At 45.6% G+C, this 69,754-nt stretch overlaps 1 protein-coding gene across 1 annotated transcript; it reads left to right on the top strand.

Moving 5' to 3' along the window:
• The first annotated feature begins 13,879 nt into the window (after positions 1 to 13,879).
• Positions 13,880 to 20,235, top strand: LOC137306983 (probable G-protein coupled receptor 139). The gene is made up of 2 exons (XM_067976346.1): positions 13,880 to 13,946; positions 19,307 to 20,235. Exons 1-2 carry the CDS (start codon positions 13,880 to 13,882, stop codon positions 20,233 to 20,235), a joined length of 996 nt encoding a protein of 331 aa, XP_067832447.1.
• Positions 20,236 to 69,754: the final 49,519 nt, after the last annotated feature.

The following is a 69,754-nucleotide window of genomic DNA, read 5'->3' as shown; positions in this document are numbered from 1 at the left end:
CCGTCTGTCAAATGGCTCCAATCTATGCTTGATTACCAACATTCAGAGCTTACACGGCCTCATCGTCGAGTTATAGAACAGTCTTTCTGCTGTCAATATAGAGCTGGAGGTTTGGGCCGTGATGTGTTTACATGTTCATCTTTTGTTCAATACATTTTCTGAATGGATTGATATTTCAAACCAGGTTTCCAGGCGTGATGCTCTATTCACACATCGAAGGTGAGAGTGATGCTATGGGGAATACAGCCAGTCCAGTCGGGATTATTGATATCAGAAACAAACCACTGCCAGAATGATCACGGTTTCGTCCTAGATGTGATTAACAGCAGAATCCAACCCCTACAGTTACACGTGAGTCAGCCGGTGGGATGGCTGATTAAATCACTTCTCACACACGGAACTGGTGAACGGCCTCTCCCTAGTTCGAATATGCTGGTGATTCAGCAGATCACTTGTGCTTTTAAAGCTCTTATCACAGTTAGCACATTTAAAACTCTATTATCAGAGTGAAGAAGTTGGCGTGCTGTGAGGCTGGATGAACAAGCCAATCCCTTCCCACATATGGAGCCAGTAAATGACCTCTCCCCAGTGTGAACACGCTGGTGTGTCAGTAATTGGGGTGAAGTAATGAATGCCTTCCCGCACACGGAGCAAGAGAACGGCCTCTCCACAGTGTGAACTCGCTGGAAAAAACATTGAAGCCTTTCCCACATACGAAGCAGGTGAACAGCCTCTCCCCAGTGTGTCAGCATCAATGCGTTTCCAGCTCACATGGGTAATTGAACCCCTCCCCACGATCCCACATTCCCACGGTTTCTTCGTGGTGCGGGTGCCCTGAGTCTCTCCAGTTTGGACGATCAGTTGAAGCCTCGTCCACATACAGAACACGTGTACGGTTACTCCCCGCTGTGAATGATGTGATGCTTTTCTCGGGCTGTGTAACTGGTTTAAGCTCTTTCCACAGTCCGTGCTTTGGAACACTCTCACTCGGGTGTGTGTGTCTCGGTGCTTTTCCAGTCACACTAATGTTTGATTTTTTTTTCCCACGGACAAATCAGACAAACATTTTTCCTTCCATATTCAAAGGCTGCTGATGTTCGGTTCCTGATGAATCTGCAGATCGTGACCTGATGTTTAATTTGAGTTTCCGGTCTGCAAATCCTCCCCTTCTAATACCCTTTAAAAGGAGTTTACAAACTTCATCACTGCAAATACAGGACAGAAATTCAGAACAGAGAATTCTTGTTTCTACGGAACATTATTTGCTCTCTTGTTCCCGCAACGCTGTAAATCCCTGTCCCACATACTCTCCCTCCTCCCGGTGCTGAAATCCAAACCCGCTGCACATCTCCAACATTTTTTCCTCATGTTCCAGTTCTCTTCCTCCCTGAAGGTGCTGACTCTGACTGGGTTCAGTTCTGAACTCACTGGTTCCCCTCTCTCTCCTCACCTGAAGGTGCTGTCTCTGGATGGATTCAGTTCTAGATTCATTGGTTCCCCTCCCTCTCCTCCCCTGAAGGTGCTGACTCTGACTGGGTTCAGTTCTACACTCACTGATTCCCCTCTCTCTCCTCCCCTGACGTTACTGACTCTGACTGGATTCAGTTCTACACTCACTGGTTCCCCTTTCTCTCCTCCCCTGAAGGTGCTGACTCTGACTGGGTTCAGTTCTACACTCACTGATTCCCCTCTCTCTCCTCCCCTGACGTTACTGACTCTGACTGGATTCAGTTCTACACTCACTGGTTCCCCTCTCTCTCCTCCCCTGAAGGTGCTGACTCTGACTGGATTCAGTTCTACACTCACTGGTTCCCCTCTCTCTCCTCCCCTGAAGGTGCTGACTCTGATTGGGTTCAGTTCTACACTCACTGGTTCCTCCCTCTCACCACCCCTGAAGATGCTGACACTGGCTGGGTTAAGTTCAACACTCACTGGTGCCCCTCCCTCTCCTCCCCTGACGTTGCTGACTCACTGGTTCCCCTCCCTCTCCTCCCCTGAAGGCGCTGACTCTGGCTGGGTTCAGTTCTACTCTCACTGGTTCCCCTCCCTCTCCTCCCCTGAAGGTGCTGACTCTTAATGGGTTCAATTCTGCACTCACTGGTTCCCCTCCCTCCCCTCCTTTAAATTGCTGACTCTTACTGGGTTCAATTCGACACCCACTGGTTCCCCTCCCTCCCCTCCTTTAAATTGCTGACTCTTACTGGGTTCAATTCGACACCCACTGGTTCCCCTCTCTCTCCTCCCTTGAAGGTGCTGACTTTTACTGGGTTCAATTCCACACTCACTGGTTCCGCTCTCTATGCTCCCCTGAAGGTGCTGACTCTGACTGGGTTCAGTTCTATACTCAGTGGTTCTCCTCTCTCTCCTCCCTTGAAGTTGATGACTCTGGCTGGGTTCAGTTCTATACTCAGTGTTTCTCCTCTCACCCCTGAACCTGGTTCTGCATCCTCCCCTCAGTGCTTTTGGAATTCTTTTGAACGCACACATAACGGAAGCACATTAATCTAACAGGAGGTCTCTTATACACGAGCAGCCAGCGGTGTGGAGCCTCCGAAGAGTCCGGGACTCCTACAGACAGTACTTACAAGAGCTGGGACACGGTAAAGAGTCTCGTTAAAATCAACGATATATTTGTGCACACGAACCACTCCCCTAAAAACAGGGTAATTTCTCCTTCCTTTACAGATGCTCCCTGACACGTCACCGTTGCTCATTCCCTTCCAGACGCTCCCTGGACCATCACCATTTCTCCTGCATTTATCGAAGCTGGCCCGTCACTATTTCCAAGAATCATAGATTGATACAGCATACAAGGAGACCATTCGGCCCATCATGTCTGTGTTGGTTGTTTGAAAGAACTATCCAATCGGTCCCAATTCCCTGCTCATTCCCCATTGTCCAACATTTTTTTCCACTTCAAGTATTTATCCAATTCCCCTTTGAAAGTTCCTATTGAATCTGCTTCACCCCCTTTAAGGCAGCGCTCTCCAGATCAAAACAACTAGCGGCGTAAGAATTTCCTCATGTCGCCTCTGGTTCTTTTGGCAATTACCGCAAGCCTTTGACGTCTGTTTCGCAACCCTTCCGCCACTGGAATCAGTTTCTCCTTGTTTACTCTATCAAAACCTTTCATGATTTTGAACACCTCTTTCAAATCTCCCCTTAACCATCTCTGCTCTCAGGAGAGGAAACGGATATTAAATTGTAAAACTTTATCGGAATAGAGTTGAGAAGCTATTTCCCTCCTTTAAAGACGCTCCCTCACTGATCACCACTTCTCCTATCTTTACAGACGCTTCCTGACGCATCACCATTTCTCCTTCCTTTACACCTGGTCCCTGGCCCGTCACCGTATCACTGACCTTTCCATCCGCTCCATGACGGATCACTATTTCTCCTTCATTACTCCTTCATTTACAGACGCTCCCTGTCCCGTCACCATTACTCCTTCCTTTGCAGATGCTCCTGCAGATGTTATTAACAGTGAGTCAACTCCCACCCCGACCGCCTCCGGGGGATTATTAAAACTGCGTCTCCACCAACCCCGGGGTTTATTTACCGTTGTCTCCCCGGGGTTTATTTACCCTCTGTCTCCCCGGGGTTTATTTACCCTCTGTCTCCCCGGGGTTTATTTACCCTCTGTCTCCCCGGGGTTTATTAACCCTGTTTCTCCCCGGGGTTCATGAACCCTGTCTCTCCCCGGGGTTTATTAACCCTGTGTCTCTCGGTGTTTATTAACCCTGTGTCTCCCCGGGGTTTATGAACTCTGTGTCTCCCCGGGGTTTATTAACCCTGTGTCTCCCGGGGTTTATTAACCCTGTGTCTCCCCAGGGTTTATTAACTCTGTGTCTCCCCGGGGTTTATTAACCCTGTGTCTCTCGGTGTTTATTAACCCTGTGTCTCCGCGGGGTTTATTAACTCTGTGTCTCCCCGGGGTTTATTAACCCTATGTCTCCCCGGAGTTTATTAAACCTGTGTCTCCGCGGGGTTTATTAACTCTGTGTCTCCTCGGGGTTTATTAACCCTGTGTCTCTCGGATTTATCAACCCTGTGTCTCCCCGGGGTTTATTAACCCTGTGTCTCCCGGGGTTTATTAACCCTGTGTCTCCCGGGGTTTATTAACCCTGTGTCTCCCCAGGGTTTATTAACCCTGTGTCTCCCCAGGGTTTATTAACCCTGTGTCTCCCGGGGTTTATTAACCCTGTGTCTCCCCAGGGTTTATTAACTCTTTGTCTCCCCGGGGTTTATTAACCATGTGTCTCCCCGGGGTTTATTAACCCTGTGTCTCCCCAGGGTTTATTAACTCTTTGTCTCCCCGGGGTTTATTAACCCTGTGTCTCCCCGGGGTTTATTAACCCTGTGTCTCCCCGGGGTTTATTAACCCTGTGTCTCCCCGGGGCTTAATAATCTTGCGTCCCCCCCACCCCCACGGGGTTTTTCACCCTGCGATCCCCGGGTTTTATTTCCCCTGCCTCTCCCTGGAGTTCATTAACTCGCTCCGTCCAACCTCCTCCAGATTCCGCCACCCGCTTCCCGCGGCAAAGAACACACTGCCCAACAATGAGCCTCCCTGCGCCTGCGCGCTGGGCTTCTCGAATCAGGAGAGGAGACATTCAGCCTCGCGGTGCCTGCTGGGTAGGTGCGACCGCCATTAAAGAAAATACCGAAAAGGAACATAAATGGTAATGTTAAAAAGACAAACCTTCCGGCAGGGGACCCAAATGGGGGGTTCTCTATGCTGGAGTCCTCCCCTGCCCCATTGGGGATCTGGGATGGAGAATGTTGCACAGCGCAGTCCCGTCCAATAGGTTTTTGACTCACTTCATTGAGTCCCAGGCGCCTGTGACTTTTGCGGCCTGGATGAGTCCGTGTTTCATTTCCACAAGAAATGTGAGTGATTGCGGCCTCTTTTTCCACTAATTGGAGGGGAAGCTGCTCATATTCTGGCTGCACTTCAGGCCCACGCTCCTGATCTTTGGCCACCCATTGCGGGGCGGGCGGGCAAGTCGGAGGACCACCTCGTGGATCTGGTCCTGGGCCTGGCCAAAGTGGCCATTCACAGGCCCAGGCGAGACGCGGCACGTGGGGTAGGGTGGGGCTTGCTCTGGCTGCCTGCCTCTATTCCATGGTCTAGACCGCGCCCGGGTGACCCTGAAGATGGAGAATGCAGTGTCCACTGGTACGCGTGAGTCCTTCCACAACCGGTAAGCACCGCAAGGACTGGAGTGCATAGTAGATAATAGTAACAACATTATGATTTCATTTGATAAGTTTCCTTTGTTTCTTTTACGATTTGTGTTTCATTAGGTGTGCCTCTTTAAAAAAGACTAACATCAAATTGTTAACATGTAATAACATAAAATGGTTAAAATACATTGACATAACATGGCTGATATAATCTAGATCATGGGAAAGAGAAGAGAGCTTGTTAGAAAACTCAGACAGGTCGCCAAGGCAACGCTGGTAAGATATTCCTCCTGGTGGGATAGTTGGAAATTCTAATCAGATAAGGGGAAAGAACAGGACTTTGTTCCTTATTAACCACAATCTAAGATTAAACCAGAGTGAGTACTGGAATAGCTTAGATTATAATGTGTGATATTTATAACGATGTAAAAATCAGGTTTAAAACAAGCATAGAAAATAGGACAGCAAAGATTCGCAAATTTCCAGAAACCCAAGACTTCATTGAAAGAGTGCTGAGGCATTGGAGCAGTGGAAAACAGGAAGATTCACGGGGCAGGATTTCCTAACCCAGTATACACATACTAAGACCTGATAACGGTCAAAGTCTTCGTAAACACTAAGACATTAAATAAACTTGGGTGTTTTTTGGAGAGTCAGCACAGTGGGATGGTTTATGAACAGAAGATAAGACCAGCGGTTCTTATGTACAGAACAACACAGCCGAATAGAACAAATATAGGGCATGATCCCTCCAAAAAGTTAAAGCTCTCAAGAAGGGATGGCCGGAAGTCTATGGCCACAGTCAGTCTGCAGAGGTAAGGTCTCATCTACCTGGATACACGGACAGATTAGAATGTATTAATTGCTTTTCATTAATGTAATCTGTAGAAAGTTGTGTTATAGCTATAATGCTGCTGAAAGTAATGTTGAAGAGAGCTGTAGTGCAACTCAGTTGGATGTCAGACTATTATACTTACTATTTTGTAACCATTCAGGCTATAATCAACCGGAGGTTACTGTTGATGGATAAACAAACCATAGTTGCAACAGTAACGAGAGAAATCTGCTAAGATAATGGGGTCCCTTGATGGGACCGAGTTTCAAAGGTTTGAGGTAGCTACTGTTCAGAGACTGTATTCCGACGAGACGGGGAGGATGTGGTTCTGACCGAGTGAGGTAGCCACATTTCAGGCCCGTGGGAGAATAAACCATGGCGAGTGCACCGGATGGTTTACGCTCGACAGTCCACATGTATGTGGAAAACTCAAGGCTCAGGTCATGCACGCCCTTGACAGAATAGGAAAGAAATTGTGCAGGAGGACGAGGAGTTAAAATAGGAACTTCTGTCAGACTTTTTGTGAAGAAGAGACTAAGATGAAGAGACTGGTGAGGGAAGAGGAAGAACGAAAGGAAAGATGGAGGGTCCTTCACAATCCCAGACTTGGGCGAGGACACAGACTGTGAGCTTGAGACATCGAGTCGATACAGAATGGGGTTAAGTCATAAACATCAGGAATTTAAATTTTGTTCATTAAAAAGTGGGTCGTCTATGATGGAATCAAGAAGGAAAAAGGCAGAGGATCACCTGCAACTGATGGGTTTCTTTTGTTTTCAGTGTACTGTCTCTTTAAAAAGCCTGTCCTCATTGTGAGCGCTTTCTTTTCACTGTTGTGGGCGTCGGCCCCTTTTTAATGCTTGTTATGTTTCTTCCACTTTTGTGTAATTTATCAACGAGTTTATTTAGCTGTCAAGGCAGTAATTTCCAGTATTTTCAACGTTTTATGAAAGGCGCGCCTGAAGTAGTTCAAAACAAAAAGCAATGTAATTTACTGTGTTTTAGTAGCACGCGCTATATTGAAAAATTTATCTATTTTGTCTTGTGTTTAATTTTGATATTGCAGAATTAAAATTTGAGTTATTGTGCGTAACGATCCTAACAAATCGTGGAAACCAGACTTTAATTGCGGCTCAGTAAAATTCTGATTCTTCTATAAATGTGATAGTCTCAAATTCCGGACTGGAGATTATCACAAATGAAAATAAATCTGATTGAATTTGTGTTGAGTATTGTTGAGCGTGAATTAATCTGATTGAATTTATGTTGAGTGTTGGTGAGTGTGAATTGATCTGATTGAAGTTGTTTTGATTATTGGTAAGTATGAATTGATCTGATTGTACTTGTTTTGATTCTTGGTGAGTGTGAATTAATCTGATTTTAGTTGTGTTGATTATTGGTGAGTGAGAATTGATCTGATTGAACTTATGTTGAATATTGGTGAGTGTGAATTGATCTGATTGAAGTTGTGTTGAATATTGGTGAATGTGAATTGATCTGCGAGTAGATGTGTTGAATATTGGTGAATGTGAATTGATCTGATTGAATTTGTTTTGAGCATTGGTGAGTGTGAATTGATCTGATTGAATTTGTTTTGAGCATTGGTGAGTGTGAATTGATCTGATTTTAGTTGTGTTGAGTTTGGTGAGTGAGAATTGACCTTATTGTAGTTGTGTTGAATATTGGTGAGTGCGAATAAATCTGATTGAAGTTGTGTTGAGTATTGGTGAGTGTGAATTGATCTGATTGAAGTTGTGTTGAGTATTGGTGAGTGTGAATTGATCTGATTGAAAGTTATGTTGAGTATTGGTGAGTGTGAATTGATCTGATTGGAGTTGTGTTGAGTATTGGTGAGTGTGAATTGATCTGATTGGAGTTGTGATGAATATTGGTGAGTGTGAATTGATCTGATTGGAGTTGTGTTGAGTATTGGTGAGTGTGAATTGATCTGATTGAAGTTATGTTGAGTATTGGTGAGTGTGAATTGATCTGATTGAAGTTATGTTGAGTATTGGTGAGTGTGAATTGATCTGATTGAAGTTATGTTGAGTATTGGTGAGTGTGAATTGATCTGATTGAAGTTATGTTGAGTATTGGTGAGTGAGAATTGATCTGATTGAAGTTATGTTGAGTATTGGTGAGTGTGAATTGATCTGATTGAAAGTTATGTTGAGTATTGGTGAGTGTGAATTGATCGGATTGTAGTTATGTTGAGTATTGGTGAGTGTGAATTGTTGTGTAAGGATTTAATATTGTTTGTATCTGTATGTCGAAGAACGATATCTTGTTATCTGGGAAAAGGCATCAATTTTGATAATTTTAGATCAATCATCTTGGTTGTTCTAAAATGTGATAACTGTTAGCAAATTAACAGCACCCCTTTTATCCTGTGATTGCCTGTGGTCAGACAAAGTGACTGAAAACAGAAAATATCGAATAAAAGGTATTTCACATTTCCTTGATAGAAAAAGCAGAAAACCGAGAACAGCTCGGAGAGTTAGTTCAGATCACACCCATGAAAAGCATGTGGAAAAGAAAAATTGGAAAGCTATAGTTGTATTACGGCAAGGAAAGCAAATTATAAAACTTAAATTCGAAACCGAGGGACACCTCAAAAAAAGTTGATGGATCAAAAATTAGAAGTGGAATGTCAATGAGCTCAGACAAATGCTTACAACGCGACTTTGCTTCAGTAGCTTACCTTCAAACCGAAGGTACAAAATCGAGCCAGTAAATTAGTAGCATGGAATGCGGAACGACAACAGCAGGAAGGTCAGAATAAAATTGATAAAGGAAGGTCGACGAGTTAAGTAGTGCCCTACGAGAAGTCCTAAGTCAAGAACCAGGACGACCAGAGTATTGCAGCAGGAGGGGGAAATCATTCCCACTGTGGATAGAAAATACAGGAGCTGGAGGAAAGATTAAAATGCGAGATAGACACTCTGAGACATGAGATAGAATTCTTGAAGAAGGGCTTAGATGTCTCCAATCCTAATCGTCCGCAGAATTTCCCTCACTCCCCCAACTCTCCCCAGTTTGGAAGCATAAACAGCGTGTAAGTTAGGGCTAGTGGGATGTGGAGGAAGAGGAGCTCCGGGGAAGATGGTAGAGATAGAAGTCACATTAGGGGATGTAAACACTCGCCATATTGTAGTGTTGACCCAAAAACAACAGGTGACGGGGGATGGTATCTTAGGAGTAGATTGGATGGGAAAGTACAATGTGGCAGTGGACATGGGTGCAGACTCTTCGCAAGGATGGCTGCTGGTAGGGATACAAGATCAATATGACCTGGCAGTCGTGCCTCCAACATGAACGGAGGGAATTTGGTCAACTGCTAAAGACCGCCTCCGGTTGGGCACAACACAAGAATCAGTGTGGCAGAATAGACAAGTGGTACAGATTGCCCAGTCAGTGTCAGTATAAATTTGCTTTCACACTAAAGGAGCAATATTATACCTGGATCTATTTACCTCAGGGATTTCACAACTCCCCTCACCATCTGTGGTTCAGACGACCACCGCCAGTGAGAAATAACTTTTAACTCTCTGCTGGGCCACTAACAAATTTGCCTATATCAACGGATTAGATAAAGTCACACTTATGACCGCCCTCACCCACACCAAGTTGTTACTGTCAGGTGCATTGAAAGCCGTAACTGGAGGCCGATCAGCATCGTAAGCTGAATTGGGCACAATGGCCTATGTCCTCCAGATGGATGGAGGGGAACGAGCCCCGACCATTTTCTCCGACAGCCTTTTAACTTGTTTGTCACTGACTCATTAATTACCAATCTGGGAGAAACGAGGGTTCACCTCAGCGGATGGACAGCCATTACCCACCGCTGACCTCTTTCAAAAAACGTTGGAACTGGCCCGAAATCAAACACATTTGGTCGCTATTGTAAAAGTAAAGGCACATTTGACAGATAAATCGGTACTTTATCAGAACCGAATGAATATCCCCAGAGAAATCAGAACATTCCAACGACTACTTGAACAAGTATTATGTTAAATAAATGTTGGAAATGTTTGAACAACAATTGGAATTTGGTCTGCAACGTTTGTAGATAAAAAGGTTTTAAAACGTTTTGCCCGAAGTAATTTTGTTTGGGCTAAGTTAAGCTTAATCTTCTGTGTCTATGACAACAACCTGGAAATGTTGGATTAACTATAAACTAAGAAGAACGAACTGAAATTCTATCTCCCGACATGAAAGGATTTGTTAAATTACGTAAAAGCGACGTTGAGGACTTTGTGTGCATCTGATGATATTTGGCTCCGTTGTTTTGTTTCTGCCAAGAAGTTAATCCCTTCCAAGGACACGGACATCTGTTTTTAATTCACCAAGCAACGACCTATCCATTTTGTTTAAAATAATTGGTGTAATTTAACTGGATATTTCTCCACGGTGACAGGATGACATCATGAATTAACAAATTATCTAATTGTGCTCTCACGAAGACCCGCAATAGATTTTCTGTGTTCCTTTTTGAACAGGGGACCGTGGTGTTCGGGAAGGCATGTGTGTTGTTTGTGTAGGATTATGAAGAGTAGCTCTTTGACACAAAAATGGCTTCACAAAGTGACAGAGCAAGCTTTGCGAGAGAGATGTTGGTGCAGGAACACCCAATGGTGTGAAGAATTGAAGAGCTTATCTGCAGACAGCGGCAGATATCAAATGTCACAACGTGGTGACATTTTGGAGGAAGACTTAACATATGGAATCGATAACTCTAAATTGCACAGAGAAGGAAAAGCAATCATCAGCCTTGATCCAAGTTGTTTTTCCTCTCCATAAAACGTTTTGGTTTGTTTTGCTTTAACTCATTTATTTTCCGAGACAGAGACTTTATGGTGGTGTGGGGCGATCGCTAACGAAACGTAATTATAAGCACATCTGTCTCTACTGTAAAACCACAAAGCCTGGATATAATTTGTTTCTGAAATTGGAATTGATAAGATAAATTGCTTTGAGTTGCTGTTCAAGCACTGGAGAGGGGAAATTTACCTGTCCATGTAGTTTAATCAAAACATATTTTGGAATAAAAGAAGTCCAGTCTAAACGGTTCTGAACCAATTCTGTGTATCGAGGAAGAAAATATGTTGTGTGTGGAAATAAAATTGTATATTGACAAGTCCTGTCAGTCCACAATTACTGATCAAGAATTGAGATAAATAAAAGCTGGCAATGAATTTAAGTAAAAAGAAATACAAATATGTATTAAGATATTGGACCAGACTATAAATATTGCACTGGGCAATAAAGTTCCTCCAGGTCCTGTGAATGAGATGAACTGGTAATTTAATGGGATGTGTAAATTGTTTGAGAGGAAGTGATTGAGGATATAAGAAACAGAGAAATTACACCACCAAATGGGAACATTTCTAACGTCATCGCCATGAGTGATTATGGGTAAATAGATCATGCGGGCATGATTTACCAAAATATATCAATCTGGTATAAATGTGCAATCTACTGAAAGTCATGGAAGTGTAGTTGAGAATAGTAAATTAATATCATTCTCTTGGACGTATTTGTGTCCTTGCCGATACTGAACAATGAGAAAACCGCATTTGATGGCCTGGCCACTAAGTGAGACATCGGGACCATGCAGGCAGAGATAAGCAAAGACACCCCTCGCTCTTTTATTAAGATAACATGAAAACCCAGGAATGACAACAGTGGATATGAAATATACAAATGCATGTAACGGAAACCACGATGAAGGACATGATTACAAAGGATTACGGGCTGCTGAGCAATAGCTCTTACAGGATTGATATCTTACTGGGCATGCGATGTGTGCCATGAAAACACTTTCGAAAATACCATGAGGGAAAGCAAACTTCCCAGCAGAAATTACCTGTGATATGTTGCGTGTTTGCGGAAATACATGATGGAGATGCACTGAAGAATGGGTCTCAATCATGCGCAGTTCCTTGACAACAGCCGACATGAAATGGTTAATGTGGCTCAGGAGAATGATAAACTGTTTAAACAAGGCGCTGAAACAAGCTCCATAGAAAAAGCGACTAATTCGTGAAACAATCAGGAAACACCGGTACTAATCAGAGGGATTGAAATTAAAGTAAAGAGGGACATAGCAATTTGGATTTCCAAAATTCAAGATCACGTTCCTTGCGGTTCACAATGGAATTGGGCGAGAGAGAAATAATAGTTGGAAATAATATCCACAAGCTGGATATTAGTTAATGGGGAGAGGGAGAATCATTTAGGCTCATGATTTCTTGATCATATGATGCAACGTAGGCTTCTCTATTAACCAAATGAAACTTAGAATCAATATGTCGGGGTTAATGTGTGCTTATGTAAAGTCAAGATGATCGTAGGCAAGATCAAAGAGATAGTGGAGCGATAAATTGAAAATTGAACCTGGGTGGAACCAGGAGCTAAGCCTGGTCAATATCCCATCTCACATAGTTTTCATAGAGCTCCCAAACATTTAGCAAGAGGACGGTGTTATTATGAGCGGGGCGAAGTCGTGTTTCGGTTTGTCAGAGGCAGAGCATGCTGACACTTCAGAACTATAAACGCCCAGAGGTCATGAGATGGTCCGTTTCTAGATGCTATAATTGAACCAGAGTGGTTCCACTCAGGTTCAAGAGGAGGGAATGTAAGAATCAGGTTTAAAACAAGCATAGAAAATAGGAGGGCGAGGTCCGCCTAACTTATTGAAACCCAAGAGGTCATTGAAAGAGTGCTGAGGCATTTGAACAGTAAAAAACAGGAAGATTCTCGGGACAGGGTTTCCTAACCTAGTGTCAACATACTAAGACCCGATAACGGTCAAAGACTACATAAACACTAAGACATTAAACACTCCATGGTGGTTTTTGAAGAATCAGCACAGGAGAATGGTTTATGAACAGGAAATAAGACCGGCGGTGCTTACGTACAGAACAACACAGCCGAATAGTATAAATATAGGGGAAGCTCCCTAAAAAAGTTGAAGCTGTCAAGAGGGGACAGTGGGAAGTCCATTGCAACAGGCAGTCCGCAGACGTCAGGTCTGACCTATCTGGAGGGACAGACGGATTGGGTTGTATTGATTGGATGTCATTAATGTAATCTGTAGACAGTTGCATTATAACTGTAATAACTGTTGAATGTAATGTTGAAGACAGCTGCAGTGCGACTCTCTTATATTTCAGTCTATTAAACGTGTCATTTATAACCACTCGGGCTATAATCAAGCGGAGGTTATTGTTGAAGGATTAACAACCCATAGTTGCGACTGGAACGGGAGAAATCAACTAACAGTATGTAAATAACACCCTAAGTTTAACAGTCCAATTGTGTGAGAAAAATCAAGTGTGTCTAATTTTCGGAGCCTGAGAGACAAATTCCCCAGTTTAATTGGGAAACTGAATGGCCACAGTTAAAGAGACCAGTCACATCCCAGAGTGTAGACCTGAGAGGGAATCTCCAACAGTTGTAATTTAATTACAGAATGAACACAGCAGAGTGAAGGACATCACCAAAATAACATGGGATGGATAAATGGGCCTGATGATGTTTGAAGGAACAACGCCATTATTTGGGAGATACAATTTTCAATTTTCATTAGTTGATTAATGTTATGACAATTGTGCAGTCTTTGGGGTTTTCAATTCAATCTCAGCACTAAATGTATTCCATTGCAGAAGGGACAGAAACCGGCTGTCGTAATCTGTTTGTTCCAACAAATAAAACTAATATGAACGAGGTTGCAACCTCAATGTCCCCGTGGAGATCCCACAGGGTATAAATTAAAGGTTCTGGGAATGTATTGCCTCAGATTCAATTCAGAGACTTTGCCTGCATCACGAAGGGACAGATCGCTTCACACAGAAAATGCATGCGACTTTTTACAATATCAGAAAAGTATACTACATGATCCTTGTCGCCATTGGTGTTCCTGGTACGTGACTATAATCATTTGAATGTGCAAATCAGTGTGTGAGGGGGTCGCTGGTTTTGACCTGTGTCTCATAATGTTACAATCTGGTCTACTGGTGATCGTTCTACAGTCACTGGATCAGTGATATGCCCACAATAAATAAGATCGTATGTGAATATATATTTTTCAATTTAAGTCTCGGGCGCAAGTTAAATTATCAAATTATTAACTTTAGAGGAAAGTTGCGGAATCTTGCCCCTGCATTCAGTGCTGACAACTGTCCGGGGTATTTGTTACTGGGATTGTGTGTCAGTGTAGAATTGTACTGCGTGTGGGCCAGTAACCAGAGTGGGACACCTGACCACAGTGACCATATATTACTGGGAGTATCTGACAGTGTAGAATTGTACTGAGCGTGGGTTAGTAACCAGATTGGGACACCTGACCCCAGTGGCCTTGTATTACTGGGAGTATCTGACAGTGTGGAATTGTACTGAGTGTGGGTTAGTAACCAGATTGGGACACCTGACCCCAGTGGCCTTGTATTACTGGGAATATCTGACAGTGTGGAATTGTACTGAGTGTGGGTTAGTAACCAGAGTGGGACACCTGACCCCAGTGGCCTTGTATTACTGGGAGTATCTGACAGTGTAGAATTGTACTGAGTGTGGGTTAGTAACCAGAGTGGAACTCCTGACCCCAGTGACCATGTATTACTGGTCATGTCTGGTATCTGTTTATCCCTGTCGCTGTTGAGAAATACTTTCTTTATTCTGTCCTAAAGTTACCCATTAGTACCCCTGAATCTATGCCCTGTAATCTTGCGAAATTGATGTATCTGTAAGTTTTGTACAGGTTTTAATTTCTTTATCCCCAGAATTATCTTCTCTGGTGGCACAAGGTCGCATCTGAGAGGTCTGATTTTGAGCCTGAATTGTCTGTGCTCAATTCTGGCTGATTTCCACTCTGTGTTCCAGGGAATGTTCAGACTTAGATTTGATCTAACTTCTGGCAGACTCATTCTTCTACTTTAAGAAAGTATCCTCTAATCATACCCGAGCCTCCAGTATTACCTTTGGCTCGGATTATTTTGCTGCCTTTATTGAATCTAATGCTGTGCTTCAGTGTGAATGATGTAGATTAATCAGAGAATAAAGTGAAATGCGTTAATATTGGGGTGTTTCTTATTGTACTGAACCAACAGAAACAGATGTTAACTATTTATTGACTGATATATAGAAGTACAGCACTGCTACAGTATTCAAACCCTGTGTATAATGGCTTTATCTTACTCTATGTATAGTTACTGTAAACATTTTAGTTATGTTGGTGCTGATTAATCCCTTTCCCCCACTGCGGTCCTGAGAGTTTCTGCGTCATGACGGTTGAAATTTTTGGTCATGCTATTTCCACAGGATGAATATTAGGATGTGGTAATTAATCGGTTCACTTCTGTAACTGATTACAGTTTGATGAACCAGTTCTGATACTAGATTCAGAGTCTCTACACATATAACCTGAACCGATCCATGCCCTTAGATCAGTGAGGTGTGTTCCTGCGAGGAGAGACAGGTATAACTGAAGAAAATACATATCGGGTTTCCATAAAACATAGAAATGCCCCGGGGCAGTAAATAACAACATTCGTAAACTCTTAATAATGAAATAAATAATGAACTGCTTCAATAAATAAATTAATTCAATATCTCCAATATTATGAAGAAACTGGGGAATGTAACTAACTCAGACTCATATTGTTTAATGAATTTAATCAATTAATATTTGAGAGTGTTCAGTTCCTCTCCTCTCCGAACTCTCCCCTTCACCTCGCTCTGAAGACACTACTCGGCACCAGATGTTCATTTATATCATTGCCCATGTCGGGTCCAAAGTCCAGTAAATCCGTGCTCCCTGCTAACTCACAGCGGATGGGATCTCACCGGCCTGACACCAGGAGGTCTTTGCCTGTCTACCTTCCCTCCATTGATCCCCCGCTTGTACTTTGCGAAGCCTCACTTTTCGTTTACTGGTTCAATTCTCTTCCTCGCTCTTCCGCTGGAACTCCTCGCTCACTCGTTAGGTTTTACTTCATTTCATTTGGTTTTATTTCTTCACCCAATGCACGATCAGTTGCTACTTTTTACAATGGGATTACAAGACCTTGCTTTCACATGTAACAAAAGAAAAATCGCACCATGGGCAGTATCTAGGGAAAGGACTTTAAATTCAGCAGATCTGGGATAGAAAGGAAAAATACTCCGAGCTTCCTTCTCTTGATCCCTGAAAAGTACAGGAGTATGGATCACGGGTGAGAACAGTGGAATATTCCCGCACTAACATGCTCACAGTCTGAGCTCTGGAGAACACTGGGATATCCCCGCACTTACATGATCACAGGGTGAGCTCTGGAGAAAACTGGGATATCCCCACACTCACATACTCACTGCCTGGGCTCAGGACAACACTGGGATATCTGCACACTCACATACTCACAGTCTGATCTCTGGCGAACACTGCGATATACCCCCACTCACGGACTCACTGTCTGAGATCAGGAGAACACTGGGATATCTCCACACTCACATACTCACTATCTGTGTCAGGAGAACACTGGAATATACTCACACTCACATATTTACTCTCTGTGTCAGGAGAACAGTGGCATATCCCCATAATCACAAACTTACTGTCTGGGCCCAGGAGAAAACTGGGCTATCCCCACACTCACATACTCACTGCCTGGGCTCAGGACAACACTGGGCTATCCCCACACTCACATACTCACTGCCTGGGCTCAGGACAACACTGGGCTATCCCCACACTCACATACTCACTGCCTGGGCTCAGGACAACACTGGGCTATCCCCACACGCACATACTCACTGCCTGGGCTCAGGACAACACTGGGCTATCCCCACACTCACATACATTGTTGCAGAATTTAGAAACGCATCAGGTAGTAAGAGGAGGAGTGGGGCCGATTATGGACCATAAAGTAGATCTACTGGATGGAGGCAGAGGGCATGGCTGAGGTATTAAATGACTACTTTGCATTTGTCTTTATCAAGGAAGAAGATGCTGCCAGAGTGTCGGTAAAGGAAGATATATTTGAGATACTGGATGGGCTAAAAATTGACAACGAAGAAGTACTAGAAAGGCTAGTTGTACTTCAAGTAGATAAGTCACTCGGTCCGGATGGGATGCATCCTAGGTTGCTGTGGGAAGTAAGTGTGGAAATTGCAGAGGTATTGGCCATAATATTCCAAACATCCATAGATATGGGGGGTGCCAGAGGACTGGAGAATAGAAAATGTCACACCCTTGTTCAAAAAAAGGTGTAAGGATAAACCCGGCAATTATAGGCCAGTCAGTTTAAAGTCAGTGGTGGAGAAATTTTTAGAAACGATAATCCGGGACAGAATTAACAGTCACTTGGACGAGGGTGGATTGATTAGGTATTGTGTTTAACTAACCTGATACAGTTTTTTGTTAAGGTAACAGAGAGTTAGATGAGGGCGATGCAGTTGATGTATATGGATCTTCAAAAGGAGTTTGTCAAAGTGCCGCATGGTAGGCTTATCATCAAGATTGCGGCCCATGGAATAAAGGGGGCAGTAGCAACATGGATACAGAATTGGCTGAAGGACAGGAAACATAGAGTAGTGGTGAACGGTTGTTTTGTGGTCTGGAGGGAGGTGTACAGTGGTGTTCCCCCGCGGTCAGTGTTGGGACCACTGCTTTTCATGCAATATATTAATGACTTGGATTTGGATGTAAAGGGCACAATTTCAAAATTTGCAGATGACACAAAACTTGGAAGTGTATTAAACAGTGAGGAGGATAGTGATAGACTTCAAGAGGATAAGCACAGGCTGGGGGAATGGGGGACACGTGACAGATGAAATTTAACGCAGAAAAATGCGAACTGATTCATTTCGATAGGAAGAACGAGGGAGGCAATATAAACGAAAGGGCACAACACTAAAAGGGGTACAGGAACAGAGAGATCTGGGGGTATATGTGCACAAATCGTTGAACGTGGCAGGGCAGGGTGAGAAAGCAATTGAAAAAGCATACAGGAACCTGGGCGTTATAAATAGAGGCATAGATTACAAAAGTATGGAAGTCATGATGAACCTTTATAAAACACTGGTTCGGCCACAACTGGAGTATTGTGTCCAGTTCTGGGCATCGCACTTTAGGAAAGATGTGAAGGCCTTAGATAGGGTGCAGAAGAGATTTACTGGAATGATTCCAGAGATGAGAGACTTGGAACAGAGACGGTTGCGAGAAGATTTGATAGAGGTGTTCAAAATCATGAAGGTTCGAGGCAGATTAGATGGAGAGAAACTGTTCCCATTGGCGGACGGTGTGAAGGACCAGAGGACATAGATTTAAGTTGATTGGCAAAAGAACCAAAGGTGACATGAGGGAAAACTTTTTTACACAGCGAGTGGTTAGGATCTGGAATGCACTGCCTGAGGGGGTGATGGAGGCAGATTCAATCATGGCCTTCAAAAGGGAACTGGATAAGCAGTTGAAAGGAAAAATTATGCAGGGCTACGGTGTTAGGATCGGGGAGTGGGACTAGCTGGATTACACTTGCATAGAGCCGGCATGGATTCTCGAACAATACTGGGATATTCCCACACTCACATATTCACTGTCAGGGCTCTGGAGAACACTGGGGTATCTCAACACTCACATACTCACTCTCAGGGCTCTGGAGAACACTGGGTTGTCCCCACACTCACATACTCACTGTCAGGGCTCGGGAGGGCACTGGGATATCCACACACTCAAATACTCACTGTCAGGGCTCGGGAGAACACTAGGGTATCCCCACATTCACATACTCACTGTCAGGGCTCGGGAGGGCACTGGGATATCCCCACATTCACATACTCACTGTCAGGGCTCGGGAGGGCACTGGGATATCCCCACATTCACATACTCACTGTCAGGGCTCGGAAGAACACTAGGGTATCCCCACATTCACATACTCACTGTCAGGGCTCGGAAGAACACTAGGTTATCCCCACATTCACATACTCACTGTCAGGGCTCGGGAGAACACTAGGATATCCCCACATTCACATACTCACTGTCAGGGCTCGGGAGAACACTACGATATCCCCACATTCACATACTCACTGTCAGGGCTCGGGAGAACACTGGGGTATCCCCACATTCACATACTCACTGTCAGGGCTCTGAAGAACACTAGGGTATCCCCACATTCACATACTCACTGTCAGGGCTCGGGAGAACACTGGGGTATCCACACACTCACACATTTGCTGTCTGGGCTCAGACACGGAGAATGGTCCGTTGAGTTTGATCAATAATTCCCATTCTCTTTTCCCTCCTCTTTTTTACAGTTAATTTAGTGGCGATTGTGATCCTGTCCCGGGCAAAGTGCGGCCTCTCCACGTGCACCACTCGCTACCTGGTGGCGATGGCAGCGGCGGATCTACTGGTCATTATCACTGGGGTCATACTGTGGCGGATCAGTTATTATTATTTCCCAGGATCTTTCCTGGACATCACCCCTGTGTGTAGTGTTATCGCTGTCATGACTCGTGCAGCCACAAACTGTTCGGTCTGGTTCACAGTCACTTTCTCCTTCGATCGATTTGTCGCCATTTGTTGCCAGAAGCTGAAAGCGAAATATTGCACCGGGAAAACTGCGGCTGTGGTTCTAATAACAACCTGCATTCTGCTCTGTTCAAAAAACATTCCCTTCTACTTTACATTTGAACCTGGTGAGATAATCGACAATGTACCATGGGATTGTTATCCGAAATCAAGTTATTTTACTGAGCCCGGATGGGTGGGATTTGACTGGTTTGATACGATTTTAATCCCATTGCTCCCAATTGCTTTAATTATGTTGCTCAACGCTCTGACCATCAGACACATTTTGGTGACCAGTCGAGTCCGTAAGGGACTGAGGGGTCAGAGCAAGGGAGATACTGGCAATGACCCAGAGATGGAGAGCAGAAGGAAGTCTGTGATTTTACTCTTCACGATAACCGGCAGCTTCATACTTCTGTGGCTGACCAATGTTGCTGAATTCTTATTTTATAACATTGCAGGTGCAAATCCCGTGGATTACAATGATTCTTTATATATCTTCGAACAAGCCGGAACTATGCTGCAGATTTTAAGTTCCTGCACAAACACATTTATTTATGGGGTCACTCAGTCCAAGTTCAGAGAACAGTTTAAAAGCGCGGTGAAATATCCGGTTACCTTAATTATTCATTTCATGAATAATAAAAACAATGGGGCACAGCCCAGGGGTTAGAGAGCGTGTTTCCAGGACATTAATCTCATATTGATCCCTAATTATTACATTAATGAATAATAAAAACAATTGAGCCCAGCCTAGAGGAAGGAACGCGTGTTTCCCCAGATTTCACTCCCCTGAATCGCTCGCGACCAGAAAATAAAAACAGGGCTGGGGCATTCATTTTATTTAGGGGGCGTCATTCTTTTGATTGACAGGACCACCATTCTGGTCAGGGGACGTCACTCTTTTAGAATCATAGATTCATCGAATGGTTACAGCACAGAAGGAGGGCATTCGGCCCATCGAACCAATGTCTGCTCTTTGTAAGAGCAATCCAGTTCGAACCATTCCCCCGTTCCTTCAGCGTAGATCTGCATTTTTTTCACTTCAAATATTTATCCAACTCCTTTTTGAAAGCCATGATTGAATCTTCTTTCACCCCCTTCCAGGCTGTGCATTCCAGATCATAACTACTCGCCACACAAAAACGTGTTTCCTCATGTTGCCTTTGGTTATTTTGCCAATGACCTTAAATCTATGTTCTGGTTCTTGACCCTTCCGCCAATGGGAACAGTTTATCTTTATTTACTTTATCTAACCTATTCATGTTTTTGAACATTTCTATCAAATCTCCTCTTAATTTTCTCCGCTCTAAGTAGAACAACCCCAGCTTCTCCACTCTATTCACATAAATGAAGCCCCTCATCCCTGGGACCATTCTAGTAATTTTGTTCTTCACCCTCTCTAAGGCCTTCACATGTTTCCTAAAGTGCAGTGCCCAGAATTTGACACAATACTCCAGTTGAGGCCGAACCAGTGTTTTATGAAGGTTCAACATAACTTCCTTGCTTTTATGCTCTATGCTTCTATTTATAAAGCCCAAGATCTCGTATGTTTTTTAAACCGCCTTCTCAACCTGTCCTACCACCTTCAACGATTTGTGCACATATACCCCCAGGTCTATCTGTTCCTGCACCCCTTTAGAATTGTACCATTTAATTCATATTGCCTCTCCTCATTCTTCACACAAAAAGATGTCACTTCGCACCTCTCTGCGTTAAATTTCATCTGCCATGTGTCCGCCCATTCCAACAGCCTGTCTTTTTTTTTTATTCGTTCATGGTATGTGGGCGTTGCTGGCGGGGCCGGCATTTATTGCCCATTCCTAATTGCCCTTGAGAAGGTGGTGGTGAGCCGCCTTCTTGATCCGCTGCAGTACGTGTGGTGAAGGTTCTCCCACAGTGCTGTTAGGAAGGGAGTTCCAGGATTTTGACCCAGCGACGATGAAGAAACGGCGATATATTTCCAAGTCGGGATGGTGTGTGACTTGGAGGGGAACGTGCAGGTCGCGTTGTTCCCATGTAGCTGATGCTCTTGTCCTTCTAGGTGGTAGAGGGTACGGGTTTGGGAGGTGCTGTCGAAGAAGCCTTGGCGAGTTGCTGCAGTGCATCCTGTGGATGGTACACACTGCAGCCACTGTGCGCCGGTGGTGAAGGGAGTGAATGTTTAGGGTGGTGGATGGTGTGCCAATGAAGCTGGCTGCTTTGTCCTGGATGGCGTCGAACTTCTTGAGTACTGTTGGAGCTGCACTCATCCAGGCAAGTGGAGAGTATTACAACACACTCTTGACTTGTGCCTTGTAGATGGTGGAAGGCTCTGGGGAGTCAGGAGGTGAGTCACTCGCCGCAGAATACCCAGCCTCTGACCTGCTCTTGTAGCCACAGTATTTATATGGCTGGTCCAGTTAAGTTTCTGGTCAATGGTGACCCCCAGGATGTTGATGGTGGGGGATTCGGTGATGGTAATGCCGTTGAATGTCAAGGGGAGGTGGTTAGACTCTCTCTTGTTGGAAATGGTCATTGCCTGGCACTTGTCTGTCGCGAATGTTACTTGCCACTTATGAGCCCAAGCCTGGATGTTGTCCAGGTCTTGCTGCATGCGGGCTCGGACTGCTTCATTATCTGAGCGGCCTCTGTCCTCTTGAAGTCCAATCCCTATCCTCCTCACTGTTCACTACAGTACCAATTTTTTGTCATCTGCAAATTTTGAAATTATGCACTTTACAACCAAGTCCAATTCATTAATTTATATCGAAAAAGCAGTGGCCCTAATACCGACCCCTGGGGCACACAACTCTATACGTTCCTCTAGTTCGAAAAAGAATCATTCACCTCCACTCTCTGTTTCCTTTCACTCAGCCAATTTCGTATCCATGCTGCCACTGCTCCTTTTATTCCATGGGCTTCAATTTTGCTGACAAGCCTATTATGCGGCACTTTATCAAACACCTTTTGAAAGTCCATGCATAAAAAAATCAACCGTATTGCCCTCATCAACCGTCTTATTGACCCGAATCAAAAGACTCAATCAAGTTAGTTAAACATGTTCTGCCTTTACGAATCCACATTTGTCCAAAAGACTATTAACTCTGTCCCGGATTATCGTTTCTAAAAGCTTCCGCTCCACCGAGGTTAAAATGACTGACCTGTAGTTGCTGGATTTATCCTTGCACCCTTTTTTAATCCAAAGTTGTCCACCCTTATCCACGTTTCCTATCCATTATTTTGATTGACTGGTCAGCCGTTCTGTTCAGGGTGACGTCACATTTTTGATTACGAGGTCCGCCGTTCTGTTCAAGGTTACTCTTTTGATTAACAGGTCCGCTATTCTGTTAGAATGATATCATCATAGAAATTTACTGAAGGAGGCCATTCGTGTCCGTGCCGGATAAAAAGAGCTTTCCAGCCTAATGCCACTTTCCAGCTCTTGGTCCATAGCCTTTAGGTTACGGCAATTCAAGTGCATATCCAAGTACTTTTTAAATGCAATGAGGGTTTCTGCCTCTACCATCCTTTCAGGCACTGAGTTCCAGACCCCCCCCCACCCCCCCCCCCACCCCCCGCCCCAACCCTCTGAGTGAAAAAGAATCGGCCTCAGCTCCCCTCTGATCATTCTATCAATTACTTTATGCCCATGCCTCCTGGTTATTGACCTCTCGGCTATGGGAAATAGGTCCTTCCTATCCACTCTATCCAGGCCAATCTAATTTTATAGGCCTCCATTAAATCTCCCCTCAGCCTCCTGTATTCCACAGAAAATAACTCCAGCCTATCCAATCTTTCCTCATAGGTAAAATTCTCATGTACTGGCAACAGCCTTATAATTCTCATCCTTACGTTCTCAACTGCAGTCACATATTTCTTGTGATGTGTTGACCAGAACTATACGCAGTGGCCTAACAAGTGTGTTATACAGTTCTAACATGACCTCCCTGCTCTTAAATTATATGCCTCGGCTAATAAAGTAAAGTACACCGTATGCCTTCATAACCACCGAAGCTACCTGTCCTGCAACCTTCAGAGGTCTGTAGACATGCACTGTAAGGTCCCTCTCTTTCTCTACACTTTTCCTACATTTATTGTGTGTTCCTTTTCATTGTTAGCCGTCCGCAAATGCATTACCGCACACTTCTCCAGATTGAATTCCATTTCCCACTTTTCTGCCTACCTGACCAGTCCATTGATATCATCCTGCAATCTACCGCATTGCACCTCACCCTTAACTGCAGGGCCATTTTTTGTATCATCTGCAAACTTCGTAATCAGTCCCCCTACATTTAAGTCTAAATCATTGATATATACAACAAAAAGCAAGGGGCCAATACTGAGTCCTACGAAACCCCACTGGAAACAGCCTTCCAGACACAAAAACACCCATCGACCATTACGCTTTGCTTCCTGCCACTGAGCCGATTTTGGATCCAACATGCCACTTTACCTTGGATTGAAATTGGCTTTTACTTTTCTGACCAGACTGCCACGTGTGGCCTTGTCAAAAGTCTTGCTAAAATATATGTAGACTACATCAAATGCGCTACCTAAATCGGCCCTCCTTGTTACCTCCTCGAAAAAGTCAATCAAGTTATTGAGACGCGAACTTCCCTTAACAAATCCACGTTGACTGTTCTTGATTAATCCGTGCCTTTCTAAATGACGATTAATACTGTCCCTCAGAATTGTTTCGGATAAATTGCCCACCAACGAGGTTATGCTGACTGGCTTGTAATTAAAAACAAAAAATGCTGGAAAAGCACAGCATTTCATGCAGTATTTGTGGACAGATGCTGCCTGATTTGATGAGCTTTTCCAGCATTTTCTGTTTTTATTTCGGAATTCCAGCACCTGCAGTATTTTGCTCCTGGCCTGTAATTACTCGGTCTATCCCTGCCTCCATTTTTAAACAAAGGTACAACGTTAGCAGAACTCCGGTCCCACGGCACCATGCCTGTAGCCAGAGAGGATTGGAAAATGATGGTCAGAGCTTGCACAATTTCCTCCCTAGCTTCTCTTAACAGCCTGGGATACAAATCATCCGGGCCTGGCGATTTATCTACTTTTAAAGATGCTAAACCCCTGAATATATCCTCTCTCAATATGTTTATCCCATCCAATGTTTCACACTCCTCCTCCTTAACTACAATGTCTGCATCGTCCCCTTCTTTTCAGAGAATCATAGAAAATTACGGCACAGGCGGAGACCATTCGGTTTCTGTCCCGGCCGAAAAAGAGCTATCCGGCTGAATCCCACTTTCCAGGACTTGGTCCGTAGCCTTTTAGGTTATGGCACTTCAACTGCTCAACCAAGTACTTTTTAAGTACAAAAGGATTTCTGCCTCTACTACCCTTTCAGGCACTGAGGTCCACACTCCCACCACCCTCTGGGTGAAAACCATTCTACTCAGCTCCCCTCTAATCGTGCTATTAATTACTTTAAGTCTATGCCTCCTTGTTATTGACTCCTCTGCTATGAGAAATAGGCCCTTCCAATCCATTCTATCCAGGGCCCTCTAATTTTATAGACCTCAATTAAATGTTCCTTCAGCCTCCTTTGTTCCAAAGAAAAGAACCCCAGCCCATCCAAACTTTTTTTCACAGCTAAAATTCTCCAGCCCAGGCAACATCCTCGTAAATCTCCTCTGTACCCTCTCTAATGCAATCACATCTTTCCTGTAATCTGGTGAACAGAACTGTACGCAATACTCAAGCTGTGACCTAACCAATGTTTTATTCAATTCGAGCATAAACTCCCTGCTCTTATATTCTATGCCTCGGCAAATAAAGGAAAGTATCCCGTATGCCTTTTTAACTACTTTATCGACCCATCCTTCCACTTTCGGGAATCTGTGGACATGCACACCAAGGTCCCTTTGTTCCTCTGCACCTCTCAGTATCCTCCCTCTTATTGTGTACTCTCTTGCCTTGTTTGTCCTCCCCAATGCATCACCTCACAGTTCTCCGGAATGAATTTCATTTGTCACTTTTCTGCCCAGCTGGACAGTTTTGTGAAGAAAGACGCAAAGTATTCATTAAGAACCATACCCAAATCTTCTGCCTCCACAAACAGGTTACCTTTATGGTCTCTAATCAGCCCTACTCTTTCCTTATTTATCCTCTTGCTCTTTATGCATTTTTAAAACACCTTTGGGTTTTCCTTTATTTTACTTGCTAAAGATTTTCATGCCTTATCTTTGCTCTCCTAATTTCCATTCTAATTTCACCCCTGCACTTGCGATACTCCTTTAGGCTTTCTCCAATATTGATCTCTCGGTATCTGACATAAACTTTCCTTTTTTGCCTTATCCTATCCTGCGTGCTCCTTGACATCCAGGGAGCTCTAGATTATGGAATCCCGCCCTTTTTCTTTGTGGGAACATATTTGCTCTGAACCCTCACTATCTCCTCCTTGAATGCCTCCCACTGCCCTGACAATGATTTACCTTCAAGTAGCTGCTTCCAGTCCACTTTTGTTAAATCACATCTCAGATTAGTAAAATTGGCCTTTGCCCAATTGAGAACTTTTAATCTTGGTGTATCTTTGTCCTTTTCTATAACTACGCCAAAACTAACCGTATTATGATCACTACCACCAAAATGCTTTCCCACTGTTACCCCTTCCTTCTGCCAAGGCTTCATTCCCTAAAATTAAGTTCAGAATTGCCGCCTCTCTTGTTGGGCGAGCAACGTACTGGCTAAAAAAAAGTTCTCCTGGGAGCATTTAAATAATTCTGCGTACTCTCTATTGTTTAGATTGATTCTACCCCTGATAATATTAGGGTTGTTGAAAAACCCTACTGTTACAGCCCTGTTATTTTTGCACTTCTCAGAAATTTGCCTCCATATTTTCTCTTCTATCTCCCTCTGACTGTTTGCAGGTCTATTGTGTGATTAAATCTATAGTGTCCCTGCAGCGTGATTGCCCCTTTTTTGTTCTTCAGTGGAACCCACATGGCCTCGTTCGATGATCCTTCTAACATATTATCCCTCCTCACAGCTGTAAATGTTTATTTAACCAATATTGCAACACCCCTAACTCCTTTCTGTCCCCCTCTTTATCTCGTCTGAAAACCCTGTAACCAGGAATGTTGAGCTGCCATACCTGCCCTTCTTTAAGCCATGTTTCAGTAATTGGTATGAAATCATATTTCCATGTGCCTATCAGTGCCCTCAGCTCATCTGCGTTACTCACTGGACTCCTTACGTCGAAGTATATACCATTAAGCACTGCCAAACTCCATTGTTGTCAATTTTATAGCCATTGTTTCCTCTGCCCTCCAAACCCGCTTACTGATGCCTTCCATTTCCAGCCCTGTTTCTCTCCCTTCTGAATCTACACTCAGGTTACCACCCCCCTACCAAGCTAGTTTAAACCCTCCCCAAAAGCACGAGTAATCCTCCCCACGAGGATATTGGTCCCTGCCGTGTTGAGGTACAACCCGTCCGGCTTGTACTGGTCCAATCTCCCCCAGAACCGGTCCCAATGCCCCAGGAACCTAAAGCCATCCCTCCTGCTCCATCTGTCCAGCCACGCATTCATCTGCACTATCCTCCTATTTATGTACTCACTAGCCGGAGGCACCGGAGCAATCCGGAGATTACTACCTTTGAGGTCCTGCTTACTAATCTCATTCCTAGCTCCCTAAAATCTGCCTGCAGGACCTCATCCCACTTTCTACCGATATCGTTGGTACCGATATGGATAACGACCTCTGCTGTTCACCCTCCCCCCTCAGAACGTTCTGCAGCCGTTCAGTGGCATCCTTGAGACTGGCACCAGGGAAGCAACATACCATCCTGGAATTACGTCTGTGGCTGCAGAAACGCCTGTATGTTCCACTAACTGTTGAATCCTCTATCACTATTAATTTCATTGCATTCCTCCTCCCCCCGTATAGCTAAGCCGCCCATAGTGCCGTGGACCTGGCTCTGACAACTCTCCACAGAGGAACCAACTCCCTCACCGAACTGAATACCGGTTAGAGAGCGAGATGCACTCAGGGGACTGCTACAATACCTTTTGTTGCCGTCCTCCTCACGATTATCTATACCCCTCAATTTGGTGTTATCTGCAAATTTTGAATTTGTATTTCCAATTCCTGAGTCCAGTAGTTCCCGCTTACAATCTGAACTGGATTTGTATGTTTCTGTACTGTCCCATATCTAAAAATACGATCGTGTAACTCGGGGATATAAAAATACATGGGTTTTACATAACCTAAACCTAAATAGAATTGACAAAATAGAAACAGACCATTCGGCCCATTAGTTTGTGCAGGTGCTTATACCCAACACGAGATTCCTCCAACCCCGCTTCAACTAACCCTATTAGTATATATTTGTATTCCTTTCTCCCTCATGTAATTATTTAGCTTCCCCTTAAACGCATCTATGCTATTCCCCTCAACCACCCCATGTAGCAGCAACTTTCACATTCTAACCCCTCTCTGGGTGAAGAAGTTTCTCCTGCATTCTTTCATGGATTTATTAGTGACTATTTTATATTGATCACCCCAAGTTGTGGATTCTCTACCGGTGGAAACATCTTCTCTTCTTCTACCCTATGAAGCTTCTTCAAATTGTAAAGACATCGATTAGGTCATCCCTCAGTCTTCTCCTTTCTAGTGAAAAGAGCCCCAGCTTGTTCAAACTTTCCTGATAAGTAGATCCTGTCAGTTCTGGGATCAATTTTGTGAATCTTTTTGCACCTTCTCCAGTGCCTCTATATCCGTTTTACACGATGCAGACCAGAACTCTGATGGGCTCTGTAACTGGCAGAGATGATGGATGTGCTGTGTTGTGGGGTGGGGTGGGCTCTGATGTTGGGAGGGGATGGGCCGGCTCTGTTGTGTGGGGAGGGGGGATAGGCGGGCTCCGCTGTGGGGGGTTGGGGCGTTGAGCAGTCTCTGTTTCGGAGGGGATGGACGGGCTCTTTTATGGGGGTGGGCGATAAACGGGCGCTGTTGTGGGGGAGGGGGATAGGCGGACTCTGTTGTGGAGGAGGGGGATAGGTAGGATCTGTTGTGGGGCGGGGTGTGGGGATACCTGGGTTCTGTTCTGGGGGGATAGGCGTGCTCTGTTGTGGGGGACGGGGGATAGCCGGGCTCTATTGTGATGAGAGGGGGAGAGACGGGCTCTGTTGTGGGGGGATAGGCGGGCTCTGTTGTGGGGGGATAGGCGGGCTCTGTTGTCAGGGTGGGGGATAGCCGGGCTCTGTTATGGGATGGGATTTACTCAATTATCCCACCTGCTGTTGCACCAGCGAGTTCACACGGGGGAGAGGCCGTTCACCTGCAATGAGTGTGGGAAGGGATTCACTCGCTCATCCGCCTGCTCATCCAGCGGCGAGTTCACCCTGGGGAGAGGCCGTTCACCTGCACTGAGTGTGGGAAGTGATTCACTCGTTCATCCCACCTGCTGAGACACCAGAGAGTTGATATTTGACTGCAGGTGTTGGATTCTGTTATTATTACCGATGTTAATCACATCCAGGACTGAACCATGTTCATTCTGACAGTCAGGGTTTGTTCTTGCTGATGTTAATAACCCCGCTAACTGGGCTGGAGTTTAATCTTCTATTATCTGTCAAATAAATCAGCTTTATTTCAAAAGACATTGTTGTAGATTTTTGTCTTTCCCACCTGAGTGTTTAGCATCACCTGACTGGAGCTCAGAAAGGACAATCTGCGGGGAGGATCGTCCGGTGGGAAGAGAACTTCACCCTGGACACAGTCCTTCAGGGCCACACTGAGAGGGTCTCTTCACAGACAACAAACTCGCCGTGCGGGTTAATCTTGACGAGTGTAGAAAATGTGCCCCAGTCACTTTCTTCGATGATTCAGAGCTCCTCGGCACGGAACAGAAAGCTCGTTACAACTGTGTTTCGAGTCAGGAAGAAGAACGGTGAATGCTGGAAGCGTGCTGTCAAATCAAAGATTGGTGTAAAACTGTGATCTGTTCCTGACTGGAAGCAAAACGGCAGGTTTAAGTTTCCAGTCTAAAAATGACTGTGGTAATAATTGTATGAAGATTTAACCTGTTTGTGTGACAGTCCCGATTCTACCATTTTAAGGCAATTGTTAAGTCATTTAAAATAAACCCATTAAAGTCTGCTTTAAAATAGCAGAGGGAGGAGTTCACAGGAGCCTGTTAACTACTGGTACAATTATACAACAGCCATTTGATCTCCAGATAAAGAAGGACCTGCAGTGTGTTTCAAGAATTCCCTGTTTTATTGATGTGTGCAGTTCGACAACAGGATAACAAAAAATACACGACCGGAACATCCACGGGGGTACGATCCCGACAGTTACTCTGGGATCACTCCCACTGCGGAACTCCATCACTGAACCTGCTTAAAGTTGTAGGCTTAGGGAGTGCGCTTCCAGGAGTGGACTGTTAGAAGGCTGGGTTTCGGTGTCCTCACAAATATATGCCGGGGAACCAGAGGAATCCTTATGAGGAGACGTCTGGGGTTTTCCCTGCCAATGTCGGCCTATGGGTGAATGATTCCTGGCTCCCGGAACTGTCTTACATTTAAACCAGTTCGGATCAAGATGAATTCAATGCGTTAAACCGCAGTTAGGTTCCCGACAAGTTGCTGAGTGAGTGAATGAATTCTTTCTTAACAAATCACCAAGGAAGAAACCAGATCACAAGTCATGCACTAAACACTGTTTGTTGGTTACAAATCACAATTTATAGTTGAAGCTGGGCAAACGGACGCTTAATAGACATGTATAAATGTAATCAGAGTTATCCAGCAGTTGATCAGTAAATCATCAATGGATCGAGTTACTAAACAAAACGAGTAGAGTAGAAGAGGTGACCATCACCTAATCTCCCACCATCAACATCCTGGGGCTCACCATTGAAAAGAAACTTAACTGGACCAGCCATATAAATATTGTGGCTCCAAGTGCAGATCAGAGGCTAAGTATTTTGCGGCGAGTGACTCACCTCCTGACTCCCCAAAGTCTTTCCACCATCGACAAGGCACAAGTCGGGAGTGTGATGGAACACTCTCCACTTGCCTGGATGAGTGTAGCTCCAACAACACCCAAGAAGCTCGACACCATCCAGGACAAAGCAGCCCGCTTGATTGGCTCCCCATCCACCACCCTAAACATTCACTCCCTTCACCACTGGCGCACTGCAGCAACTCGTGTGGCCTCTTCGACAGCACCTCCCAAATCCGCGACTCTTCCACCTAGAAGCACAAGGGCAGCAGGCACATGGGAACACCGCCACCTTCACGTTCCCCTCCAAGTAACACACCATCCTGGATGGAAATATATCGCCTTTCCTTCATCGTCGCTGGGTCAAAATCCTGGAACTCCCTTCCTAACAGCACTGTGGGAGTACCTTCACCACACGGACAGAAGCGGCTCAAGAAGGCAGCTCACCACCACCTTCTCAAGGGCAATTAGGGATGGGCAATAAATTCTGGCCTTGCCAGCGACGCCCACATCCCATGAATGAATTAGAAAATTTAGTGAATCACTCTAAATGAGCACTAATGGACGCTGAACATTAAGTACAATAGGGGCCAGAGTCGCAGATTATAAATTGGAGAGATTACTTTAAGAGCAATTCCTTCGATAGCTGACATGTTAGCAGCTTTGAACAGCCCGTCTATCAAGCAGCTCCAGTCTATGGGTGATTACCAAAATTCAGAGCTTACACGGCCTCCTCCTCGAGTTACCGAACAGTCTTTCTGCTGTCAATATAGAGCTGAAGGATTGGGCCCTGATGTGTTTACTTGTTCATATTATGTTAAAAACATTTTCTGAATGGATTGATATTTCAAACCAGGTTTCCAGGCGTGATGCTCTATTCACACATCGAAGGTGAGAGTGATGCTGTGGGGAATACAGACAGTCTAGTCGGGGTTATTGATATCAGAAACAAACCACTGCCAGAATGAACATGATTTGGTCCGAGATGTGATTAACAGCAGAATCCAACCCCTGTATTTACACGTGAATCAGCCGGTGGGATGGCTGATTAAATCACTTCCCACACACGGGACAGATGGACGGCCTCTCCCCAGTGCGAATATGCTGGTGAGTCAGTAGATCACTTGTGCTTTTAAAGCTCTTATTACACTTCGTATATTTAAAAGGACTATTATCAGAGTGAACAAGTGAGCGTGCTGCGGAGGCTGGATGAATAAGTCAATCCATTCCCACGTACGGAGCAAGTAAATGACCTCTCCCCTGAGTGAACACACTGGCGAGTCAGTATTTGGGGTGAAATATTGAATCCCTTCCCTCACAAAGAGCAGGTAAACGGCCTCTCCCCTGGGTGAATACGCTGTTGTTCAGTGAGTTGGAAAGAACGAGTGAATCCCTTCCCACACACGGAGCAGGTAAACGGCCTCTCCCCAGTGTGTACTCGCTGGTGAATCAGCAGGGTGGATGACAGAGCGAATCCCTTCCCACACACGGAGCAGATGAACAGCCTCTCCCCAGTATGTCAGCGTCGATGAGTTTCCAGCTCACATGGGTAATTGAAACCCTTCCCACAATTATCACATGTACTGTTTTGTTTTAAACACAGTTTCCGGATCTGAGACAATATAGTACACCGGCGAAAGTAAAAGATACTACTTTATTTTAAAACTTATAACATACAAGTACTGTAACAGACAAACAAGCAATCAATCACAAGCTCACGGCCGTCTGCCCATCGGGAACCCTTGAAGTCGATGGCTGGTAATTGAGCCTGTAGTTTCCCAAGGCACCGCATGCACTCCCAGTCCTCGGTGAAGTCCCCCGTGTCTGTAAAGTCGCCGATAGTAATACTGGGCCGTAAACAAGTATACTTGTGGCGGACGGCCAGGTCAAACAGCTGGTGGCCTTGAGGCGTCTTGCGCATTGTCAACACTTTTAGCTGCTGACAACACTTGTGAAATGTCATACAGTTCACTCTTATGTTACAACCAAATTTCCACGGTTTCTCTGTGGTGCAGGTATCCTTGTGTCTGTCCAGGTTGGATGATCAGTTGAAGCCTCGTCCCCCAGACTCCAGACCCAGAACTCCAATGGCTGCAAGAACAGGATAGTAAATGCGTTCTATCTGAACCATTACAGGATCGCCCATTTCTGTGAGAAGCATTGACTTCTGTTGATCTAAACACCGCAGCTCCGGTAGCAATCTGCGCTGATACAATGCAACGAGCTCTGATTTGGACAGGCGCGAAATCTCCACTGAGACGGTTAGACCCCTGATCATTGCTGTTACTTTCAGTCACCTGAACAAACACATTACATCAGCAGCTTTATCTTCAGTGTAAATAATGGCGTGGATATATCACAAACACCTCAAAGTTCAGAATCATGTCTTAATGAGACTTCACTTCGGAATAAAGTTATAAGCTGTGCTCAGAAAGGACTGGTCCAACAACAGTGAGCGGCTTCATTTACAGTTTTCATATGATTGTATTGACCATGTTCACTCCTGCCGATTCATTTATAAATTTTACCGATTTCACCGCATGTAAACTGAATTCAGAGAAACAAACAGACCCGTTTCACTCTGTTCCTGAAGTTTCCCAGTTAAATTATGAATTTTGAGTCTCTGACACGGGGACAGATAAAGGCCACGTTGAGGATTGCAGCCGAGAAGTGACTGTGGGTGATATTCGGGGTCGGACACTGAACGAGCTTCATTGCTATTCCACTCTCCGTTATTTTACTGCAGATGTTTACCCGTTTATTTTACATTGGTTGTTGGCTCCAGTAAAATTGGTCCCGTGTAACCCCGAGCTGAGCTCATGACCCGATTTGACCTCCATCACCAAGGCCCCGTGCTTCCCTCACTCGCCTCCATTCTTTCCTCAGCCCATTGAAACCGTTATCATTGCCTCTGTCCTCTCCAGACTCTATTCCTCCAATGCGCTACTGGCCGGCACACCCAACCTCCACCTTCCAGCCAGCTTCACGTCCTGCTCGGCCTCACCACCCTCACTGACTACCTGTTCCCGTTTGCCTAACATTTCAAATTTTCATCCTGTGCTTTAAATCCCTGCATGGCCTTCCCCTCCCCATCTCTGCCCACTCCTCCACACCTACGGAAACCCACCCATGACCTCCTCATTTATCGATCATTGGCCTCTTTTGGTGGGACTGCCCTCGCTTGGTTCTACTCACCTCTCTGATCATAGTCAGGAGAAACATCTCTTCCCACCCTATCACCGTTATATCTGTTGCCTCTAAATGTTCAATCCTTGCCCCCTCCTCTTCCTCATCGACATGCTGCCCTTTGGTGACATTGTCTGCAGACATGGATCAGCTTTCAGATGGACGCTGACAAAACCACCGCCTGTCTTCACCCATCCAATGTCTTTGAGTTGTCAGAGCGATATTCTGTTTTAGATGAGCCACAATTTCATCCAGTTAAAAATTGGGAAGTCATGATCTTTGACCCCACAAACTCCACATACTTGCCACATGGTCCATCCGCACCCCTCTCTTTCCGATTGGTGAGTCCCTCACCAGTCATCTAAGTCCTACTGATCTGCATTGGCTTCCAGTCTCCTGAGCCTGTAGTTCACTTTCATTTTTTCGTACACTTAAATCCACCAGGGCCTCACCCCTCGATATCTCTCTAGCCTCCTCCTGCAGTCCCTGCCAAATACTCTGCTGCTCGACCTTTGGCCGCTTGTTCCTCCTCAGGCCATTTCCCACACTTTTGTCAGCCGTGCCTTCAACCATAGTCACGCTCCAGAATTCCCTCCCGATGCTCCCCCATCTCCCTCTCCCCCTTTCAGGCGTCAGCCGTAGCTCAGTGGTAGAAGTCTCGCTTCTGAGTTAGAAAGTTGTGAGTTTAAGTCCCACCTCAGAGACTTGAACACATAATCCAGGCTGACACTGCAGTCTGGTACTGAGGGCGAACTGTATTGTCGGAGGTGCCGACTTTCAGAGCACACGTTCAATCGAGGGCCCATCTGCCCTCTTGGGTCGATGTAAAAGATCCCACAGCAATATTCGAAAAACAGCAGGGGAGTTCTCCCTGGTGTCTTGGGCTTTATTTAACCCTCGACCAACATTACTAAAACCGATTTTCTGGTCATTTATCTCAGTGCAGTTTGTGGGAACTTGCAGTGTGCAAATTAGTTGGCTACATTACCACAGTCACTGCATTACAAAATGTACTTCATTTATTGCAAAGCGCTTTGGAACGTCCTGAGATCTTGAAAGGCGCAATATAAAGGGAACTTATTTCCTTCCATTAGATCTTCCATGAAAGCCATCTCTTGCTTTATGATTTTGACATCCCTCATAATATTTCTTTCTTTGGTCTGGGGTCCATCTAGTCTGATTATACATCCGTAAATAGTCTTAAGATATTTATCTATGTTGAATCCGCTATATAAATCCAAGCAGTTATTGTTATATTTTACCATCCTCCACTCTCTTCATCCCACCATTGGTGGCCATTCCTTCAGGCATCTAAATTCTACTCTCGAAAGCCACCTTATCCCCTCCGTCTCTCCATTTGATTCTCCTCCTTTTGCACCCTCCTTAAATCACTCGTTGACCAAGGTTTTCGTCAGTACTCCTGATATCTTCTTATTCCCTTCGTGCCCACTTTTACCCACTCCTCAGTGAAGCCTCACTATACAAACAACATTAAACCCACACAGGGCACAACGTAGATTCTCCAGAATGAAGCCAGGGAAGGTAATCTGTATGAGGAAAGATGTGAAATTCCGGGAATTTTTCTACGCAAATGGATATGAGGAGACTTAAATTTCAAATAATGAAGTTGTTTGATAGATTCGTGGAGAATTACTGTATCCTCTGGTTGTGAGGATCAGTGACAGACTAATAGAGAATTATTGTATCCTCTAGTTGTGAGGATCAGTGATAGACTAATAGAGCATTACTGTATCCTTTGGTCGTGAGGATCAGTGAAAGAGTAACAGAGAATTACTGTATCCTCTGGTTGTGAGGATCAGTGATAGACTAACAGAGAATTATTGTATCAGCTGGTCGTGAGGATCAGTGATGGATCAAAAGTGAATTACTGTATCCTATGGTCGTGAGGATTAGTGATGGAGTAACAGAGAATTACTGTATCCTCTGTTTGTGAGGATCAGTGATAGACGAATAGAGAATCACTGTATCATCTGGTTGTGTGGTTCTGTGACAAGGGGTCATCAATTTCAGCTCACCATGAAAGACTTCATGTGTATATTCTTCACGCAGAGAGTTTTTTGGAGCATGGAATGTTTCACCACAGGGAATGGAAAAATCAGAAAAGAGGAAATTGCAACTTTTACCATTGTATCATTTAACAGAAAATTGAATACATATTTCAAATTGATGACGATAAAGGGCATTTGGAGGAAAGTTTACCATGACATACGTTTTGAATTGCTTTAACTATGAACTGTCACTGACACGATGGGTCAAATGGCCTCCCCCTCTTCTGTAAACCACTATGCTTCATGTTTCTCCTAGATTGAGATTTGTGATGTGCTTGGATGATCCTGCTTGAATGTACTGCCCAATATCTAACAAAACGTTTGTGTAACTTACGGCTGCAACAATAATTCCCCATACAATCTGAACTGGATACTCATGTTTCTGCACTGCCCAATATCTAACACTATGATAACGTAACCCAGGGATGTAGCAATAGTTCCCCATATAATCTGAACTGGATATTCGCTTCTACGTTGTCACATCTCTAATAATACGACAGTGAAAACAAGGGATGTAACGATAGTTCCCCGTTATTTTCTGAACTGGATATTCATGTGCCTGCAACCCCCAATATCTATCAATATGATAGTGTAGCCCAGTGATGTAACAAAAGTTTCCCTAATAATCTGAACGTGATATTCCTGATGCCATACTTCCCCATGTCGAACAATTCGAGAGAGTAACTCGGGGGTGTAACAATAGATCCCCCTCTAATATGAGCTGGATATTCCTGTTTTTGCACTGCCCAATATCTAACAATATGATAACGTAACCCAGCGTGTAACAATAGTTCCCCTTATAATTTGAACGGGATATTCCTGTTTCTGCATTGCCCAATATCTAACAATGATACAGTGTCACCCAGGGATGTAACAACAGTTCCTCAATATCATCTGAACAGGATAATTATGTTTCTTCACCGTCCAATTCCTAACATTACGACAGTGTAACGCAAGGATGCATCACTGATTCCGTTTTAAATTTAACTGGACATTCGTGTTTCTGGACTGCCACATAACCAATAATACCACAGTATAACCCAGGGACGTGACAATAATTCTCTATATAATCTGAACTGGATATTCGTGTTCTGCACTGCCCAATACTTAACTATACGATCGTGTAACCCATGAATCTAACAGTAGTCACCCATGGGATTAAAGGGACAGTGGCGGCGTGTTTTTAAAAAACTTCCCATTTATATTCCACATCGGTTTCATCACCACCCAATAGTTTTAGCCAATTAACCTGTTCCAAATCTTTTGTTATTTTCGTGAAGTTTGCCACAATGAAATCTGGAATGAGTTGTAAATTTTGAGTAACTTTGGTTCTATCAGCTAATTGGAACCTTTTAATATTGAGGTCATTGTTTACCAGGTTTCCCCGACACGAGCTCAGGCTCAGTATTAAACACTCGATATTTCTTTTTATTCGTTCGTGGGATGTGGGCGTCACTGGCAAGGCCAGCATTTATTGCCCATCCCTAATGGCCCTTGAGTAGGTGGTGGTGAGCCGCCTTCTTGAACCGCTGCAGTCCGTGTGGTGAAGGCTCTCCCACAGTGATATTCGGTAGGGAATGCCAAGATTTTAACCCAGCAACAGTGAAGGAACGGCGAAATCTTTCCAAGTCGGGGAGGTGTATGACTTGGAGGGGAACGTGCTGGTGGTATTATTTCCATGTGCTATCCTTGTCTTTGTAGGTGGTAGAGGTCGCGGCCCAACTGCCCGAGCAGGATTTGAACTCATCGACTCACAGATTAGTCGTCTGTGTTTCTGGATTATTAATTCAGTAACATAACCACTATGCTAACTGTCTGGATCAAGATGTGAGCTGTCCGAGTCTGTGTAGTTGCTGTCTGTGTCTGGGTCGGAGCTGTCCGGGTCTGAGCAGTCTGATTAGTTGCTGTCTGTGTCTAGGTAGGACTGTCTGGGTCTTTATAGGTGCACCCTGGACCTGTGTTGGTCTCGTTAGGAGTTCTCTGGGTCTGTGTGGGAGATCCATAGTTCTGTGCAGGAACAGTCTGGGTCTGTGTAGGAGCTGTCTAGGTCTGCGTTGGAGCTCAATCTCTGTGTGTGTCGGACCTGTCTGGGACTGTGTAGGAGTTCCCACGGCCTGTGTAGGGGCCGTTCGGGCCTTGATAAGAGTTGTCCGCCTGGGTTGGTTCTGCCTGCGTCTTTGCAGGAACTGTTTTCATCTGTATGTGTCTGGGTTGGTGCTTTCTGGGTCTTTGTAGGTGCACCGTAGACCTGTGTAGGATCTGTGTTGGTCTAGTTAGGAGCTTTCTCGGTCTGTGTGGGAGCTCCATAGTTCTGTGCAGGAGCTGTCTGGTTCGGTGTAGGTGCTAAATGGGTCTGTGTGGGAGTTGACTGGGTCTGGCGAGGAGCAGCCTGGGTCTGTTTAGCCGATCAATGGTCTATGTACGAACTGTCCTGGTCTGTGTCGGAGCTATCTGGGTCTGTTTAGGAGCTGTCTGGTTCTGTGCAAGAACTGCCTGCGTTCGTGTAGCAGCTCTCTGATTCATGTCAGGAGTTGTCTGGGTTTGTGTAGGAGCTGCCTGCCTCAGTGTAGGAGCTGCCTGCCTCTGTGTTGGAGCTGCCTGCCTCTGTGTTGGAGCTGCCTGCCTCTGTGTAGGAGCTGCCTACCTCTGTGTCGGAGCTGCCTGCCTCAGTGTTGGAGCTGCCTACCTCCATGTCGGAGCTGTCTGCCTCCGGGTAAGAACTACCTGGGTCTCTGCACAAGCTGTCTGGGTCTGTGGTGGAGCTGGCTGCGTCTGCGGAGGAGCTGTCTGGTTCTGTGCAGGAGCTGTCTGGTTCTGTGCTGCAGCTGTTCGGGTCTGCGAAGCGTCTGTCTGCCAGGGTTGGCGCTGTCTGCCTCTGAGCAGGAACTGTTTGGATGTGGATATGAGCTGTGCAGGTCTTTGCAGTTGCTGTCTGATTCTGGGTAGGAGCTGTCTGGGTCTTTGTAGTTTCTCCCTGGACCTGTGTTGGTCTCAATAGGAGCTGTCTTGGTCTGTGTTGGAATTCCATAGTTCTGAGCTGGAGCTGTCTGGATCTGTGTGGGTGTTCCATCGTTCTGTGTGGGTGATAGGCGGGTCTGTGTAGGTGCTGTCTGGGTCTGTGCAGGAGCTGTCTGCGTCTATGTAGGAGCTGTCTGGTTCTTTGTATGAGCTGTCTGGCTCCGTGTAGATGCTGTCTGAGTCTGTGCAGGAGCTATCGGGGGCTGTTTGGGTGTTCCATAGGTCTGTGTAGGTGTTGTCTGGGTCTGTGTAGGTCCTGAATGGGTCTGTGAGAGATGTGATTGGGTCTGGCGAGGAGCTGTCTGGGTATGTTTAACCGCTCAATGGTCTGTGCATGAGCTGCCTGTGTTGGAGTTTTCTGCTTCAGTGCAGGAATTAGCTGGCTCTGTATAAGAGAAGTCTGGTTGTTTGTAAGTGCTGTCTGAGTCTGTGTAGGTGCTGTCTATGTCTGTGTAGGTGCTGACTGGGTCTGTGCAGGACAGGTCATGGTCGGTGTGGGAGCTGTCTGGTTCTTTTCAGGCGAGGTCTGGGTCTTGGCAGGAGCTGACGGAGTCTGTGTCGGAGCGATCTGTTTCATTGTAGGTGCTGTCTCGGTCTGCGTAGGCACTGTCTGGGAATATGTGGGAGCTCCATAGTTCTGTGTTGAGGCTTTTTAATACGTTCATGGGATGTGGGCGTCGCTGGAGAGGCCAGCATTTATTGCCCATCCCTAATTGCCCTTGAGAAGGTGGTGGTGAGCCGCCTTCTTGAACCGCTGCAGTCCGTGTGGTGACGGTTCTCCCACGGTGCTGTTAGGTAGGGAGTTCAAGGAATTGTAACCCAGCGACAATGAAGGAACGGCGATATATTTCCAAGTCGGGATGGTGTGTGACTTGGAGGGGAACGTGCAGGTGGTGTTGTTCCCATGTGCCTGCTGCTCTTGTCCTTCTAGGTGGTCGAGGTCGCGGGTTTGGGAGGTGCTGTCGAAGAAGCCTTGGCGATTTGCTGCAGTGCATCCTGTGGATGGTCCACACTGCAGCTGCTGTGCGCCGGTGGTGAAGGGAGTGAATGTTTATGGTGGTGGATGGGGTGCAAATCAAGCGGGCTGCTTTGTCCTGGATGGTGTCGAGCTTCTTGAGTGTTGTTGGAGCTGCACTCATCCAGGCAAGTGGAGAGTATTCCATCACACTCCTGACTTGTGCCTTGTAGATAGTGGAAAGGCTTTGGGGAGTCAGGAGGTGAGTCATTCGCCGCAGAATACTCAGCCTCTGACCTGCTCTTGGAGCCACAGTATTTATGTGGCTAGTCCAGTTAACTTTCTTGTCAATGGTGACCCCCAGGATGTTGATGGTGGCGGATTCGGCGATGGTAATGCCGTTGAATGTCAAGGGGAGCTTGTTAGACTCTCTCCAGTTGGAGATAGACATTGCCTGGCACTTGTCTGGCGCGAATTTTACTTGCCACTTATGAGCCCAAGCCTGGATGTTGTCCAGGTCTTGCTGCATGCAGGCTCGGACTGCTTCATTATCTGAGGGGTGGCGAATGGATCTGAACACTGTGCAATCATCAGCGAACATCCCCATTTCTGAGCTTATGATGGAGGGAAGTTCATTGATGAAGCAGCTGAAGATGGTTGGGCCAAGGACACTGCCCTGAGGAAATCCTGCAGCAATGTCCTGGGGCTGAGATGATTGCCCTCCAACATCTTCCTTTGTGCTCGGTATGACTCCAGCCACTGGAGAGTTTTCCCCCTGATTCCCATTGACTTCAATTTTACGAGGGCTGCTTGGTGCCACACTCTGTCAAAGGCTGACTTGATGTCAAGGGCAGTCACTCTCACCTCCCCTTTGGAATTCAGCTCTTTTGTCCAAGTTTGGACCAAGGCTGTAATGAGGTCTGGAGCCGAGTGGTCCTGGCGGAACTCAATCTGAGCATCGGTGACCAGGTTATTGGTGAGTAAGTGCCGCTTGATAGCACTGTCAACGACACCTTCCATCACTTTGTTGATGATTGAGAGTAGATTGATGGAACGGTAATTGGCCGGATTAGATTTGTCCTGCTTTTTGTGGACAGGACATACCTGGGCAATTTTCGACATTGTCGGGTAAATGCCAGTGTTGTCGCTGCACTGGAACAGATTGGTTAGAGGCGGGGCTAGTTCTGGAGCACAAGTCTTTAGCACTACAGCCGGGATCTTGTCAGGGCCCATAGCCTTTGCTCTCTCCACTGCTCTCAGCCATTTCTTGATATCACGTGGAGTGAATCGAATTGGCTGAAGACTGGATTCTGTGATGGTGGGGATATCGGGAGGCGGCCGAGATGGAACATCCACTCGGCACTTCTGGCTGAAGATGGTTGCAAACGCTTCTGCCTTGTCTTTTGCACTCACGTGCTGGACTCCGCCATCATTGAAGATGGGGATGTTTACAGAGCCTCCTTCTCCGGTTAGATGTTTAATTGTCCACCACCATTCACGACTGGATGTGACAGGACTGCAGAGCTTTGTTCTGATCCGTTGGTTGTGGAATCGCGTAGCTCTTTCGACAGCACTGCTTCCGCTGTTTAGCATGCATGTAGTGTTGAGTTGTAGCTTCACCAGGTTGGCACCTCATTTTTAGGTACGCCTGGCGCTGCTCATGGCATGCTCTTCTACACTCCTCAATGAACCAGGGCTGATCCCCTGGCTTGTTGGTAATGGTAGAATGAGGAATATGCCGGGCCATGAGGTTACAGATTGTGCTGGAATATAATTCTGCTGCTGCTGATTACCCACAGCACCTAATAGATGCCCAGTTTTGAGCTGGCAGATCTATTCTGAATCAATCCCATTTAGCAAAGTGATAGTGCCACACAACACGTTGGATGGTGTCCTCAGTGCGAAGACCGGACTTTGTCTACCAGCTCTAACCAAAGAGAATAACTAATAAACCTTCATCCTAGTCACCCGTCCCAGAGACCAGTAAGAAGGATTATAACCAAAGGGAAAAACGACAAATTACTGATAAACCTTCATCTTAATCTCTGTAGCATGGCTCATCTTAGATCGAGGCAGCCCAGGAGGCGCAGAAGGAAATATCATTCTATGAAATAGCAAGTTCCATATTTTCACCACTCTCTGGGTGAAGATGTTTCTCCTGAAGTCCTTGTCGAATTCATTAATGACTATTTTATATTAATGGCCCAAAGTTTTGGTCTCCTCCGCAAGTGGAAACATCTTCTCCAACTCTTCCCTGTCAAAACCCTTCATTATTGTAAAGGCCTCTATTTGGTCACCCCTCAGACTTCTCTTTACGAGAGTAAAGAGCCCCAGCCTGTTCAGCCTTTGCTGATATTTATAACCTTTCAGTTCTGGTATCATTCTTGTGAATTTCTTTTGCACCTCCTGTGGTGTCTAAGATGAGACCAGTTACAGAGACTAAGATGTTGATCCACACTGAAGAAACACCAGCGAGTTCACACTGGGGAGAGGCCGTTCACCTGCAATGAGTATGGGAAGGGATTCACTCGTTCATCCGCCTGCTAATACAGCGGCGAGTTCACACTGGGGAGAGGCCGTTCACCTGCACTGAGTGTGGGAAGGGATTCACTCGTTCATCCGCCTGCTAATACAGCGGCGAGTTCACACTGGGGAGAGGCCGTTCACCTGCACTGAGTGTGGGAAGGGATTCACTCGTTCAACCGCCTGCTAATGCAGCAGCGAGTTCACATTGGGGAGAGGCCGTTCACCTGCACTGAGTGTGGGAAGGGATTCACTCGTTCATCCCACCTGCTGAGACACCAGCGAGTTCACATTTGACTGCAGTGTTTGGATTTTCTTGTTATTACTGATGTTAATCACATCCAGGATTGAACCATGTCCATTCTGACAGTCGGTGTTTGTTTCTGCTGATGTTAATAACCCCTCTAACTGGGCTGAAGTTTAATATTCTATTATCTGTCACATAAATAAGCTTAATTGTAAGCTTCACTAAATTTCAATAAGTACTGGTTTCGAGACAGTTACTGATGGCAGAGCAGGTCGATCCAGCAGCACTGAGTTATACTGTCAGCTTCACATGGGTCTCTGGTCAATCTCCCTCTACACTGTTCCATCAAACAGTCCCGGGCTGGTACAACATCGTTTAGATACAGTGTAAAGCTACCTCCACACAGTCTCTTCAAGCTCTACCAGTGCAGGTGCAGCACGGGTGAGATAGAGAGCAAAGTCACTCTACATTTAACATCAAACACTCCCAGGCCAAGTACAGCACGGGTTAAATAACGAGTAAAGCTCCCTCTACACTGTCCCATCAAACACTCCCCGGGCAGATACAGGGTTAGATACAGAGTAAAGCTCCCTCTGCACTGCCCCATCAACGACTCTCAGGGCAGGTACAGCACGGGTTAAATAACGAGCAAAGCTCCCTCTAAACTGTCCCAACAAACACGCCCAGGGCAGGTACATCTCGGGTCAGATAGAGAGTAAAGATCCCTCTACACTGTCCCATCAAACACTCCCAGGGCAGGTACTGCACGGGGTTAGATACAGAGTAAAGCAACCCCTACACTTTCCCTTCAAACAATCCAAGGGCAGGTACAGCACGGGTTAGATACTGTGTAAATCCCACTCTACACTGTCCCGTCAAACGCTCCCAGGGCAGGTACAGCACGGTTTAGCTACAGAGTAAAGCTCCCTCTGAACTGTCCCATCAAACACTCCAAGCGCAGGTACAGTACGGGTTCGATACAGAGAAAAGCTCCTTCTTCACTGTTCGATCAAACAATCTGATGGGCCTGATGCAAAGTAAGTCTCCTTCCAATCTGCCTGTGCAAACCCGTTCAAGTGAGAAATCTTGAACCCTGAACGGTCAGAGTGCTGACTCTCTCGGAGACCTGTCTTATCTCAGTACCTTTCTGAATGTGTAATCAGGCACTTTCAGAGATTCCCTGCTGCGTCTCCTCTTCCCATTACCTGTGATTCCCACATCCCATCCTCATTATACTCCTGAACACCACATCCTCGGACACAATGATCCGAAAGAGAAACAAGACACGGATATGAAGCTGTGATCAATGCAGTGAGTTTTATTTCTGAGTACAGCCCATTATTCAGACAGCAGTCATACAGCGTCAGGGGGTTATGGGACCCACACAATCAAACAGAGCCTGCTTCCCGTGAACGAAGGTTTCATTCAGTGAGAACTTGAAGAGCTCGGGCTGGTGAGATTCTATCACTGGATCTTTCAAGATTTCGGTAAGCAGCAACTGAACCCATTGTGGCAGAACATCGGCAGAGTCTCCTCGTTTGTGTCACAGACATCCTCACGACATATTGCTCCAATCGCGTTGCAGATGCCCATGAACTCTAAAATCCAAAATAAAGAGTTAATTAATTGACCGTTCTGAACACAGAGAGAGGGAGAAAAATGAGAAAACATGAAGCTGAGTCTGTCCGTGTTACTGGGACTGACTCTGGACCACACATGAACCTCAGCTCATTTGTACGTCATTAAACCTCACACTGACCCCTCCCCGGCCTGTCGACGCTCACTCTTTGTTCTCAAGGACAGCCCAATCGGTTTTCCACAGAATGGAGCCCAGCATTCCCGCTATCTGAGAGTGGAAACAAAGAAAAGAAAGATCTGACATTTGTCGAGAGCCTTTCCCGTCAACAGAAGGGTCCAAAGAGTTTCACAGACAAAGGATTATTTCTGAAGTACCGACACTGTTTTGTCGCCAAATTGCTCACAGCAAATTCCCACAAACAACAAATGAGACTTGAAAGGTTGAGGAATTTCTGGTCATGTGAGTTGAGAGGGTGATGTTGGTCCAAGACACCAGGAGAACTCCCATCAAATAATGAAACCAGGTGTCTCCTGCCCCATGAACAGGTAGACAAGGTCTCCATTTAGTGTTTCACTCAAAAGATGCCACCTCTGACAGTGCAGCACTCCCCCAGTGCTGGGCTGTATATATTGGAGTGGGACATCAACTCACTCAACTCCCAACTGAGGCAAACTGACACCCAGCGACTGAAAATTGAAAGTTTCACCGCTTGACTCCTTTACTTAGTCCTTGTCCTCAGATTTTGATATCCATGAAGGCTTTAGAATTATTCAGAGTAAAAAAACCTCTTTTGGAACCCTTTTGATCCAATACCGTCCCCTCATGTTATGTTAAGTTGACTCATGTCTGGGGAACGGTTCCTCAGACGCCTGCAGTATCGCTCCCAATTCATCATTCTTCAGCTGTGGGTCTTAGCAGTGAGTGTTTGGGGAAGGGACTGAAGTAGTTCCCGATCCCGTCCACACTCTCAAACTCTGCAGCAAGTAGCACTGATCGGGAACAGGAACTGTGGGCTTATCCTTCCATATTTCCTGGGTACTGAGGCCAATACCCAGCTATGAGACATAGCTGCCAGACCGGGCCTGCGGCAGGCGGTGAGGGAACCAACACGATGGAAAAACTTACTTGACCTCGTCCTCACAAATCTACCTGTCGCAAATGCCTCTTTCCATGACAGAATTGATAGGAGTGACCACCGCACAGTCCTCGTGGAGACGAAGCCCCGTCTTCGCACTGAGGATACCATCCAACGTGTTGTCTGGTACTACCACCGTGCGAAATGGGATAGATTCAGAACAGATCTAACAGCTCAAAACTGGGCATCCATGAGGTGCTGTGGGCCATCATCAGCAGGAGAATTGTATTCCAGTACAATCTGTAACCTCATGGCCCGACATATTCCTCACTCTACCATTACCAACAAGCCAGGGGATCAACCCTGGTTCAATGACGAGTGTAGAAGCGCATGCCAGGAGCAGCACCAGGCGTACCTAAAAATGAGGTGCCAACCTGGTTAAGCTACAACACAGGACTACATGCATGCTAAACAGCGGAAGCGAAATGCTACAGACAGAGCTAAGCGATTCCACAACCAATGGATCAGATCAAAGCTCTGCAGTACTGCAACATCCAGTCGTGAATGGTGGTGGACAATTAAACAACTAACGGGAGGAGGAGGCTCTGCAAACATCCCCATCCTCAATGATGGCAGAGTCCAGCACGTGAGTGCAAAAGACAAAGCGGAAGCGTTTGCAACCATCTTCAGCCAGAAGTGCCGAGTGGATGATACATCTCAGCCTCCTCCCGCTGTTCCCACCACGACAGAAGCCAGTCTTCAGCCAATTCGATTCACTCCACGTGATATCAAGAAACGGCTGAGTGCACTGGATACAGCAAAGGCTATGGACCCCGATAACATCCCGGCTGTGGTGCTGAAGTCTTGCGCTCCACAACTAGCCGCACCTCGAGCGAAGCTTTTTCAGCACAGCTGCAACACTGGCATCTACCCGACAATATGGAAAATTGCTCAGTTATGTCCTGTCAACAAAAAGCAGGACAAATCCAATCCAGGTAATTACCGCCGCATCAATCTATCTCAATTATCAGCAAAGTGATGGAAGTTGTCGTTGACTGTACTATCAAGCGGCACTAACTAACCAATAACCTGCTCACCAGTACTCAGTTCGGGTTCCACCAGGTCCACTCGGCTCCAGACCTCATGACAGCCTTAGTCCACACATGGACAAAAGAGCTGAATTCCAGAGGTGCGGTGAGAGTGACTGCCCTTGACATCAAGGAGGCATTTGACCGAGTGTGGCACCAAAGAGCCCTAGTAAAATTGAAGTCAATGGGAATCAGTTTGAAAACTCTCTCGTGGCTGGAGTCATACCTTGCACGAAGGAAGATGATACTGGTTGTTGGAGGCCAATCATCTCAGCCCCAGGACTTTGCTGCAGGAGTTCCACAGGGCAGTGTCCGAGGCCCAACCATCTCCAGTTAGAACTTAAGAACATAGGAACATAAGAAATAGGAGCAGGAGTAGGCCAATCGGCCCCTCGAACCTGCTCCGCCAGTCAAGAAGATCATGGCTGATCTGATCCTAACCTCAAATCAAAATTCATGTCCAATTTCCTGCCCGCTCCCCGGAACCCCTAATTCCCTTTACTTCTAGGAAACTGTCTATTTCATTTTTTAATTTACTAAATGATGGAGCTTCCACAGCTTCCTGGGGCAGCAAATTCCACAGACCGACGACCCTCTGAGTGAAGAATTTTCACCTCATCTCAGTTTTGAAAGAGCAGCCCCTTTTTCGAAGATTATGCCCCCTAGTTCGAGTTTCACCCATCCTTGGGAACACCTTTACCGCATCCACCCGATCAAACCCCTTCACAATCTTATATGTTTCAATAAGATCGCCTCTCATTCTTCTGAACTCCAATGAGGAGAGTCCCAATCTGCTCAACCTCTCCTCATATGTCCACCCCCTCAACCCCGGGATTAGCCGAGTGAACCTTCTTTGTACTGCCTCGAGAGCAAGTATGTCTTTTCTTAAGTATGGACACCAAAACTGTATGCAGTATTCCAGGTGCGGTCTCACCAATCCCTTATATAACTGCAGCAATACCTCCTTGTTTTTATATTCCATCTCCCTAGCAATAAAAGCCAACATTCCGTTCGCCTTCTTGATCACCTGCTGCACCTGCATACTAACTTTTTGATTTTCGTATACTAGGACCCCCAGATCCCTTTGCACTGCAGTACTTTCCAGTCTCTCGCCATTAAGATAATAACTTGCTCTCTGATTTTTCCTGCCAAAGTGCATAACCTCACATTTTCCAACATTGTATTGCATCTGCCAAATCTCCGTCCACTCACCCAGCCTGTCTATATCCCCTTGGAGGTTTTTTATGTCCTCCTCACTCTCTACTTTCCCTCCCATCTTTGTATCATCTGCAAACTTTGATATGTTACACTCGGTCCTCTCCTCCAAATCGTTAATATAGATTGTAAAGAGTTCGGGACCCAGCACCGAACCCTGCGGAACACCACTGGCTACTGGTTGCCAGTCCGAGAATGAACCATTTATAACAATTCTCTGCTTCCTGTTCGATAACCAATCCTCCATCCATGCCAGAATATTGCCCCCAATCCAGTGATTATTTATCTTGAGCAATAATCTTTTATGTGTCACCTTGTCGAATGCCTCCTGGAAGTCTAAATACACTACGTCCACTGGTTCCCCTTTATCCACCCTGTACGTTATGTCCTCAAAGAACTGAAGCAAATTTGTCAGACATGACTTCCCCTTCGGAAAGTCATGTTAAATTATGCTTATCTAAATGTTCCGCTACTGTCTCCTTAATAATAGACTCCAAAATTTTACCCACCACAGATGTTAGGCTAACTGGTCTATAATTTCCAGCCTTCTGCCAACTACCCTTTTTAAATAAGGGTGTTACATTAGCAGTTTTCCAATCTGCCGGGACCTTTGCCGAGTCCAGAGAATTTTGGAAAGGTATGACCAAAGCATCCACAATCCCTACTGCCACTTCCCTCAAGACCCGAGGATGTAAGCCATCATGTCGAGGGGATTTATCCAACTTGAGTCCCATTAATTTACTGAGTACCAATTCCTTAGTGATTTTAATCGTATTTCGCTCCTCCCCCTCCAGAGCCCCCTGTTTGTCCAGTGTTGGGATATTCTTGGTGTCCTCGACCGTAAAGACTGAAACAAAATATTGGTTCAGCATTTTTGCCATCTCCATGTTTCCCACAATTAATTTCCCGGTCTCATCCTCTAAGGGGCCTACGATTGCCTGAGCCACCTTTTTTCTTTTTATATAACTATAGAAACTCTTGCGATCTGTTTTTATATTTTTGCGAATTTATTTTCATCACCTATCTTCCCTTTCTTAATCAATCCTTTAGTTACTTTTTGCTATAGTTTGAAGACTTCCCAATCTTCTATCCTCCCACTAAGTTTGGCGACCTTATATGTCCTTGTTTTTAGTCGGATACTATCCTTAATTTCTTTACTTAGCCACGAATGGCTGTCATTTCTTTTTCACCCTTTTTTCCTCAGTGGAATATATTTTTTTGAAAGTTGTAAAATAACTCCTGAAATGAACACCACTGCTCATGTACCGTCTTACACTTTAATCTATTTTCCCAGTCCACTTTAATCAATTCCGCTCTCATACCATCTTAGCCTCCTTTATTCAAGCTCAGTACGCTTGTTTGAGAACCAACCTTCTCACCCTCTAATTGGACATGGAATGTAACCAGGTTATGGTCACTCATTCCAAGGGGATCCTTAACTAGGACATTATTAATTAATCCTGGCTCATTACACAGGACCAGGTCCAAGGTTGATTGCCCCCTTGTAGGATGAGTTACATACTGCTCAAGAAATCCATCACTAATACACTCAATCAACTCTTCCTCAAGGCTGCCCTGCCCAATTTGATTTGTCCAGTTAATATGACAGTTAAAATCCCCCATAATTATAGCTGTACCCTCATTACATGCCCCGACTATTTCCTGATTCATACTTCTTCCAGCAGAGTTGCAACTATCAGGAGGCCTATATACTACGCCCACTCGTGTTTTCTCCCCTTATTATTCCTTATCTCTTCCCAAACTGTTTCGTTATCCTGATCCTTTGCCCCAATAACATTTCTCTGTATTACAGTGATTCCTTCCTTTATTAACATAGCCACCCCACCTCCCCTTCCTTCCTGCCTATCCTTCCTGATTGTTAAATACCCTGGCATATTTAATTCCCAGTCGTTGTCACCCTGCAGCCATGTTTCTGTAATGGCCACAAGATCATACCCATACGTAGTTATTTGTGCCGTTAACTCGTCCATTTTGTTACGAATGCGACGTGCATTCAGATAAAGAACTTTCAAATATGTTTTGTGACACTTCGTTCCTGCTTTTTCATTTTTTAACACTTTACCTTTTACTCCATACGTTCTTTCTCTTCGTGACACGCTTTCCTCTGTCTCCCTGCTCAGGATCCCAACCCCCTGTCACAGCTTTGATGCTGGGTTAATCGCCTCACGCCTTCTCGTTTTTACTTTATCTGTCGTGCCTAAAGTACACTTTCTTTCCGCTGCTCTCCACTTTTCCCTTTCACTTATTCTTGAACAACTGTTTGTTCTGTTTGTATTGTAGATTTCCCCTGGGTCTTCCCCTCTCTTGTTGCTCTCAACTTTGTTCCCTTCTGACTCCCCGCTCAGGTTCCCATCCCCCTGCCACTCTAGTTTAAATCTTCCCCAACAGCACTGGCAAACACCCCCGCGAGGACATTGGTCCCGGTCCTGCTCGGGTGTAACCCGTCACGCTTGTACAGGTCCCACCTTGCCCAGAACCGGTCCCAATGTCCCAGGAATCTAAATCCCTCCCTCCGACACCATCCCTGCAGCCATGCATTCATCCTGTCTATTCTCCTGTTCCGATACTCACTAGCACGTGGCACTGGTAGTAATCCTGAGATCACTACCTTTGAAGTCCTGCTTTTTAATTTATTTCCTAACTCCTTAAATTCACCTTGCAGGACCTCATCCCTTTTTTTTACCTATGTCATTGGTACCAATATGGACCACAGATAATGGCTGTTCACCCTCCCCCTCCAGAATGCCCTGCAGCCGCTCGCTGACATCCTTGACCCAAGCACCAGGGAGGCAACATAGCATCCTGGAGTCACGTTTGCGGCCGCGGAAACGCCTATCTGTTCCCCTTACAATTGAATCCCCTATCACTATAGCCCTGCCACTCTTCTTCCTCCCCTCCTGTGCAGCAGAGCCACCCGTGGTGCCCCGAACCTGGCTCTTGCTGCATTCCCCTGATAAGCCATCTCCCCCAACAGTATCTAAAGCAGAATATCTGTTTGAGAGGGAGATGGCCCCAGGGGACTCCTGCTCTACCTGCCCAGTCCTTTTACTCTGCCTGGCGGTCACCCATTTCCTTTCTGCCTGCGTAATCGTTACCTGCGGTGTGACCACCTCACTGAACCTGCTATCCACGATAGTCTCAGCATCGCGGATGCTCCACAGTGAATCGACCCGCAGCTCCAGCTCCGAAAGACCGTTAGCCAGTAGCTGCAGCTGGACACACGTCCTGCACACATGGTCGCTAGGGACACTGGTAGTGTCCATGACTTCCCACATAGTGCAGGAGGAGCATATCACGGGTGCGAGCTGTGCTTCCATGACTTGCCTTAGACTCTCAGAATCTCCTCCTGCTCTCGGTCTCTCCATTTATACTGTGCTGACCTGTCGGACTCTCCTGCCTCACCTGTGACGTCGCACAGTAATTGTCTCTTGTTGCAGGTCTGCTGCTGCTTTTATTCCCCAATCTCAGTCTTCTACTCTCAGGTCCACTGCCGCTCTGGGGAAAAAGTTAGGAAAAGCAAGGCAAAGCAGCACCTCCTTCCCCCACTTCACAGAACTCCCACACTTACCAAACTCTCAGTTCACACTGTGTTGTCCGCACACCGTGCTGTCGCACTGACAGGCCCCTGTATTTCTACAGTTTGTGACTCAGGTGAGTCAGGCCTGCCCCACCTTCAGGAACCAGTTTAATCTAGCAAACCAATTAACTTGCGACAGCAGCTCTCTCTGCTGAAGCCTGACATAAACTTAAAAAATTAAACTTTAAAATTGAACTTAAACAGTTGATAGCAATTGAACTTAAACAGTTGAAAGCAATATGCACTCGATTTTAAAGAGATTAACCCTTAAACTCCCACGCTTACCAAACTCTCAGTTCACACTGTGTTGTCCGCACACCGTGCTGTCTCACTGACAGGCCCCTGTATTTCTACAGTTTGTGACCTTGCTTCATCAATGACCTTCCTTCCATCATAAGGTCAGAAATGGGTATGTTCGCTGATGATTGCACAGTGTTCAGTTCCATTCGCAACCCCTCAGATAATGAAGCAGTCCGAGCCCGCATGCAGCACGACCTGGACAACATCCGGGCTTGGGCTGATATGTCGCATTAACATTCGCGCCAGAAAAGTGCCAGGCAATGAACATCCCCAAAAAGAGAGAGTCTAACCACCTCCCCTTGACATTCAACGGCATTACCAGCGCCGAAACCCCCACCATCAACATCCTTGGGGTCACCATTGACCGGAAACTGAACTGGACCAGCCATAGAAATACTGTGACTACAAGAGCAGGTCAGAGGCTGGGTATGCTGCGGCGAGTGACTCACCTCCTGACTCCCCAAAGCCTTTCCACCATCGACAAGGCACAAGTCAGGAGTGTGATGGAATATTCTCCACTTGCCTGGATGAGCGCAGCTCTAACAACACTCAAGAATCTCGACACCACGCAGGACCAAAGCAGCCCGTTTGATTAGCAGCTCATCCACCTCCCTAAACATTCACTCCCTTCACCACTGGCGCACCTTGGCTGCAGTGTGTACCATCCACAGGATGCACTGCAACAACTCGCCAAGGCTTCTTCGACAGCACCTCCCAAACCCACGACCTCTACCACCTAGAAGGATAAGGGCAGCAGGCACATGGGAACAACACCACCTGCACGTTCCCCTCCAAGTCACACACCATCCCGACTTGGAAATATATCGCCGTTCCTTCATCGTCGCTGGGTCAAAATCCTGGCACTCCCTTCCTAACAGCACTGTGGGAGAACGTTCACCACACGGACTGCAGCACTTCAAGATGGCGGCTCACCACCACCTTCTCAAGGGCAATTAGGAATGGGCAATAAATGCTGGCCTCGCCAGCGATGAAAGAATACAAAAAAAATTGCATAGTCTCCGAACCAGGTCAATGCTCCGACTGAGATCCGCTAAATTGGCACTGGCCAGTAATTTGCGCTTCAATTCCTGGTCTGTTTGGATCCTCACTCAACACCCACCATTCCTATTACCCGCTCAGGTACCGACTAAACAATCGGGGGATTTACCTGTCCAACTGGTTTAGATTAAATTCTTCAATCATTCTTACACGATTACAATAATGCTCATTTAACCAATGAAACCGTGAACTCCAGTCAGAGAATAAAATAGTTGAAAGAAAATTAAACATCCTGAACACTGGCTGCTGAGAGATCGGAGAAATTTGCAACATATACCTTGGTAATATTGAGCAGTGGAGGACTGAATCAGCACCAGGACTCCAAATGCCAAGAACAGCACGTTCATCATCTTCCACTGAGTTCCTCAGATTCAGGATCAGACAGCTGGAGTTCACAAGTCTCGTCTTGCATCTGGACTAATAGGGTTGCTGTATTTATAATCATGTATATGGGGAGTGAATCTCTGAAAATATCCTGGGAAAAGGAATCTCCCTTCTGTGTGACCGTGGGTAAATTGGCAGCTTGCCTCAGTTGGCAGTTCTCTATCTTTCAGATCACAAGGTTGTGTTTTTGGCCCCACTTCAGGCTTTAAAGCATGAGCTGATCTGACAGGATGTGGGAAGCACAGAAGCAAGACATTTACCTCTTAACTCCATCGCCAGCATTGCCTCCACATGAGCTCTAAATCAGGTCCCTCTCTCCTGTCCACTCCCCATGCGCTTTATTATGCCAACTAGTGCACCGAGCCCCTGTCGGGCACTGATGGATTGAGTCAGTACCAGGAGTCCAAGCACCCAGAGCAGGGATTTTATCAGTTCTGGCACGGATCGTTTGCTGCATTTTACCATCACATACACGGGGCCTGACCGCTCACAGAAAATATCCTGGGAAAAGGTGTTTCCTTTCCGTGTGCCTGCTAATCCTTTGTCAGCTGGACTAAGTTGTCAGTTCTCGGTCTTTCAGATCACAAGGATGTGAGCTTGGGCCCATCTAAAAGGCTTAACGCGTGAGTTCAGCTGAGAGAATGTGCCAGTTCGACGAACAGAGCATTTAACCCATCATTCCAAACCTCAATTTTCTTTCCACATGAATCCGAAATCTAATCTCTCGCTCCTGCTTGCTCCCCTTGATCTTTAATACTTCCCAGTCTGATGTCTCTTCCACCTTTAGACAGTCACAGAATGATCCGTTATTGACAGCACATTCCTTTGAAACAGGCACAGAATAATTCGGGACTGACAGCACACCCCTTTTAAACAGAGACAAAATGATCCGGGGCTGACAACACAGCCCTTTTAAACAGATATTGACACAGAATGATCGGTGACTGATAAATATTAATGACCTGGACTTGGGTATATAGGCTGGACTGTGATCTCATTTCTCAGTGTCTGGACTGTGATTTCATCTCTCAGAATTTGGACTGTGATCTCATCTCTCAATTTCTGGACTGTGATCTCGTCTCTCAATGTCTGGACTGTGATCTCATCATCAGTATTTGGACTGTGATCTCGTGTCGCATTATCCGGACTGCGATCTGATCATCAGTATTTGGACTGTGATTTCATCTCTCAGTGTCTGGACTCTGATCTAATCGATCAATGTCTGGACCCTGATCTAATCTCTCAATGTCTGGACGACTCTCTGTGTCTGGACTGTGGTCTCCTCTGTCAGTGTCTGGACTGTGATCTCATCACTCAGTGTCTGCAGTGCGATCTCCTCTATCAGTATCTGGACTGAGATCTCATCTCTCAGTCTCTAGACTGCGATCTCATCTCTCAGTGTCTGGACTGCGATCTCATCTCTCAGTGTCTGGACTGCGATCTCATCTCTCAGTGTCTGGACTGTAATATCATCTCTCAGTGACTGGACTCTGATCTCTTCTCTCAGTGTCTGGACTGTGATCTCATCTCACAGTGTCTGGACTACTCGCTATTATCTCTGTGTCTGGACTGTGGTCTCCTTCGTCAGTGTCTGGACTGTGATCTCATCCCTGATTGTCTGGACCGTGATGTCATCTCTCAGTATCTGGACATTAATCACATCTCTCAGTGTCTGGACTCTGATCTCATCTCTCAGTGTCTGGACTGTGATCTCATCTCTAAGTGTCTGGACTGTGATCTCAGCTCTCAGTATCTGGACTGTGATCTCCTCCCTCAGTACCTGGAATGTGATCTCATCTCTCAGTGTCTGGAATGTAATTTCATCTCTCAGTGTATGGACTGTGATCTGCTCTCTCAGTGTCTGGACTCTGATCTTATCTCTCAGTGTCTGGACTCTGACCTCATCTCTCAGTGACTCGACTGTGATCTCATCTCTCAGTGTCTGGACTACTACCTAGTCTCTCTGTGTCTGATATGTGGTCTCCTTTGACAGTGTCTGGACTGTGATCTCATCTCTCAGTATCTGGACTGTGATCTCATCTCTCAGTATCTGGACTGTGATCTCATCTCTCTATGTCTGGACTGTGATGTCATCTCTCAGTGTCTGGACTGTGATCTGCTCCCTTACTTTCTGGACTGTCATCTGCTCTCTTAGTGTCTGGACTCTTATCTTATCTCTCAGTGTCTGGACTGTGATCCTAAATCTCAGTGTCTGGACTGTGATCTCATCTCTCTGTGTCTGGACAGTGATCTCATCTCTCACTGCCTGGACTTTGATCTCCCCTCTCAGTGTCTGGACTCTGATGTCATCTCTCAGTGTCTGGACTCTGATCGAATCTCTCAGGGACTGGACTACTAACTGTTCTCTCTGTGTCTGGACTATGGTCTCCTCTGTCAGTGTCTGAACGGTGATATCATCTGTTAGTATCTGGACTGTGATCTCATCTCTCAGTGTCTGGACTGTAATATCATCTCTCAGTGTCTGGACTGTGATCTTCTCTCTCAGTCGCTGGACTCTGATCTCACCTCTCAGTATCTGGACTATGATCCCATCTCTCATTGTCTGGACTGTGATCTCATTTCCCATTGTCTGGACTGTGATTTCATCTCTCAGTGTCTGGACTGTGATCTCCTCTCTCAGTATCTGGACTGTGATCTCATCTCTCATTGTCTGGACCGTGATCTCATCACTCAGTATCTGGACTGTGATCTCATCTCTCATTGTCTGGACCGTGATCTCATCACTCAGAGTCTGGAATGTGATCTCATCTCTCTGTGTCTGGACTCTGATCTCATCGCTCAGTGTCTGGACTACGACCGATTCTTTCTGTTTCTGGACTGTGGTCTCATTTCTCAGTATCTGGACTGTGATATCATCCCTCATTGTATGGACTGTGATCTCATCTCTCAGTGTCTGGACTGTGATGTCATCCCTCAGTGTCTGGACTGTGATCTTATCTCTCAGTATCTGGACTGTGATCTCCTCTCTCAGTGTCTGGACTGTGATCTCATCTCTCAGTATCTGGACTGTGACCTCCTGTCTCAGTACCTGGACTGTGATCTCATCTCTCAGTATCTGGACTGTGATCTCCTCTCTCAGTGTCTGGACTGTGATCTCATCTCTCAGTATCTGGACTGTGATCTCCTCTCTCAGCATCTGGACTGTGATCTCCTCTCTCAGTGTCTGGACTGTGATCTCGCTCAGTGTCTGGACTGTGATCTCCTCTCTCAGCATCTGGACTGTGATCTCGTCTCTCAGTGTCTGGAATGTGATCTCATCCCTCAGTGTCTGGACTGTGAACTCATCTCTCATTATCTGGTCTGTGATCTCATCTCCCTGTTTCTGAACTGTGATATGCTCTCTCAATCTCTGGACTCTGATGTCATCTCTCAGTGTCTGGACTCTGTTTTCATCTGTCATTGTCTGGATCCTGATCCAATCGCTCAGTGTCTTTACTACTACCTATTCTTTCTGTGTCGGGACTGTGCTCTCATTTGTCAGTGTCTGGACTGTGATCTCATCCCGCATTGTCTTGACTGTGATCTCATCTCTCAGTGTATGGACTCTTATCTCATCTCTCAGTGAGTGGGCTGTGATTTCACCTCTCAGTGTCTGGACTACTACCTATTGTCTCTCTGTCTGGACTGTGGTCTCCTTTGTCAGTGTCTGGACTGTGATCTCATCCCTCAGCGTCTGGACTGTGATCTCATCTCTCAGTATCTGTACTGTGATCTCATCCCTCAGTGTCTGGTCTGTGATCTCATCTGTCATTGTCTGGACTGTGATCTCCTCCAACAGTCTCTGTACTCTGATCTCCTCTCTCAGTATCTGGACTCTGACCTCATCTCTCAGTATCTGGACTCTGATCTCATCTCTCAGTGTCTGGATTCTGATCTAATCTCTCAGTGGCTGGACTGCTACCCATTCTCTCTGTGTCTGGACTGTGGTCTCCTCTCTCAGTGTCTGAACTGTGATCTCCACTCTCAGTATCTGGACTGTGATCACATCTCTCAGTGCCTGGACTTTGATCTCCTCTCTCAGTGTCTGGACTGTGATCTCATCTCACAGTGTCTGGTCTGTGATCTCATTTGTCATTGTCTGGACTTTGATCTCATCTCTCAGTGTATGGACTGTGATCTTCTCTCTCAATGTCTGGACTCTGAACTCATCTCTCAGTCATAGAGTCATAGAGTCATAGAGTTATACAGCACGGATAAAGGCCCTTCGGCCCATCGTGTCCGCGCCGGCCATCAAGCCCTGTCTACTCTAATCTCAAATTCCTGCATTTGGTCCGTAGCCTTGTATGCTATGGCATTTCAAGTGCTCATCCAAATGCTTCTTGAATGTTGTGAGGGTTCCTGCCTCCACAACCCTTTCAGGCAGTGAGTTCCAGACTCCAACCACCCTCTGGGTGAAAAAGTTCTTTCTCAAATCCCCTCTAAACCTCCCGCCTTTTACCTTGAATCTATGTCCCCTTGTTATAGAACCCTCAACGAAGGGAAAAAGCTCCTTAGTATCCATCCTATCTGTGCCCCTCATAATTTTGTACACCTCAATCATGTCCCCCCTCAGCCTCCTCTGCTCCAAGGAAAACAAATCCAATCTTCCCAGTCTCTCTTCATAGCTGAAGCGCTCCAGCCCTGGTAACATCCTGGTGAATCGCCTCTGCACCCTCTCCAAAGCGATCACATCCTTCCTGTCGTGTGGCGACCAGAACTGCACACAGTACTCCAGCTGTGGCCTAACCAGTGTTTTATACAGCTCCATCATAACCTCCTTGCTCTTATATTCTATGCCTCGGCTAATAAAGGCAAGTATCCCATATGCCTTCTTTACCACCTTATCTACCTGTTCCGCCGCCTTCAGGGATCTGTGAACTTGCACACCAAGATCCCTCTGACCCGCTGTCTTGCCTCGGGTCCTCCCATTCATTGTGTATTCCCTTGCCTTGTTAGTCCCTCCAAAGTGCATCACCTCGCACTTTTCCGGGTTCAATTCCATTTGCCACTGTTCTGCCAATCTGACCAACCCATCTATATCGTCCTGCAGACTGAGGCTATCCTCCTCGCTATTTACCACCCTACCAATTTTTGTATCATCAGCGAACTTACTGATCATACCTTTTACATTCATATCCAAGTCGTTAATGTAGACCAGTGTCTGGACTCTGATCTAATCTCTCAGGGATTGGACTACTAACTATTCTCTATGTGTCTGGATTGTGGTCTCCTCTGTCAGTGTCTGAACTGTGATCTCATCTCTTAGTATCTGCAATGTGATCTCATCACTCTGTGTCTGCAGTGTGATCTCCTCTATCAGTATCTGGACTGAGATCTCATCTCTCAGTGTCTGGACTGCGATCTCATCTCTCAGTGTCTGGACTCTAATTCATCTGTCAGTGTCTTGACTGTGATCACATCTCTCATTGTCTGGACTCTGATCTCATCTCGCAGTGTCTGGACTTTGATCTAATTTCCCTTTATCTGGACTGTGATGTTATCTCTCAGTCTCTGTACTCTGATCTCATCTCTCAGTATCTGGACTCTGACCTCATCTCTCAGTATCTAGACTCTGATTTCATCTATCTTTGTCTGGACCGTGATCTCATCTCTCAGTGTCTGAAATGTGATCTCATCTTTCAGTATCTGGACTGTGATCTCATCTGTCAGTGTTTTGACTCTGATCTCATCTCTCAGTGTGTGGACTGATCTCCTCTCTCAGTGTCTGGACTGTGAGTTCCTCTCTCAGTATCTGGACTGTGATCTCATCACTCAGTGTCTGGTCTGTGATCTTACCTGTCACTGTCTGGACTGTGATCTCCTCTCTCAGTCTCTGTACTCTGATCTCCTCTCTCAGTATCTGGACTCTGACCTCATCTCTCAGTATCTGGACTGAGATCTCAGCTCTCATTAACTGAACTGTGGTCTCAGCTCTCAGTGTCTGGGCTGTGATCTCATCTTCCAGTATCTGGACTGTGATCTCATCTGTCAGTGTTTCACTCTGATCTCATCTCTCAGTGTGAGGACTGATCTCCTCTCTCAGTGTCTGGACTGTGAGCTCCTCTCTCAGTGTCTGGTCTGTGATCACATCTGTCATTGTCTGGACTGTGATCTCCTCTCTCAGTGTCTGGACTGTGATCTCATCTCTCAGTATCTGGACTCGGACCTCATCTCTCAGTATCTGGACTCTGATTTCATCTATCTTTGTCTGGACAGTGATCTCATCTCTCAGTGTCTGGACTGTGATGTCATCTCTCAGTGTCTGGACTGTGATCTTGTCTCTCAGTTTTGGACTGTTATCTCAGCTCTCATTAACTGAACTGTGGTCTCAGCTCTCAGTGTCTGGGCTGTGATCTCATCTCTCAGTGTCAGACTGTGATTTCACCTCTCTGTGTATGGAAAGTGATCTCATCTCTCAGTGTCTGGAATCTGATCTCATCTCTCAGAGTCTGGGCTCTGATCTAATCTCTCAGTGTCTGGACTACTACCTATTCCCTCTGTGTCTGCACTGTGGTCTCCTTTGTCAGTGTCCGGACTGTGATCTCATTCCTCAGTGTCTGGACAGTAATTTCATCTCTCGGTGTCTGGACTGTGATCTCATCTCTCAGTGTCTGGACTTCAATATTATCTATCAGCGTCTGGACTGTGATCTGCTCTCTCAGTGTCTGGATTCTGATCTCATCTCTCAGTGTCTGGACTGCTACCTATTCTCTCTGTGTCTGTACTGTGGTCTCCTTTGTCAGTGTCTAGACTGTGATCTCATCCCTCAGTGTCTGGACTGTGATCTCATCTCTCAGTATCTGGGCTGTGATGTCATCACTAAGTGTCTGGACAGTGATCTGCTCTCTTAGTGTCTAGATTGTAATATCATCTGACAGTGTCTGGACAGTGATCTGCTCTCTCAGTGTCTTGACCGTGATCACATCTCTCAGTGTCTGGACTCTGATTTCATCTCTCAGTGTCTGGACTTTGATCTCATCTCCCCTTGTCTGGACTGTGATTTCATCTCTCAGTATCTTGACTGTGATCTCCACTCTTATTATCTGGACTGTGATTTCATCACTCAGTGTCTGGACTGTGATCTCATCTTTCAGTATCTGGACTGTGATCTCATCTGTCAATGTTTTGACTCTGATCTCATCTCTCAGTGTGTGCACTGATCTCCTCTCTCAGTGTCTGGACTGTGATCTCCTCTCTCAGTATCTGGACTGTGATCTCAGCTCTCAGTATCAGGGCTGTGATCTCGTCTCTCAGTGTCTGGACTGTGATCTCGTCTCTCAGTATCTGGACTGTGATCTCAGCTTTCAGTATCTGGACTGTGATCTCGTCTCTCAGTATCTGGACTGTGATCACATCTCTCAGTATGTGGGCTCTGATCTAATCTCTCAGTGTATAGACTCTGATCTCATCTCTCAGTGCCTGGACTTCTACCTATTCTCTCTGTGTCTGGACTGTGGTCTCCTCTGTCAGTGTCTGCAGTGTGATCTCATCTCTCTGTGCCTGGACTGTGATCTCTCTCAGTATCTTTGTTGTGATGTCATCTCTCAATGTCTGAATTGTGATCTCAACTCTCAGAGTCTGGACTGTGATCTCATCTCTCAGTGTCTGCACTGTGATCTGCTCTCTTAGTGTCTGGACTCTGAGCTCACCTCTCAGTGTCTGGATTGCGAGCTCCTCTCTCTCTCTCTCTGGACTGTGGTCTCCTCTGTCAGTTTCTGGACAGTGATCTCCTCTGTCAGGATCTGGACTGTGAGCTCCTCTCTCTCTGTCTGGACTGGAATCTCCAATCTCAGTGTCTGTACTGTTACCTCCTCTCTGTGTCTGAACTGTGATCTCCTCTCTCTGTCGACTCCGATCTAATCTCTCGTTGTCTGCACTATGGTGGGGCCTTTCAATGATGCCCCCCATGATAAAATAGCTACACTCAGCACTGACCTGCGAAGGAACTGCTCGAGTGCCCGAACACCAGTGAGAGACAGAACCTTCCGGAGTGAAGAGAAAGTGTTTTGTAATAACTCGTCTGAACAATGTAAACACCTTCACGGACTTAATACTTTGGAATGTGAGGCATGCAAAATACAAACAACGTTAGTTTAAACTCTTACTCGGACCGATACAGAATGGGTTAGAAAGAGAGTAAATCTCTCCGGGAAGCTGCAATCGGGAACGATTCAGGGTAAAGCTCCATCTACACTGTCTCTTCAAACACTCCCAGGGCAGGTGCAGTACGTGTTTGATGCAGAGTAAATCTTCCTCCAAACTGTCCCTTCAAACACTCCCAGGTCAGGTAGGGCACGGTTTAGATGCAGAGTAAATCTCCCTTAACACTTTTCCATCAAATCGTTTCAATGCAAGTACAGCACGAATTAGATACAGCGTTAAGCTCCATTAACACTGTCCCATGAAATACTGCCGGAGCAGGTACAATACAGGTTAAATACAAAATACAGCTCCCTCTACGCTGGTCCATCAAACACTCCCAGGGCAGTTACAACACAGGTTAGATACAGAGTAAAGCTCCCTCTACACTGTCCCATCAAACACTGACAGAGCAGTTACAATACATGTTAAATACAAACTAAAGCTCCCTCTACACTGTCCCATTAAACACTCCTAGGGCAGGTACAACACAGGTTAAATACAGAATAAAGCTCCCTCTACACTGTCCCATCAAACACTCCCATGGGTGCTATGACACTGGATTGATACAGAGTAAAGCTCCCTCTACACTGTCCCATGCTCTGTATATGGGTCTCATTCCCGCACCGAGAACTACGAACAGAGGCCGGGATCAAGCCTGTGCCTTTCCCAGAGATCACTGCCTCCCCACATTCTCAGTCATTGCCCCTCTCTGTCATGTTCGGATCCATTTATCATTCCCACAGGTTTTGAGATATAAATTGCTGTCTTTGTTGACCCTGTGCATTTCGTTAATCGATTTTTTTCCTGGAACAAAACCATTAAAGCAGTAACAAGTGACTGTTGTTTAGCTGCCAACAGTTCATTTCTGTGCTATTAGTGGCGATGAGACCTGAGGTCACAACGAGTGTGAACACATTCCAAAGGACCAACAGTTCACGGGCATTTCCAAAACATCTCCTTCTCTCGCTATTTACTTTTCCCTCATCTCTCTCTCGATTTTCTGTTCCACAATCTATCTTTCTCTCTCTCTCTCTCTCTGTCTCTCTCCTACTCTCTCTATCACTCTACTCTCTCTGTCTCCATTTACTCTCTCCCTCTCTCTTTCTCTTACCCTCTACATAGACTGTACAGCACAGAATCAGCCATTCGTCCCAACAGGTCGATGCCGGTGTTTATGCTCCACACGATCCTCCTCCCACCTTCTTCATCTCACCTTATCACCATGTCCTTCTATTCCTTTCTCCCTCGTGTGTTTATCAAGCTTCCCCTTTAATGCATCTTTGTTCGTCGCCTCAACTACGTCATTTGGCTGCAAGTTCCACATTCTCACCACTCTCAGGGTAAAGGAGTATCGCCCGAATTACCTATTGGATTTATTAGTGACTATATTATATTTATGACACTTAGTTCTGCTCTCCCCGGCAAGTGAAAACATCTTCACTATGTCTACCCTATCAAAAGCTTCATTAATCTTAAGACTTCTACCATGTAACTTCTCAGTCTTCTCTTTTCTGGAGAAAAGAGCCTCTGCCTGTCCTCTCTTTCCTGATGGGTACAACCTCTCCGTTCTATGATATTGTTTCAGTAAACTGTCCTAGATGCACTCGAGAAATGTGTTGCCTTCATAAACGAGTCAATGGGAAAATTAAATTCTCCCTTCATAACTGCTTTGCCTTTGGTACTGGCTCCTCTGATCTCCGTATTTCTGTGTGGGCTCAATACTTCCTGTTTGAAGTATTTGTTTCATTAATTGAATTTCTTTCATGCCTCAGTTCCACTCAGTTGGTTGTGATCTCCAGTGTGACCGAGCCGCCTACAGGTTCCGGCTCTGAACAACAACTTGATTCCATGATCCGGGACTGGCAGCCCAACCATTTTAAATAGGTTCAGTATGATCCTGGACTGACAGCACAACCCTTTTAAACAGACACAGAATGTCCCGGAACTGAGAGCACACCTTTTAAACAGACACAGAATGTCCCGGAACTGAGAGCACACCTTTTAAACAGACACAGAATGAACCGGGACTGATCGCACCAACGCTAAAACGTTTTTTCGGTGGTCTTTCCTGTGTGAATTTCCTTCCAAACGTAGCAAATGTAAGTCGCTCACAATCAATAATAAAAATAAGAAACTGCGCCCTTAAAAAGTAATAATTAAAAAGTGTCTGTGACTCGAACGCGCCAGCCTTGGCGTTATTTGTATTACACTGTAAACGACTGAACTAAGCGGCCACTCGTAAGCAGTTTCAGCACCAGGATTCCAAGTAACGAGAGCAGCACTTTCATCATACACACATATACAGACATACACACACATACAGAAACACATACACACTTAGAGGTACATGCACACACGTAAAGGTACATACAGACTGATAAACATACACAAACATAAAGGCACACACACACATACAGACACATACACATACAGAAACATATGTGCATACAGGCACATGCACATACAGAAACACATACGCATACATAAAGTAACACATAAACACACACACATATACATGCACACACATACAGAAACACATACACACATACAGACAAACACACTGAAATTTATGCACACATACATACATTTATACAGGCACATACAGGCATGTACACAAGCGTACAAATACAGAAACACATATACTTACAGACACACATAGACAGACATACACATATATAAAGAAACACATAAAACATATACACACACATTTCGAGTTACATCGAGTCGACAGCACGGAAACAGACCATTCGGCCCAACCGTTCTATGTCGGCGTTTATGCTCCACACGAGCCTCCTCCACCCTACTTCATCGAACGCTATCAGCATACCCTTCAATTCATTTCTCCCTCGAGTGCTTATCTTGGATTTAAAAGGGATTTGGGTGTACTTGAACATGAGTCACAGAAATTTAACATGCCGGTGCAGCAAAGAATTAGGAAGGCAAATGGTATGTTCGACTTTATTGCAAAGGGGTTGGAGTGTAAGAGTAAGGAGGTCTTGCTACAATTATATTGGGCTCTGGTGAGACCACACCTGCAGTACTGTGTACAGTTTTGGCCTCCTTACCTAAGGAAGGATAAACTTGCCTAAGAAGGGCTACAATGAATGTTCAATAGATTGATTCATGCTCCCCAGAGGCATCCCTGTGTATAGAAATACGCTCAGCAGAATAGCAGATATTGCTTGTTATTTATTCAAAAAATTCCGATCAATTTAGAAAATGACCAAACAGATGCAGTTGCAGAGATAGGCTGACAAAAATAAGGCAAAAGAAGGCTCAGAAGATTTACAGAGAGATGCAAATTAGAGGCATGGGGAAATCATGGATAAAAAAGAGGGCGGATATGTCACTTGAAGGAAGAAGGTAATAAAATGTGTTGAGGAATGTGCGCTAGGTGCGGTGAGGAGGCAGAGGTGTAACAGAAGTTAGAACCAAAAGCAGGCTTCCTTCCAGAGTAACATCGAAATCTTGCAGGACTCCAGGCCACTGGTGGACCTTGCACATCCTGAGCAGCTCGTTGGAGAATAGGGATGCAGTAGCTGTGATCAGCTCATGCAATGTGTTCAGAGTACAGTCTGGGCTCAGTGTTTAAGTGTTTGTGTTGGGACAGTCCTGTTACATCAGGGATCTTAACTTAGAAGGTAGATACGGATAGAGTGATAGAGAGGTGGTGGAGGAGTGGCAGAGAGACAGGAAGCAATGACAGAGGGAAACAAGAGAGACAGAGAGACAGATAGGGAGAGGGAAAGATAGGCAGAGAGAGACTTGGAGAGACAAGAGAGGGTGGGAAAGAGAGAATGAGGCAGATGGAGAAAGGGGGGAGAGAGAGCATAGATGCAGAGAAGGCGAGAAAGAGAATGGGCAAAATTGTGGCAAATTGAATTCAATGTAGACAAATGTGAGGTCATCCACTTTGGAGCAAAAACGGATAGAACAGGGTACTTTCTAAATGGTAAAAAGTTAAAAACAGTGGATGTCCAAAGGGACTTAGGGGTTCAGGTACATGGATCATTGAAGTGTCATGAACAGGTGCAGAAAATAATCAAGAAGGCTATTGGAATGCTGGCCTTCATAGCTAGAGGACCAGAGTACAAGGGGGCAGAGGTTATGCTGCAGCTATACAAAACCCTGGTGAAACCGCACCTGGAGTACTGTGAGCAGTTCTGGGCACCGCACCTTGGGAAGGACATATTGGCTTTGGAGGGAGTGCAGCGTAGGTTTACTAGCATAATACCGTGACTTCAAGGGTTAAGTTACGAGGAGAAATTACACAAATTGGGGTTGTATTCCCTGGAGTTTCGAAGATTAAGGGGTGATCTGAGCGAAGTTTATAAGATATTAAGGGGAACAGATCGGGTGGATAGAGAGAAACTATTTCCGCTGTTTGGGGATTCTAGGAGTTGGGGGCACAGTCTAAAAATTAAAGCCAGACCTTTCAGGAGCGAGACTAGAAAACATTTCTACACACAAAGGATGGTAGAAGTTTGGAACTCTCTTCCGCAAACGGCAATTCATATTAGCTCAAATGCTAAATTTAAATCTGAGATAGATAGCTTTTTTTCAATCAAAGGTATGAAAGGATATGGGCCAAAGGTGGGTATTTGCAATTAGACCACAGATCAGCCATGATCTTTTCAAAAGGCGGAGCAGGCACGAGGGGCTGAATGGCCGACTCCTGTTCCTCTGTTCCTAATCTTAAGACTTCGACCAGGTCACTCCTCAATCATCTCTTTTCTAGAGAAAAGAACCTCTGCCTGTTCTCTCTTTCCTGGTGGGTACAACCTCTCAGCTCTATGATATTGTTTCATTAAACTGTCCTAGATGCAATTTCGAAATGTATTGCCTTTATGCCCCAGTCTATGTGAAAATTAAAACCACCCTTCATAACTGCTTTGCTTTAGCTACAGCCTCCTCTGATCTCCGTATTTCTGTGTGGGCTCAATACTTCCTCTTTGAAGTGTTTGTTTTATTAATTTAATTTGTTTCATGCTTCAGTTCCACTCTGTGGGTTGTGACCTCGAGTGTGACCGAGCCGTCCACAGTTTCAGGCTCTGATCAGCAACTTGATTCTATGATCGGGGATTGGCAGCAAAACCATTTTAAATAGGCACAGAATGATCCGGAACTGACAGCACACCCCTTTCAAACAGGGACAGAATGATCCGGAACTGACAGCACACTCCTTTTAAACAGGCACAGAATGATCCGGGACTGACAGCACACTCCTTTTAAACAGGCACAGAATGATCCGGGACTGACAGCACACTCCTTTTCAACAGGCACAGAATGATCCGGAACTGACAGCACACCCCATTTAACACGGACATAATGACCGGGGACTGACAGCACACCCCTTTTAAACAGAAACAGAATGATCTGGGTTTGATTGCACCAACGTTAAAAGACAAATGTTATATTAGACTTTATTGCAAGGGTGTTGGAGTGTAAGAATGAGGAGGTCTTGCCGCAATTATATGGTGCTCTGGTGAGACCACACCTGGAGTACTCTGTACAGTTTTGTTCTCCTTATCTAAGGAAGGATAAAGTTGCCTTAGAGAGGCTGCAATGAAGGTTGACTGGATTGATTCCTGCTCTGCAGAGGTTTCTCAATGTAGAGTAATGCGCTTAGCAGAATAGCACGTATTGCGTGTTATTTATTCAAAAAATTCCGATCAATGTGGAAAATGACCAAACAGATTCAGTTCCAGGGATAGGCTGACAAAAATAAGTAAAAAGAAGGCCCTGAAGATTTACAGAGAGAAGCAAGTTAGAGGCATGGGGAAATCATGGATAAAAAGAGGGCGGATATGTCACTTGAAGGTGGAAGGTAATAAAATGTATTGAGGAATGGGGGCTAAGTGCGATGTGGAGGCAGAGGTGTAACAGAAGTTACAACCAAACGCAGGCTTCCCTCTCGAGTAACAGCGAAATCATGCAGGACTCCAGGCCACTGGTGGCCTTGCACATCCTGAGCAGCTCATTGGAGAACTAGGGGTTCCACAGCTGTGACCAGCTCATGTATTGTGTTCAGAGTACAGGCTGGGCTCAGTGTGAAAGTTTTACTGTTGGGACAGTCCTGTTACATCAGGGATCTTAAATTAGAAGGAAGACACGGACAGAGAGAAAGAGGTGGGGGAGGAGTGGCAGAGAGACAGGAAGCAGTGGAAGAGGGAAATAAGAGAGACAGACACAGAGAAGGAGAGATAGGTAGAGAGAGAGAGACTTAGATATACAAGAGAGGGTGGGAAAGAGAGAATGAGGCAGATGGAGAAAGGGGGAGACAGAGGATAGCTTCAGAGGAGGCGAAAAAGAGAATGAGGCAACGAGCAGAGAGAAGGGCGATACAGATGGAATGAGGGGGAAAGAAAGTGTGGCAAAAAGAGGGACAGAGAGGCAGAGAAGAGAGAAAGGCAGAAAGTGTGAGAGAGACAAAATGGCAGAGAGAAATATGAGATAATGTAGACAGAGAGTGAGAGAAAGGAAACAGAGTCCGAGTAAAGGTGAATGAAAGAGAGAGAGCGAGGCGGGGAGTGATATAGCCAGGGATAATTAAACAGAGGCAGAGTGAAGAGACGCAGAAATAGATGAAACATGGAGAGAGATAAAATGAGTCAAAGAGCGAAGGAGTGAGAGAAAACGTGACCGAGGGAGTCACGCAGAGGCAGAGAGAGAGAGACGGGAGGCGGAACATATTTTAACCCTGCTTCCCCGTTCAGTTTAATATTTCTTGTATTTTTTATTCTTCTACAATAAGAGGACCGTTGGATTTTAATCGCTGATTTTGAACCAATAGAATTTTGTTCAGTAGGTACTTGTTTTGAGACAGTTACTGATGTCAGAGCAGGTTGATTCAGCAGCCCCGAGTTATATTGTCAGTTTCACATGGGTCTCTGGTCAATCTCTCTCTACTATGTCCCATCAAGCATAGAAACATAGAAAATAGTAGCAAAGGTAGGCCATTCGGCCCTTCGGGCCTGCTCCGCCATTCAAAATGATCATAGATGATCGTCGAACTCAATACCTTGTTCCCGCTTTTTCCCCATATCGCTTGATCCATTTAGAATTAAGAAATATATCTATCTCCTTCTTGAATACATCTAATGACTTGGCCCCCAACTGCCTTCTGCGGTAGAGAATTCCACAGGTGCACCACCCTCTGAATGAAGAAATTTATCCTCATCTCGGTTCTAAATGGCATACCCCGTATCCTTAGACTGTGACCCCTGGTTCTGGACTCCCCAGCCATCGGGAACATCGTCCCTGCATCTAGTCTGTCGAGTCCTGTTAGAATTTTATATGTTTCAATGAGATCTCCTCTCATTCTTCTAAACTCTAGTGAATATAGGCCGAGTCGACCCAATCTCTCCTCATACATCAGTCCTGCCATCCCAGGAATCAGTTTGGCAAACCTTCGTTGCACTCCCTCCATGGCAAGGACATGCTTCCTCAGATAAGGGGACGAAACTGCACACAATACTCCAGATGTGGTCTCACCACGGCCCTGTATAACTGCCGTAAGACATCCCTGCTCCAGTACTCAAATCCTCTTGCAATGAAGGCCAACACACCATTCGCCTTCCCAACTGCTTGCTGCACCTGAATGCTCACTTTCAGCGACTGGTGTTCAAGGACACCCAGGTCTCGTTGCACCTCCCCTTTTCCCAATCTATCACCATTCAGATAATAACCTGTCTTTCTGCTTTTACAACCAAAGTGGATAACCTCACATTTATCCACGTTATACTGCATCTGCTGTGTTCTTGCCCACTCACCCAATTTGTCTAAATCACATTGGAGCCTCTTTGCATCCTCCTCACAGCTCACATTCCATCTCAGCTTTGTGTCGTCTGCAAACTTGGAAGTGTGACATCTCGTTCCCACATCCAAATCATTGATATCAATTGTGAATAGCTGGGGCCCAAGCACTGATCCCTACGGTACCCCACTAGTCACTGCTTGCCACCCGGAAAAATACACATTTGTTCCGACTCTCTGTTTCCTGTCTGTCAACCAATTTTCAATCCATGCCAGTATATTACCCCCAATTCCATGTGCTTTAATTTTGCACACTAACCTCTTGCATGGTGCCTTATCAAAAGCCTTGTGAAAATTCAAGTACACCACATCCACTCGTTCTCCCTTATCTATTCGATTGGTTACATTCTGAAAAAATTCCAGTAGATTTGTTCAGCATGATTTCCCTTTCATAAACCCATGCTGACTTTGTCCAATCCCGTTAATGCCCTCCAAGTGTTCTGTAATCACATCTTTTATAATAGACTCGAGCATTTCCCCACTACTGATGTTAGGTGAACTGGCCTGTAATTTTCTGTTTTTTTTCTCTCCCTCTTTTTTTTAAATAGTGGGGTTACATTTGCCACCCTCCAATCTGTCGGAACTGTTCCAGAGTCTATGAAGATGACCACCAATGCATCCAATATTTCGAGGGCCGCTTCCTTTCGTACTCTGGGATGTAGATTATCAGGCCCTGGGGATTTGTCAGCCTTCAGCCCCATTAATTTCTCCAGTACTATTTTTTTTACTAATACTGGTTTCCATCATTTCCTCCCTCTCACTAGACCCTTGGTTCCCTACCATTTCCGGGAGGTTATTTGTGTCCTCCTTTGTGAAGACAGAACCAAAGTATGTGTTTAATTGTTCTGCCATTTCTTTGTTCACCATCATAATAGCCTCCATTTCTGACTGTAAGGGACCTACATTTATCTTACATTTGTCTACACGGTTTAGATACAGCGTAAAGCGACCTCCACACAATGTCTTCAAACGTTCCCAGTGCAGGTACAG

This window comes from Heptranchias perlo, chromosome X (assembly GCF_035084215.1).
Source record: "Heptranchias perlo isolate sHepPer1 chromosome X, sHepPer1.hap1, whole genome shotgun sequence".
NCBI lineage: Eukaryota > Metazoa > Chordata > Chondrichthyes > Hexanchiformes > Hexanchidae > Heptranchias > Heptranchias perlo.
This window is presented reverse-complemented; position numbering and strand designations above follow the sequence as displayed.

What these genes read in the sequence shown, in the direction of transcription:
- LOC137306983 (XM_067976346.1), top strand. Translation starts at nt 13,880, where the DNA reads ATGCATGCGACTTTTTACAATATCAGAAAAGTATACTACATGATCCTT. An exon ending in TGTCGCCATTGGTGTTCCTG is followed by an intron (nt 13,947 to 19,306) that starts GTACGTGACTAT and finishes TCTTTTTTACAG; the next exon opens with TTAATTTAGTGGCGATTGTG.